The sequence below is a fragment of the Mustelus asterias genome, chromosome 4 (genome assembly GCF_964213995.1).
Source record: "Mustelus asterias chromosome 4, sMusAst1.hap1.1, whole genome shotgun sequence".
Lineage (NCBI taxonomy): Eukaryota > Metazoa > Chordata > Chondrichthyes > Carcharhiniformes > Triakidae > Mustelus > Mustelus asterias.
The window spans coordinates 54,549,306-54,621,394 of NC_135804.1; positions in this window are offsets into that span (position 1 = coordinate 54,549,306).

Genomic DNA, 72,089 nt, shown 5'->3' on the forward strand with positions numbered 1-72,089 from the left:
TCTATTAAATCACTAACTTGCGTCTCACTGACTGTTATCGCACAAATGGACTAAGTATTTCAAACACTCAGGCTGCCCATAAAGGGAAGGAAATCTGTTAGGCTGCTGCACGCATACATACTGTCTGAATAGATGGTAGTTGGTGGCAGAAAGTTCTCTGGATAACTAACCACATAAACTATGGCTGCTGAGCTGTGTGTGCGCTCATTGTCGAGGGCCACTTTTAAAGCTAATTTTCTCACAGGTCTGCTTGTGTGGTCTTTAACTTAAATAGCACAACCCGCTTTTCCAGTACCATCTTCCACCACGGAAGATCCATGGCTTTGTGTGAATTCATTTAACTGACATCTCGACTCTGAAGCAACAGAGTCTATGGGGCATTGCGATTTTGGATGACTATGCCATCTTTTATACATCCTTCCAGTAAAAGTTGGATAGGAGTGTGCTCTGTCAGAATAGTGAGGGGATTTAACCGTATATTAATAACATACTGGACAGCCCAAAATACTGCAAAAAGGTGGCACTCGCACAAAGAAAACCGGTCCCCTGGAGTTGATTGCCATGAAGCGTAGGCAACCGGCATGAATCAGCCATATCTTTTCTGCAACAGAACAACATTGTTGAGAGAGTTGCTGCTAATTCCAGCACAAAGAGATTCTGGGTTGAGAGGCTGTTTAAGCTCATGAATTGCCTGTGTGTGCTCAGGCATCCATTACCACTTGGCATGTTTCTCAGACAACAGTGCTGCCTTTGTGGCGAATCCGTCAATGTGATTTCTTCAGTAACCTACCAATCCTAAAAAGGATCTTCAAGACCTCACATCCACAGGGAATAGTAGTTTTAATATAGCATCATTTATTGTGCTTGTCAATTTCTTTCTTTCCATGTCTTATCTCCATGCCCAAATATGTGACCTGAGTTTGCATCATTTGTGCCTTTTTCAAATTTGCTTTTGATTCAAGGGAAGTCAAAACTTTCAATAATTCATCCAACAATATAAGATGTTCCTCAAATTTTCAGTTTGTAACAGGTCACCCACATATTATATTAAACATTCAGGCTTTTAGAATGTTTTAAGGCCATCAGCCAACTGCTGATTAAAAGTTGAGGGCGAATTATGGAATCCTTGTGGGGGGCAGTACTATGTGTAGTGTTGGCCCTGAATGGACCAGAAACCATTGCTAATGCCCAGGACAGTAAAGAATTTTGTTTCTGGGATCTGTTGCATCATGGCTTCGGGACTGGTAGCTACTCCTAGTGTAACAAAAGAAGACAGAGGGTGGTAGTGGAAAGGTCTTTTTCCGGCTGGAGGCCTGTGACTAGTGGTGTTCCGCAGGGCTCTGTATTGGGACCTCTGCTGTTTGTGATTTATATAAATGATCTGGAAGAAGGTGTAACTGGGGTGATCAGTAAGTTTGCGGACGACACAAAATTGGCAGGACTTGCAGATAGTGAAGAGCATTGTCAGAAGCTACAGAAGGATATAGATAGGCTGGAAATTTGGGCAAAGAAATGCCAGATGGAGTTCAATCCTGATAAATGCGAAGTGATGCATTTTGGTAGAAATAATGTAGGGAGGAGCTATACGATAAATGGCAGAACCATAAAGGGTGTAGATACGTAGAGGGACTTGGGTGTGCAAGTCCACAGATCCTTGAAGGTGACGTCACAGGTGGAGAAGGTGGTGAAGAAGGCATATGGCATGCTTACCTTTATAGGACGGGGCATAGAGTATAAAAGTTGGGGTCTGATGTTGCAGATGTATAGAACGTTGGTTTGGCCGCATTTGGAATACTGCGTCCAGTTCTGGTCGCCACACTACCAGAAGGACGTGGAGGCTTTGGAGAGAGTTCAGAGGAGGTTTACCAGGATGTTGCCTGGTATGGAGGGGCTTAGTTATGAGGAGAGATTGGGTAAACTGGGGTTGTTCTCCCTGGAAAGACGGAGGATGAGGGGAGACTTAATAGAGGTGTATAAAATTATGAAAGGCATAGATAGGGTGAACGGTGGGAAGCTTTTCCCCAGGTCGGTGGTGATGTTCACGAGGGGTCATATGTTCAAGGTGAAGGGGGGGAGGTTTAACACAGATATCAGAAGGACATATTTTACACAGAGGGTGGTGGGGGCCTGGAATGCGCTGCCAGGCAAGGTGGTGGAGGCGGGGACACTGGGAACGTTTAAGACTTATCTAGACAGCCATATGAACGGAGTGGGAATGGAGGGATACAAAAGAATGGTCTAGTTTGGACCAGGGAGCGGCACGGGCATGGAGGGCCGAAGGGCCTGTTCCTGTGCTGTATTGTTCTTTGTTCAAAAGGAATAAATTTATTTAATTCCCTGTTATCAATTGTAAGACGCCATGACCTATCTGGCTTTTTAACTGGCCAAATTGGAGAGTTATTCGTTGATGCGACCAGTTAAAGAACTCCCTGGTTAAGCAAACTATCAACCAATCGAACCACATCTTGTTCTGCTCCTTTCGGGAAAATGGGGTTTTGGGTCAGGTCCCTCAATGCTAATCTCACCCATCATATGACTGTAGTCAAGTTTATGACTGGAGAAGGCCAAGTGGTCCAGGTAAATTACACACTGAACATCTTTGTTATCAGACAACTTGGATGATCAAATCCACAATTCCCCAACTGAATAAATTCTTTCTTGATTAATTCTTGTAGGAATGAGGTTCCTGCTTTTTCCACTCATTCTCCATATGCAGCAGCTTGCCAGATCAAAAGACAGTTTCAACTCTATTCGATCAGATCCAAAAATACGTTTGGCTCCTGCTTGCAAATTAACAAGAACAACTGAATGTGAACACTGCAAATTCCCTATTTATGAATTCTAACGGCTTTGTACTAGTTCTTTCCATTGAATTGTCCAAAGATGTGTGGGTTAGGTGGATTGGCCATGCTCAATTGTCTTTTAGTGGCAGGTGGACTAGCTAGGGTAAATGCATGGGGTTATGGGGATAGGGCTTGGGTGGGATTGTGGTCGGTGCAGACCCTATGGGCCGAATGGCCTCCTTCTGCACTGTAGGCATTCTATGAAGGACCTGTGAAACCACTAAGGATGATTTTCCCAGGTGTTTCCCATGTGCATTTTAAATATTCTGATGTGTTGCGAGTAGTGCAGGCACCTCCAATGTCCCATAAAAATTCCATGGGGTGGCCTTGAACCCGAGCTAAAAGAACTGCACATCCCACATTTTCCCATTTTTGTAGCACAAACCTATTCTGGAGTCGCTTGACGCCGTCAATCCCTCCAGAGCTAGGGATTTCCCTCCTACCACTGGATTCATGGGGTGTATTCTATTTCTGCAGAACAAACCTTCAATTTTTGGGGATAATCAGTCGGTACCAAAAGGGGGTACAGTCTTCTATGGGTATCACAATTTCTCGCAAATGATGACTACTTCTAAAACAAGCATCTTATACATAATTCTCTGCAGAATCCCGACTGACAGCAGACCAGATTGAGTACAAGAGTGGGACAGTGTATCTGAGGGGGTTGGGGAAGTTACACTGGAGTACTCCAAAGATGCGCTGGTGAACCCCCCTTTGAAGCTCCCAGGTAACGATAGCACGGGAAGATCAAACTTCCTTTTGACAATTGCCCTGCAGCAGAGACCATCTGAAAACATCCAAACTTCATGGGCCCGATTTTCCTGGTCCACTGCTGCTGCAGTAGCAATGCATGGGCAGGGATGCCATTCGCAACTCTCCCAGGTCATTTTTTTAATGGTGTAACCTGCCTCACACCGGCAAACAGCGCGAGGCTGATTACAATATTAAAATTAACATTTCCATCTCATTAGCCAGACTAGCGAATGTTTCCGACCCCACCGGGGGAGGTTCCTACCAGTGGGGATTAAAGCTGGTCCCCATCAATGGGAATCAGGCTTGATGGCCTTGCTGGTGGGAGCATTGTGTTGGGGCCAGTGATTTGGGAGGCCAGTCCGCATGCACCAATTGCTCTTCAACTTCAGTTCACCAGAAAGCAGGCAGGAAAATCTCCTGTTTTCTGTTGGGATCTTAATTATTTTTGGAAAGTAGGCCCCAAATGTTTCTGACTCTCTTAGAGCTGCAATTACCCAGAAAAGATTCAAATTTAAACCACTTCTTCCTTCTGGATACCTATAGCACTGGCGACCTAATTACTCTGCTACCCACTGACCCGGCTCCTACCCCTCTGACTCACCCACCCAATTCCAAATGCCTCCACTCCCCACTGCTAACAAATCGTACTCGGCTGCCTTGCACCCTACCCACTTACCCTAAATACTCACCTGCTCCCTGGTTTGTCAAACTTGGCTGGACTTTTAAACTTAGCTGCTTTACGGCAGCTAGTGCTGTTTAAAAAAAAAAGTGGGTGTGACTTACTTACCTGGGACTGAGCTGCCCTCGACTGTCCCAGGAACCTGTTGTGCTACACGGACCTCACCCAGCCTGAGACGTAAGATTGGGGGTAGTAGGAAGAGCTGGATTTCCATCTCGACACAGGGTGCCCTTCATTAACAGGAAGGGATACCACTCCATGAATATCCAGCTGGTGTGTGACCACCTGAATATTATGCACGTCTCTGTATAACTTTTATCCTGGCACAGTTAGAGGGTCACCCTCTGCCAAGGGGATGGCTATTGAGGGACAAGGGCTACCTGCTAAGGTCATGGCTGATGATGCCTGTGCGGAGGTCCCAGACCGAGGGGGAAGCCGGTTACAATGAAGCCCACTCATCGAGTGGTGCATCGGCCTCCTGAAGATGTGGTTCCACTGTTTGGACTGCTTTGGCATGGCGCTACATTTTAGCCCCCAGAAGGTAGCTCAGATAGTGGTCGCTTGCTGTGTGCTGCAAAACCTCACACAGCAGCGGGTCATTGTGGAGGAAGGGGAGCATGCAAGCCTCGTCAGAGGAGGAGGAGAAGAACAAGAAGGATGCTGAGAGAGCTGACCATCTGGCAGCCAGGGTCCAACGGGTACATCGAGGTATCAGAACTTCATTGTCCGACAGATCAAACCCCCACCCCCCCTTCCCATCCTCATATCCTGCTTTAGCCGGCCCCCTGTTTCCTCCTTTCCCTCATTCTGGGCTTCTTCCCACTCCCTCAATCATTCTGCCCCATCTCCCACTCCCATATAACATTCCTCCCACTCCCCCAAGGGTCAGCATGGCATCAGACCAGGGTGATGGGCCTGTGTTAGCAGTGTTAGCGGCCTAATTGCAAGACTGGAGGGTGATGACAACTCGCTGTGAGGAAAGCTGTAGGACTCCTCAGCTTTGAGGAGTCTGGCTCCAGCCTTTCTGGTGACAGCCCACTTACCTCCCAGCTCTTGATTGTTGCAGCATTGGGTTCACTTGATTCCGCATAACAGTTAGGGGTTGGGAATGGGGAGGTCCAAGGGTAAGTTCTTTAGGCTCATGGACTGGTAATGCTGTCAAAGGCAGTGTCTAACACTGTTGCTCTCAAAGACCTCCAATTAGGAATATGTGCGGAGGCCCTGTGGGAAGATCAGAGGTCCAAGTAATTGACATGCCCACCCCCTCTCTCTCCCCAATCCCCTTCCCCTTAAGGGACAGACATAATATTGATAAGCCAGTGGGTGTGGAAGTGATGTATTTATTATTTACAGTGTACATGTGGTGTCCCCATCTCCCTAACTGCAACTGTCAAACTTCTCCTGTGCCTACTTAGTGGTCCTCTGTCTTCCTCTTCTTTCATTCTCTCCCACTCCTCCTATGTGTGTCTCTAGGTTACACATCAGAGGTGGAGGCGGATTGCTGATGACCACACCCTCTGGCCTTTGATGCACTTAGCAGGCATCCTCTGGAGGGGACCTGGGGACTTTCAGATGTCACAGGTGACAACGGCCACCCTGGTCTGCCTGCTGTCCAGGAAAAACATCAGTGTCAGGAAGAGAGGATTCAGAAGGACTAACGGCCTGAGTCTCCATGGTTGAAGACCCTGGGCTAGGCTGCAGCACTTGCTCCAACCTCCGTGTGCTTGTTGGCCCCTGGGTCACTCCTTGGGATGGAGGGGCAGCTGGAGTGAGTTTCAGAAACCTCTCCGTCATCCGGCACTGCCTGGAGGCCCGCCATTGTCTGCACCATGAGCCCGATGCCTTCAGCCATGGCCCTTAGCGATTGGGCAATGCTGTGGTGCCCTCAGCCGTGGTCCTGCGTGACTGGCCAAGCTTTGATGCACATCACCAATCTCCTTCAATGCAGCGACATGTTCTTGTGTGACTGGGTCCTGGTGCTTGGGACTGCAGCCATGGACATGACTGAGTGGTCCGTGTCTTGGAAATCATACATCATGGTATGGACATCTTGAACCAGGTTTTCCACTGCGGAAACTACCCTTGCACTGTTAGCCTGGGTACCATTCAATGGCAACACCATCTCCTGTGAAATGAGGCTCCCAGACTCCTCCATTTGTCTCTGCATTTGCTTGAAGATCGCTGACACCCCCTCCTGGAAAGCCTGGCTCTGCTTTTGCATATTGACCGTTGCTGGGATGAACATTTCCAGAGGCCTGACATCTACCTTGGGGCCAGCAGTTTTTGGACAGCCTTTTGGTCGCCTCCTTGGATGTTCCAGCCTCCACCCGATATGCAATAGAGCAGCAGTGTGGTGCCTCACCAGAGTGCCCCATTGCCAGGTAGATTCCAGTTTGTAGGTGTATTGGAACAGCTTGGCTAGTGATGTGTTCCAGAACTTCCCACAAGTCTTCAGTACTATTGCTGGAATGTTGTCAGGGCCCATCGCCTTTGCAGTATCCAATGCCTTCAGCCATCTGAGCTCTGACAAAGGGTCATCCAGACTCAAAACATTAGCTCTATTTTTCCACAGATGCTGTCAGACCTGTTGAGATTTTCCAGCATTTTCTGTTTTTGCTTTGAGCCATTTTTGGCATCATTGAAGTGAATCAAATTGGCTGAAGACTGATGACATCTTTGATGCTGAAACCTTCCAGAGGAGCCCGAGATGGATTATCCATTCGGCATTTCTGGCTGAAGGTAATTGCGAATGTTTCAGCCTTATCTTTTGCACTGATGCGCTGGGCTCCTCCATCATTGAGATGGGGATATTTGTGGCGCCTTCTCCTCCAGTGAGTTAGAACATAGAACAGTACAGCACAGAACAGGCCCTTTGGCCCATGATGTTGTGCTGAGCTTTATCTGAAACCAAGATCAAGCTATCCCACTCCCTATCATCCTGGTGTGCTCCATGTGCCTATCCAATAACCGCTTAAATGTTCCTCAAGTGTCTGACTCCACTATCAGTGCAGGCAGTCTATTCCACACCCCAACCACTCTCTCGGAGTAAAGAACCTACCTCAGACATCCTTCCTATATCTCCCACCATGAACCCTATAGTTATGCCCCCTTGTAATAGCTCCATCCACCCGAGGAAATAGTCTTTGAATGTTCACTCTATCCCCTTCATCATTTTAGAAACCTCTATTAAGTCTCCCTTCAACCTCCTCCGCTCCAGAGAGAACAGCCCTAGCTCCCTCAACCTTTCCTCATAAGACCTACCCTCCAAGCCAGGCAGCATCCTGGTAAATCTCCTTTGCACTCTTTCCAGCGCTTCCACATCCTTCTTATAGTGAGGTGACCAGAACTGCACACAATATTCCAAATGTGGTCTCATCAAGGTCCTGTACAGTTGCAGCATAACCCCACGGCTCTTAAACTCCAACCCCCTGTTAATAAAAGCTAACACACTATAGGCCTTCTTCACAGCTCTATCCACTTGAGTGGCAACCTTCCGAGATCTGTGGATATGGACCCCAAGATCTCTCTGTTCCTCCAGTCTTCAGAACCCTACCTTTGACCCTTTAATCCACATTTAAATTAGTCCTACCAAAATGAATCACCTCACATTTATCAGGGTTAAACTCCATCTGCCATTTTTCAGCCCAGCTTTGCATCCTATCTATGTCTCTTTGCAGTCTACAACAGCCCTCCACCTCACTATGTCTCTTTGCAGTCTCCAACATGAGAAGGGCTAAATGGGAAGCTGTCCTCCTACCTCCCAGCAAGTCCCTAACAATAACAAGGGATACGGGAAATAACCCAGCAGAAGGAATCTTAGATGAAGGAGAACCCCACAATTGTGGGAATGTGGATGTGGGAGAAGGGGAAGGTAGGATAAAGGATATGCCCCTGGTAACAGCGGAAGAGACCCTCTTTGTGGATGGGTCATGCAAATATGTGGAAGGATCACTCCGGACAGGATGGGCAGTAGTAAATGATAAATTAGAAACAGTAAGTTCAGGTAGAATTGACGGAAGCTTGTCCGCACAAGTGGCAGAACTGGTGGCACTCGCCCAGGCACTTGAGTTATCCAAGGGTAAAGCGGTAAACATTTATTCAGACAGCCGCTATGCCTTCGGAGTCATACATGATTATATGACAGCTTGGGGAAGGAGAGGGTTCATAACGACAGGGGGAACCCCTATCAAGCACCAGCAGAGAATTGAGGCATTATTGCGAGCTAGCGAGAGACCTAGAGAAGCCGCAGTAATAAAAATTAAAGCGCACCAGAAGGAGCCCGGAAGAGAGAGCCCAGACTGGTTAAATTTCAAAGGAAACCAAGCCGCAGATAGGGCAGCACAGGTAGCCCTAGAGCAGGAAATAATTGATGAATTGCCAATAGCAGCAATAGAACCAACAGAAGCCGAAGTAGACATTCAGGGCTTGCATGAGGACACCCCAAAGGAAGAAAAAGAGAAATGGGAAGCTCAGGGAGCAGTCAAGGGGACAGATAACATTTGGAGACGAGAAGATAAGGTAATAGCACCAGAGTGCGTACAAAACACCCTATTGGGGTTACATCATGGACTCTCACATGTGGGTAGAGAGGCCATGATAACTAATATTGGGAAGGAGTGGTGGTGGAAGGGAATGGGAAAAGATATTGCCCGACACTGTCACCGATGCGTGACGTGCGCGCAACACAACCCTGGTAGACCCATAAAAATTAAAATGGGACACCAGCCGAGACCCTGGGAACATCTACAACTAGATTTTACAGGACCACTGCCATAGTCCCATGGCAAGGCTTACTGTCTGGTCATCATAGACCAGTTCACCAGGTGGGTGGAAGGGTTCCCAACTTCAAACTGCACTGCTACCACAGTGGCTAGGATATTGGCAGAGGAGGTAATCCCAAGATGGGGAGTACCCCTACAAATTGATTCGGACCAGGGAACGCACTTCAGCGGAAAGGTGATAAAAACAGTATGCCAATTAATGGGGATAAAACAAAAATTTCACATCCCCTACCACCAACAGAGCTCTGGAATGGTGGAGCGTATGAACTGAACACTAAAAAATGCACTTGCTAAGGCCATGCAGACATCAGGGAGAAGGTGGACAGAGGTATTGCCCACCATACTAATGAAATTAAGAGCTGCCACAAACCGGACAACCGGATTAACCCCTTATGAGCTAATGACAGGACGGGCGATGCAATTACCAGAAAGCATCATAACAGGTGGGACCGATGTCGGTCCACTAAAAGATAAAATCAAGAGATACGTTCTGGACCTGAGCACCCAGCTAAAAGGGATGCGCAAATTGGTAAGAGATAATCAGGAAATAAAAGACGCAGAGAGAGAGCTGGAAATGCTCCCTGACGTCCCAACAGTGGGAAGTCGCGTCCTAGTGAAAACACTACCCGGCAAACCAGGGTTTGCACCAAAGTGGAATGGGCCATATGAAATTATAATTAGTGGGGACACCTGTGCCTGTATAGACATAAGAGGGAAAGGTGTCTGGAAGCACTGGACGCAACTGAAATTATACAAGGGAGATAAGTAGCTAAATTGATGAACTAACAGAACTGCTTTCCTCAACACAGGCAAAGACTGCAAGCAAGAGCCGGCGTGCGCGGGTTAATAAATGAAATAACTGTAAAAAATTGAATTGTAGTGTTAAGTTTTATAACTCTTGCGAATATGTATGTAATCGCGTATGTAATTGTATTATTTTGCGTTGTGGCAACTGTAAATTTGACTGGGCTGGAAGATAACTTGTTTTACAAAGCTCACATACAGTTACACAGGAATCGGACTGTATGTTACCCATTAACTCAATCTGTAGAAGCCCTATTTGTAGCCACCCCTGGGTGGACCCTCATGACTTATATACTGACGATACATCAGAGACACCCTGTAAGGGACAAATTGGCAAATATAAAAGAGGTTTACAGGGGAGATGTGTGGGACTTGTAAACCCCACAAATCCTACATGCGAGGGGTCCCAAAAGGAGGGAGGAAAAGCTTGTCCAGATACTGCAAGCTATCCGCTTTGTTTCACGGGGCAGGGATGGGGATATGCCTATGCCTTAGTCCCTAAGAATGATTCTTGTGTACAGACACAGTGTGTCCGTCAACATTGTCGGATTAACAAGGGACAGATTACTTGTATTTGTGACGAACGGAAATGTTTAAATATAACCGCGGGAAGGCAGCTTATTTGCGGGCAATGTAATGGAACTCACGTAAGCTCAGCCAAATGGACATACCCCTTTGATACTTACCAGGTGGTGGGATCAAACGGGAAGCCAAATAAACTGAACAATTGGCAGTATGAGCAAACTCACAATTGGGACACTAAATGTTACCGGGCTAAGAAGGGGTATGTATTCCTCTTCAATGGTACCTACATGACAGAAACACCAAACCTCCCAAACCGTTTTGCGGTAGGAACAATCGGGCCACTGACTGTTCCATGCCCTCAGAAGGGGTACATTCGGAGGAGAATAGTAACCCGGGCTATTAGCAGGGAATTCTGCGCTGACTGGGAAGCCCCGGGTACACTGGGATCCTCACTGGGGTATGGGTTCCTCGGAGCTTTATCTCTAGGGGGGGTCAGCCGGGGTAATTGGAGCAAAGAATAGAAACCATATTGTTTGTGGACTAACAATCCTGGGAAACAGCACTTCAAAAGCATTGGAGGCTGTTAACCAAGAAATGGCTGAACTAAGATTGTATGGGGTGGCCTTGAACCCGAGCTAAAAGAACTGCACATCCCACATTTTCCCATTTTTGTAGCACAAACCTATTCTGGAGTCGCTTGACGCCGTCAATCCCTCCAGAGCTAGGGATTTCCCTCCTACCACTGGATTCATGGGGTGTATTCTATTTCTGCAGAACAAACCTTCAATTTTTGGGGATAATCAGTCGGTACCAAAAGGGGGTACAGTCTTCTATGGGTATCACAATTTCTCGCAAATGATGACTACTTCTAAAACAAGCATCTTATACATAATTCTCTGCAGAATCCCGACTGACAGCAGACCAGATTGAGTACAAGAGTGGGACAGTGTATCTGAGGGGGTTGGGGAAGTTACACTGGAGTACTCCAAAGATGCGCTGGTGAACCCCCCTTTGAAGCTCCCAGGTAACGATAGCACGGGAAGATCAAACTTCCTTTTGACAATTGCCCTGCAGCAGAGACCATCTGAAAACATCCAAACTTCATGGGCCCGATTTTCCTGGTCCACTGCTGCTGCAGTAGCAATGCATGGGCAGGGATGCCATTCGCAACTCTCCCAGGTCATTTTTTTAATGGTGTAACCTGCCTCACACCGGCAAACAGCGCGAGGCTGATTACAATATTAAAATTAACATTTCCATCTCATTAGCCAGACTAGCGAATGTTTCCGACCCCACCGGGGGAGGTTCCTACCAGTGGGGATTAAAGCTGGTCCCCATCAATGGGAATCAGGCTTGATGGCCTTGCTGGTGGGAGCATTGTGTTGGGGCCAGTGATTTGGGAGGCCAGTCCGCATGCGCCAATTGCTCTTCAACTTCAGTTCACCAGAAAGCAGGCAGGAAAATCTCCTGTTTTCTGTTGGGATCTTAATTATTTTTGGAAAGTAGGCCCCAAATGTTTCTGACTCTCTTAGAGCTGCAATTACCCAGAAAAGATTCAAATTTAAACCACTTCTTCCTTCTGGATACCTATAGCACTGGCGACCTAATTACTCTGCTACCCACTGACCCGGCTCCTACCCCTCTGACTCACCACCCAATTCCAAATGCCTCCACTCCCCACTGCTAACAAATCGTACTCGGCTGCCTTGCACCCTACCCACTTACCCTAAATACTCACCTGCTCCCTGGTTTGTCAAACTTGGCTGGACTTTTAAACTTAGCTGCTTTACGGCAGCTAGTGCTGTTTAAAAAAAAAAGTGGGTGTGACTTACTTACCTGGGACTGAGCTGCCCTCGACTGTCCCAGGAACCTGTTGTGCTACACGGACCTCACCCAGCCTGAGACGTAAGATTGGGGGTAGTAGGAAGAGCTGGATTTCCATCTCGACACAGGGTGCCCTTCATTAACAGGAAGGGATACCACTCCATGAATATCCAGCTGGTGTGTGACCACCTGAATATTATGCACGTCTCTGTATAACTTTTATCCTGGCACAGTTAGAGGGTCACCCTCTGCCAAGGGGATGGCTATTGAGGGACAAGGGCTACCTGCTAAGGTCATGGCTGATGATGCCTGTGCGGAGGTCCCAGACCGAGGGGGAAGCCGGTTACAATGAAGCCCACTCATCGAGTGGTGCATCGGCCTCCTGAAGATGTGGTTCCACTGTTTGGACTGCTTTGGCATGGCGCTACATATTGTTTGTGGACTAACAATCCTGGGAAACAGCACTTCAAAAGCATTGGAGGCTGTTAACCAAGAAATGGCTGAACTAAGATTGTATGCTCAGCAGACACGATACGCAGTGGACTACCAGTTAGCACAACAAGGGTGAGTCTGTGCAATCATAGGCAACAAATGCATAACCCATGTCACAGGTGAGTCTTACAATATTACACAGGTCATCAATGACATCAGGACGCAACTTGATAACTTTAGACAGGGACCCAGGAGAGGAAGTAGTTGGCTGGCATGGCTGGTGGGAGAATCCTGGGAATCGTACCTGTTACATGGATTGGGCATACTCATTGTCATTATAATTGTCTGTTGTCTGACTGTGGGATGTCTTAAAGTCTGTTTTAAAATAATGTTGACGAGAATTGTGCCAGGAGCCAGTGTGTACATCGAAGAAGAGCCCCTAATGAAGATCCCTGAAGACGTCAGAAGAAATAAAGATACTGGAAGAAACGAAGACATCGAAAGAAGCAAAGAAGGAGAGAAGAACGAAGACCTGTATATGTGAATGTATGAGTGTTGGTCTGGGGATTGTTCAAGCTATAATCCGACCAAAAAGGAGGGACTGTAAGGGGAAAAATACAAGGGAGCACACTTTAAAATGGCGGCCTGGCACATAAAGGGTGAACTGGGAAAGAAGCCAAAAAAGCAGACACAGGCTCCCGCTGTTCAGAAATCACTTTAAGTCAAAACCTAACAGACAAGCCATTTCCAAATCACAGACAGTGACTCATAGCAAACAAACACCTCAGGAAGCCAAGCCAAGGGTCAAAACATCTTTTAAGATAAGGAAAACGCAAAACAAAGAGCTTAGATTAACGTTCGAGGAGCGCGGGAAAATATGAATGCGAGGAAACCAATTAGCACCTGAATGAGATGAAACTGACCATTGACAGATACAGACATGAGGACTCATTCATATTATGTTAAATGTCTATACCTGCTTGTACTCACTTAAACGATGTGATAATGTTCGAATCACCGGTTTACCCATTGTGTAAAGGGTATAAAAATGAACCGCTCCTGACATACTAGTGAGTAAAGGTGTTCTACGAACTTGTGCCTTATCTCCCGGAGCTCCGTTTAATAAATCGTATTTTCTGAATCTCGAAGTCTGACTACTAGTGGATTTTTCCCACAACAAAACTTTCTATCTTCACTTCAACTATTCTGTGTGGTAACAAGTTCCATATTCTAACCGTCCTTTGGATAAAGAAGTTTCTCGAAAATTTCTCATTGACTTTCTCCAGAATTCATTATGGAATGATTCTGTCCCAAGTGACAAATGGAGAGAAATTTTCAATGAATTTGAATAAATCTGCTGGTTTGGGTCCAGTTTTGTCATCATTGCTTTCTATGACTGTCAAAAAAGATTCAGATATAACAATGTAAAAGGAGGTATTTTATTTTATTATTGGTAAGAAAAGGATTAAATACAAGTGTCCTTTACATTGTCCATGAAAATATATTCTCAACGAGCAGAGTAATTCTGCACATGTGCAAAAGCAGCTGCAAAGGCCTAACAGACAGGCAGTCTGAACAAATTCCCCCACCCCACCCCCACCCCCCAACTGAAATGCAGCCCCCGCTGCCCAGACTGATTGCGTTTCTGCCCCCCCACCCCACAACAATCACGAAGTAGAGTGGGCCACCCTCCCTCCCCATTCCGATCAGAGCAGCAGCAGCCCCTCCACCCCCAATCCCCGGTGGGCAGTGCCAAGGTGCCAGACTGCCACTGCCCAAGGGACACCCCCCTTGCCTTCAGCCTTCCCAGGGGGCCTCAATGGCCTTGTTCTACCAGCAAGGCCAACACTACTGTCCACCATTCATGGGGAGCAGGTGTTTTCCTCGCCAGACAGAACAGGTCCCGGCGAGGCCAGAAAGGCAAGCGTGCCCGGATGACTGAGTGCCCTGCTCGCTAAAGACATGCTAATGAATATTACAATATATTTAAATAATTTAGTCAGCCTCTTGCCCATTTCCAGCAAGAGGCTGACCTCACTCGAAATCCAGCTCTCGCTCCCATTGATGGGTGGGACAAGTCGGTAAAATCCAGCCTTTGGGTCATATGGTCTACTCCTGTTCCTAATTCTTGTGTTCATTCTGTTTTGAGGGCTGCTAAAAAAAGAGTTATTCAAAATAATGATATTGCCCTGAAATGCTCTGGAAGGTAACCAAAGATTCAGAAGGTGACCTGTTAACTCAGCTCTCATTGGCTCTCCGAGGGCTTGCTTTTCAATCACCTCTGGGGCAAGGTCAAGAATGGACATAATTTGAAAATTTAGATTGTGTGTTAGTTTCCTACTGTCTCCGGGATACATAACTATAGGGTGGCCATACAGTCCTGGTTTGGTTGGGACGGATTGGATTTTCTTCCCCCCCAAGTGTCCCAACGGTTTTCTCCAGATTATTCAAATGTCCATGAGAATAGAGTTTAAATTCCCTATTTGCTGTTGGACAATATAGAAAACAAAGACATTAATTTTAAAAATATCCAGTCATAAATGATTATTTTCTGCAACTGAGAGACAAAAGATTCAAATATTACATAGAATTTATAGTACAGAAACAGCCCATTCGGCCCAACTAGTCTATTCCAGTATTTCTGCTCCATGTGTCTCTCCTCCTACCTTACTTCATTTAACCCTTTACAGATATCCTTCTATTCCTTTCACCCTCATGAAACTTTCTATCTTCACTTCAACTATTCTGTGTGGTAACAAGTTCCATGTTCTAACCGTTCTTTGGATAAAGAAGTTTCTCGAAAATTTCTCATTGACTTTCTCCAGAATTCATTATGGAATGATTCCGTCCCAAGTGACAAATGGAGAGAAATTTTCAATGAAATTGAATAAATCTGCTGGTTTGGGTCCAGTTTTGTCATCATTGCTTTCTATGACAGTCAAAAAAGATTCAGATATAACAATGTAAAAGGAGGTATTTTATTATTGGTAAGAAAAGGATTAAATACAAGTGTCCTTTACATTGTCCATGAAAATATATTCTCAACGAGCAGAGTAATGATCAGTGATAATTGTTTCAACATTTGTGGTACATTAGGTTAAAAGATAACTTTGGAATGTCTAAATATAAAGCAAAATCTTACCCTCAACCCAAATAACATTTTGTCTAAAAATTAAAATATGAAACTAAAACAAAAGTTTACCAATAAACCCTAAATAATGTTTCCAATCATTTTCTAAATCATAACATTTCTTTTTAGATAAATTCTCCAAACAAAATTAATTATTAGAAAAGCACATCAGCAATATTTAATATGATTATGATGTATAATGCTAAAAACTATTAAAATGAAACTTTGAAACTAGTTAATAAATTGCTGGTAAAATATACCACATTGGTCAATGGAAAAGCTAAGCAAAGACTTAAATCTTGAAACAAGTGTAATAATTTACAATAAACAGGAAGGCTGAATTAATCTTATCCTGGCAGTTGTACACCTGGGGATCTGGGGATTTCTACAGGTTAATTCACCGAGATCCAAACCAAATAATCACAATGTTGGAAACACTCAGGTCAATAAGCATATGTGATAGAGAAACATAATCTAACCTCCATCAATTGTCTATTCTAACCTGTACAGCACACCCCAATCTGCCCACGATTCACGTTCAACCACACATTTCTCACAATCCATCTTGATGTTGTACAAGCCCGACTGCTGATTAAAACCCTGTCAACTCGCTTGTTTCCATGTTCACACATAATATTAAAGCCGAACATTGCAAATGTTACAACCAGGAATAATCTCACCTCAGGAGATTAATTATTATCTCAAGTGGGCCAGTATGACCCAAAATAATTACTCTTGAGACAAGGAAGACAATTTGTGGAGCATGTAAGGCCCACCTTCTCTGGGAATGGTTGTGCATCCAGTGATGAGTGAGTATGCCCTGTGTGTACAAAAATCGAACAGGATGGGAGTGACAGGATATGGGCTGAGCATGAATTCAATTCACTAAATTTATCATGAGAATAAATCAAAGGATCAGGCTGCTGCCACTCCACTTTAAAATTTTAGCATCTTGAGGATGATGACAATGTTGAAGCTTGTGATTAATGTCGATTTGAAGCTTTGGTAACATTTACAATATAATAGACATGAATTTCCAACTTTGCTTTGCGTGGAATTTTCTCCTAAAGCTTTTGTGTAAAACCTCTGGAAATTCCAGATTAATGGCCTCAATTCAGGAGAACAAATTCACCATGAACCCAAAATCATGGGTTGGGTTTTGAAAGAGATGTGGGGATGGGACTTGACCTGGGTGGGATTTGAAAATTCCAGTCCCAGAGGTTGTCAAGAATCCCAATGTCTCTGGGACAGGTTTCAATGTTCAAAGGAACAGTGGAATGAGGGGGAAGGGAACAGAAAACCCACTCAGCACGAATTAATAACCCCTTTGGCTCCATAAGCAATTTAAGTGGTCTTTTCTGTGCAGAATTGAATTTTTAAGTGTTATTTTGGTGAACTCGAACAGACGAGTGCACATTAATGCATAGCTGCTGGGTTCCCCCAACGCTTAATTAAAGTTCATCTGTGTTTATTTTGAATTTGATTTTACTGGGGGTCCCACTTATGCAAGTTTGTGCTCTGAACCTTTATTTTCCCTTCCCAGCTGCATCCTGCCATGTCGACATTGCCAGTCCTCCAGGGAACGGCTTCATCTTTTCAGCAAGGCAGCAATAACAATTCATTTTTAAAAAGACTGGCTTCACTGGAAAACATGTAATTGGTGCATATTCTGTTATTTTGTTCCATTTATCATGTATTACTGCACAGAGATTATCAAAATCTGGTTATCAGGTCGCATTCCTATCTCTTTATCAGCAGAAGTTTTGAATTTGTTTTAGCTATTTGAAAAGTATTCTGGCTGCTGAATGTAACGACACTGCGTGACATAATCCAGAACGATTGTGTTTAAGTTGCTGAGGACCAGGAGCCGGCTGCTTGTTTTCCTGAGCATTGTGTCATTTTGCTGTTGAGAGAAATAAAAACATCTTTTCAGAGGTAACAAATCACCAACAACTTGCCATAAAAAACCATTGGGTTCACTAATGTCCTTTTAGAGAAGGAAATCTGGCCGACAGGTGACTCCAGATCCACAGCAATGTGGTTGACTCTCAACTATCCTCTGAAAAAAGGCCGAACAAGCTACTGGCAATTGGGGATGGGCAACAAATGCTGACCCAGCCAGCAATGCCCACATCAAATGAATGAATAAAAGAACACTTACTTTAGAGTGAACTGGTTTCGTTAGCATCACCTCGCCATTCGTTTCAAACACTGTTTTACCATTAATTGTTGGGCTTTAAGCTCCAATTTTCTGCCAATAGAAACAACATTTTGGGGCCTGAAATTCCTGCGTTAGGGAGTTGGGTTGAACTTGGGTTCATTTTGTGCGAGGGGCAGGAAATTGGGATGGTTTATTGATTCAGTTAAATTTAATCTGAAATCCTTATTGCGAGGAAACCTCAACCTCTATGTTGCAACAGAAGTCTGAGACTGTGTCAGGGAGTGTTTGAGGTTAGCCTGGGATTCCAGTAAGTACATCATTCTTAGGGCCAATTGACTCCACCTCTGCTGAAGACAGGAGTGGACTCTGCAATTGGCCAACCAAATACCAAAGTCCAAAAATTATCAATTCACTAAGTGTAGGTCTTTCTCTTCTGGAAATTTCCTTTTCCAATTTGCTCTTCAGCTCATTTAGGCCCTTTGGTTTCCCACATTGAAGGGACAAGGTTTCACATCAGTTTATCATTGGACACGAGGGAGAGGTGAAGGGGAATACAGGAGCCGCAGTTAAAACTCTTTGGGTGCAGGACACTTGTTCCGTTTATTAAAATGTCCCATCCTCCGGAATTGGGGTGATGTCAACAACCTGAAGAGTCAAAAGCCAGAATTCCCTCCCGATTGGAGTTCCAGCAATGGAGCAGAAACCCAGCAATCTCGATCCACTAGCACCAGGTAAACATTAACTTCTGTTTATTAGTCACAAGTAAGGTTTACATTAACACTGCAATGAAGTTACTGTGAAATTCCCCGAGTCGCCACACTCTGGTGTCTGTTCAGGTCAATGCACCTAACCAGCACATCTTTCAGACCAAATATTGACCAGGAAATAGGGGTAACTCCCCAGCTCTTCCTCAGTAGAGACCCACGGGATCTTTTACACCCATCTTAGAGGACAGACCGGCTCCTGGTTTAGTGCCTCATCTGAAAGATAACACCTCTTATAGGACAGCACTCTCAGCACTTCACTGAGGTGTCAACCTAAATCATGGGCTCCAGTCTCTCAAGTGGAACGTGAGCCCACAACCATTTCTGCCACAATTTCAAAATAAATATATTTAACAATGGCAACATTTCATTTGTCACAAGCATGAGGGTCCACATCACACAGTATTATTGGACAAAGATAAACTGATTAAAAATATATCCCAGGAGAGGAGCAGAACTCGAGCCCCAGCTTCAGAGAGATTCTAAAGACAAATCAACTGGCTTCCAATAATACATGGACAATTTTGGGAGTAAGCTGAAAGATTAATGTTTTCAATTAGTTCTTTGTTTACATGTGAAAGCCCTGATGAATTCGTTCCTCATACATCTCAAGAATCTAAATCAGTAAAGTGATGGAGGCTGTCATCAACAGTGCTATCAAGCAGCACTTACTCAGCAATAACCTGCTCTACTGATGCTTGATCTGGGTTCTGCTAGTGCCATTCAACTCCTGACCTGATTACAGCTTTGATCCAAACATGGACAAAAGGATGAGGTGAGAATGACTGCCCTTGACATCAAAGAGCAAAGAAAAGTACAGCACAGGAACAGGCCCTTTGGCCCTCCAAGCTTGTGCCAATCATGATGCCCTAACTAAAATTAAAAAAAGCCTTCTACCCATACTTGGTCATTTTCCCTCTATTCCCTCCCTATTCATGCACCCATCCAAGTACCTCTTAAATGTTGCTAATGTGCCTGCTTCCAGCATGTTCCAGATACCCAGCACTCTGTGTAAAAAAAAAACTTCATCTGCACATCTCCCTTAAACTTTCCTCCTCTCATCTTGAACATGTGTCCCCTTGTAATTGACACTTGCACCCTGGGAAAAAGCCTCTGACTATCCACCCTGTCTGTGCCTCTCATAATTTTGTAGACTTCTATCAGGTCTCCCCTCAGCCTTTGTCTATGGAACCTTGCCTGTGGTCAAAGAGGATTGAATGATATCTGTTAAGTCTCCAGCTATTTCTCCCCTTGTCACCCACAGTAACCTGGGATAAATCCCATCTGGCCCCGGGGACTTGTCTACCTTAATACAATTTAGGATACCCAACACTTTCTCCTTCGCTATATTAACATTCTCTAGAGCATTTACACACTTATCCCTGACCTCAACATCCGTCATGTCCTTCTTCTTGGTGAATACCCATACAAAGTATCCATTAAGGATCTCAACCACTTGTGGCTCCACGTATAATTTCCCTTCATTGTCCTTGCGTGGGCCTACTCTTTCTCTTGCTCCTAATATATGCATTAAAAGCCTTGGGATTCTCCTTGGCCCTGTTTGTTCAAGACATTTCATGATCCCTTTTAGCCCTCCTAATTACACATTTAAGTTCCTTCCTACTTTCACTGTACGTAAAGGCTTTGTCAGTTTTTAGATGCCTAGACCTATTGTATGTTTCCTTTTGACTAAGCTTACAATTTCCCTTGTCATCTATGGTCCCTGAATCCTGCCATTTCTATCCTTAATTTTTGCAGGAACATGCCTGTCCTGCACTTCAATCAACTGAACTTTGAAGGCCTCCCACATGTCAGATGTGAATTTGCTCTTCAATAGCCTCTCCCAATCCACATTCCCCAGTTCCTGTCTAATTTTGATGTAATTGGTCCTCACCCAATTAAGCACCCCCACCCGAGAACCATTCATCTCCTTATCCATGACTATTCGAAATCTTATGGAATTATCAAGGCAGCTTTGATCAAGTATGGCATCAAGGAGCCCAAGCAAAATACATCAGGGAAATTCTCAGCTGGTTGGAGTTATATGTGGCACAAAGGAAGATGGTTGTGGTAGTTGGATTTCAATCATCTCAGTCCCTGGATATCACTGCAGAAGTTCTTCAGGGTAGTGTCCGAGGCACAACCTTCTTCAGCTGCTTCATCGATGACATTCCCTCCATCACATGGCCAAAATTAGTGATGTTCACTGATGATTTCACAATGTAGGTACCATTTGAATCTCCTAAGATATTGAAGCAGTCTGTGATCATGTCCAGCAAGATCTAGACAACATATAGCCTTGGGCTGAAAAGTGGCAGGTAACATTCGTACCATACAAGTGCCAGGCAATGGCCATCTCCAACAAGAGAAAATCCAACCGTATATTTTTGACTTTCAATAGCAGACAGAAACTGAACTGGGCCAGTCATGTAAATATTGTGGCTATAAGAGCGATCAGAGGCTGAGAATTCTGCATTGAGTAACTCACCCTCGACTCCACAAAGCCTCTCCACTAACTACAAGGCACAAGTCCGGAGTATGATGGAATACTCTCCATTTGGCTGGATGAGTGCAGTTCCAACTTCACTGAAGAAGCTTGACACCATCCAGGACAGAGCAGCCCACTTGATTGGCAACCCATTTACCATTTTCAAAATTCACTCCCTCCACCACTGACGTACAATGGCAGCAGTGTGTATCTACAAGATGCACTGCCGCACCAAGGCTCCATCGACAGCACATTCTAAACCCGTAACTTGTATTACCGAGAAAGACGAGCAGCAGATGCATAGGATCACCAGCACCTGCAAGTTACCCCCCCCCCCCCCCCCCCCCCCCGCCCTTGCAAAAGCCACACATGAAGCTGACTTTGAACTTTATCGCCATTCCTTCATTGTCACTGGGTCAAAATCCTGGAACTCCCTAACAGCACTGTGTGTGGACCTACACAACAGTTCAAGAAGGCGGATCACATCTTCTCAAAGACATTTAGGAATGGGTAACAGCCTTCTTAGTGATGCCCAAATGCCACGACAGGATGTTTTTTTCAAAAAAATCAATGGATGTAAAAATTGCAGGCTGGTATTGCACAGTTTTACAATATGGACAAACACATTGGAATGATTGCTGATATTTCTGAATCATTAGAAAGCAAGATAGTAACCAAAAGCATTTCAGGTAATTCCACTTCTTCTCACCAATTGTTGTTGTGCCTTGAGTGCTATTTTTCAAACCAACCATTAGATTGAAACAAATCAAAGTAATCAAAGGATGCATGGAAATATATGAAAGTTAAAAGATGGAAATGACATTTGACCTAACCAGTTTGTGTGTTTTCAATCATCGGGCCTGATTCTCCCATTGTGACACGCTAATTTTTTGGTGCGTCGGGTTGGGAGATGCACGTGTTGGCCATTTCACGGGATTCGTGCATGCGTTCCTGACGCATGCGCGTCACCCACCGCCAGAGAGCACGCGCGGTCGGGACCACGCTGAAAACCGGCGGGAAGACCAGGTAAGTGATTTTAATCTAGTTTTCATGTAATTTAAATGTCATTATCGGGCCCGGGGCTGAATTCTCTCTGATGGCATCTCCCACCCTGCCTGGAATATTTCACTCCAGCGGGATTTCGACTAGCTCCTCACATTCAGGGAACTAGCGGGAGACCCCGCTGGAGTGAAGGGGGACAATCGAGGCCCCCCAGGGGGTAGGGAAGTGGGGGGTGGTGCCCCCTGGGCATGGGCACCCTGGCAGTGCCAGCCTCTTCCTCTGGCACTGCTCAAGGGGCAAAGTGCCCATGTCCAGGAGGCACCTTTGCACTACCCACCGGTCATCAGACAACGCCAAGGGGGTGGGACCTATTGTGGGCGGGACTTCATGGCGATTGGGGGTTCCCACTGCCACTCTGCATAGGGATCGGTTGGGCTGGAGGGAGGCCAGCGATCGGGGCAGACTGGGGGGTCTGCCTGCCAGTGGGAGATCTGCTTGCCGGGGGAGATGGGGATCGTCACTGCTGGGGGTGGGGGGGTGGGTGGGGGGAGTGTGGCTGGAGATCGCAGTGCTCCGGGACGGGAGTGGGGGTCGGGGTTGGCTCAGGAATGAACGGGAGTGCCGCGATCGGGCCGTGGGGGTTGCTGGAGGGGCAGCAGTGCAGGGGTCCTGATCTGGCCAGCGATCGAGCTGTCCAGTGAACAGGAAGCTGACAGATCAGAGCCACTGCGCATGTGCAGAGGCCCAGAACTGCCAGACTCCGGCGTGAATAGGCCCCACCCCAGAGCTTTTAATAATATTCACGATTGTGACCTCTGCAGTGCACAGAGTGTGGGAGATTCGAGTCTGAACTCCCACTGAAAAAACAATCGTGATTTACACCAGTTTTCCTGCCAATTCAGCACTTAGAATTTTGTTGGGAGAATTGGGTCCATCATGTCTGTGTAACAATTGAAGTATTGCTCTTGTTGAAGCTTTTTTACTTTGAAATTTTAGCCAAAATGATTGTAGAATCAAGTTGTACTCCAAGTTTTAAATGTTCAGTCTACAAACGACAGTTCATTCAGCAGAAAAGTTAAATCTATGATAAAGTGGAAATGTGAAGGAGAATGGATTTTCAGCTGTTATGCAGTTAGAGAGGAGAGATGCAGTCTAAGGGGAAAACAGATTTTCCTACCTGATTTTCTTGTAGCAGTGAATCGTAACTGTAATAAAAATGATAAAAGCAACAGCGGCAATCAATGCAATATATTTCATCGATAAAGCAAAAGGTGAGGTGTTGCCCCTTTAGGAAAGAAAATATTAAAAGTTAGCACATTAAGACACCATTAATGGTCGAACCACATGCAAACCATATTTAAAGACTGGTAACAAAAATCCCCATACCCATTGGAAAGATTCAAAAGGCATTTTGACCCATTCATACTTTATTCAACGCTGAAAGAAAAGAGGATTATGACAAGAAATGAAAGGAAATATTCGATCTTAGTCTGAGAGGAAGTCAGCAAAAAATCCATGCTTTGTGGCTCCTCAAATACATAGCACAGAAGATCTTGTGGTGCAGTGGGTCATGTACTGGCCTCTGAGTCAGAAGGTTCAAGTCCCACCCCAGGACTTGATGGGCATAACCCAACCGAACAGGTTGAGTATCAACCTGAAAATCCTTCCAACACATGCTAATGGCAGGCAGTAAGAGTGGAAGAGGTTCCTGATGGAAAGTTGGACCTCCACCACTATCCATTACTCCTGTATACAATATCATGTGAAAGAAAGTACATGTGGCCACAGCAGCCTGGACTCTGGGCCGGATTTTACATTTTCATTCTAAGTGCTAAATCTGGGTGCAATTCAGATCCGACTTGGAAATCTGCTTTCAGGTGCCCCCATACGCACCCGGCCAGGAAAAAAAATCGCGAGTCTGAATTGCGCTATGGGCGAGGCTTAGCGAGCCCAAAACTATCGGAGCTCTGAACTGCGCATGCGCAGTCAGGAAAAAAATTTGAAAAACGTGCCGTTGCCATATCGCTCCTGGGCCGCAAAAAGCAGATAAAGCGGTCCAGGAGTGAAGAGTGGGAACAATGGCCCCCACAGACACCAGCCCACTCCCACAATCTGTCTCCCTTATCCACCCACCTCCCCTGCCGCTAGCCAGACCAATCGCGACCCCCCCCCCCCCCCCCCCACCCCGGCCAGGGATCCATCTAGCCTCCCTCCAAGTATATTTCACATACTCACAGCCGCGTACGTTGACAGTTTCACTAATTAAGTGCACGTGCACTATTATAGCTGTGGAATCCCTTCTCTCTGCTGCCTGTACTTGCAAAATCCACTGAGGTACATATCCAGGCCTTTATTGAAGTTGTGCAATGAAACCTATTTTGTGCGTGTACAAATAACCGTTGCTTGATTCAACAACCTTTGCAATTGTGTTTAGCAAGAGCCAACTTGCAGTAAATTCGAAGAGCTGCATTTCCAAGTTTAGAAAATAATTTGGGAAATGGTAATAAGATAATTTTCTACTTCTGAACTTGCTGGTGTAGGGGAAAAAAAACAACATTCGTGGCAAGTGAAATATAATCTAACTAGTATATAGAGAATGATCTGGCCTGCCTGCCTCCCCCCATCACCACCGATCTGAGTCAGAGAGCCATTGGAAGCTCTGAACTTACCATCTCAGAAGCTGGAGCGTCCAAAACAGACCTTTGCCGAGCAGGTCTGTTTTGCGCCGAATCTCGATGCGCGAACGCAATGATAAAGGGGGAAATGCTGGTAAAGTTGAGCGGACAGCCCATTAATTCAATTTAAATGCATGCAAAATCAGGCCCTCTAAGTGAACTATTTGCCACCAGCACCAAGTGCACAGTTCATTGCTGATAGGGGAGAGGCAAGTTACTTATTGCTAGTTGTACTACAATACACCTGTCAAGATGCCTCCAATTCAGGTTCACTGGCTGTCGATCACCTTGACAAGTTACCTTTTCTTTCCTCATTGGATTTGAGGCAGTTCAGCCTAAACCAGTTACTTTGAATGTTCTTCAAAATGGTCGCACCTGATGGACAGGAAACCAAGGCAAAGAAGCTTAGAGAGAAATATCCAGCGATCAAACAGGAGATATTGGGCACTGCATAGACTAAATGGCAGAGCTGCTGCATTTTTAACTCTTCCAGTTAATATTATGTATTCTATTCTCTGTTGTTATCCCGTGACAATGAGAGTAACATATCTCCTAAATTAGTTACATTTCCAACTGTGGTCAAAGAAACAGTCAAATCAAAATTTACATGTAACTCAAAACAAACACACCTCACAGAAACAAAGGTGCCAAACAACTCTAACAATCCAGATGTTTGTTCTCAAATGGAATGGAAAGTTCTATAATGGGATGGAAATCCTTGTTTGCATCTATGATCACGACATGTTGGGTGATACGAGAAAGTTTTAACTTTCATTTGCCTGTTCTGTGTTCGAAAGATGGACACTGGGCCTCAAGTTTGTTTTGGGATCTTTCTCGTTTGATGTGCACCAGCAGCCATTTTGAGTCGATGTTACTTTAGGAAAAATCTAACAAATATGTATAAATGAGGGCCCGACTTCTGTTTCAGAGCCTGAATTCCATTTTCAATTTCCCCAGAGTGGAATTTGTTCATTCTAAATCCCACCCATAAATCCACAGAACCAGGACATGAGTGGGAAATGATCCCAGTGTTACTTAAAGAAACCTCAACTAAGTTAGCTAACTGCCTAGTTCGTTACTTCAATTTGCTATTTCTGGCTGTGATGACCGCTATAGCAGTTCTCAAAATTTGCAGTAAGTTCTTTTTTGGAGCTGGGAGAGAATTTCTGCCTGGGGACAACATGGTTATGTTTCTCAGTCTGCCATTGTGACTGGAAGACCAGCAGGAGAAAGAGCAGCAAGAAAGACTGGAGAATAGAATGAAGGAGAGGAGATGCAGGAGATTGCCCCGTGTGTGTTCACAGAACAAGAAGATTGTACACCCTGTGCATCTGGTGAAGCAGTTATACAATTATGTCTCCTGCAGCAGCAACAGAAACTCAGCCCCAGTTACACATTCTGTTGCCTGGCACTCTGAATGTGACTGTGACCATGCATTCCTACATCATTCCGGGCTGCAGCAGGTGACAAGAGCAACATTAACAGATCCATTCTTGGCCAAAGCAAATAAATTCATCTTCCACACGGAGTCTGAAAAGTGGGAAGTCAAGACTTTACCAATCTCACAGGTTTCTACAGATGCTCACTGACCTACTGTGAGCAGGAGGGAGGAGCAGAGCAGAAATATTACAGTTAACAGAAGATTCAATAGTTCGAGGATAGATAGTATCCTCAGCAGTCACAGAAATTTAATCAGAGTAGAATCCCAGGATTGGGAGTATTGTCCCTGAATCTTACAGGGGAAATGGAGGAGAGCCTTTCCTATAGAAAGGTATGGTCCTTGCATGATAACATCAGCCATGTCAGAGAATGACTCACAGTGGGGACCTGAGGGACTGTAATCAGGTACTTTACCGACAAGCATAAGAAAACTGAGGGTTAGATGGAAAAGGATGGTTGGGACCCCAAATGGGTTCCAATAAACACTGAGTGGTGATCCCAACAAAAGAAAGATAAAGAGGAGAAAGCTGTAGTAATAATATGCCAAAAGTTTTTTTAATTCACGCTCGTTCAGCACTCAGAATTTTTTTGATAAGATTGCCCCCTAAGTGTTCACCTACCAAAACACAGCCACCTCAGGAAACTCAGTGATTGAAACCTGAAGCTTGAATCTATCACTCACTGTTGTCCATTAGGAAGGAGATGTATTTCTTTTTGCTCTAACGCACAACATACAGTCATCTGTTTTATGGAGTGAAGTATTGCAAAGTGACTGAAATGACTGGCCTTCTGGAAAAATCCTGAGGTAAAAACATTTGATGATCAGTTTTTGTAGAATCCCTTTCTTTATGGACATGTTATCCTCATCAGTTAAGAAGATGTACTAACCTAGCACACAGATAACTCAGTGGTCAATCCATCAGTTTAACACAACAAGAGTTCAACAGCTGTTGAAATAATACACACAAAGAACTAAAGATATATCATTGGTCAAAGTGCTCAATGAGTAACATGCAGCAAGTGAAATCATTACTGACATCTTTTTCAGTATTGTCACATACTTTTACTGTTTAATAAAATCCAACATCTCATTACACACTCTGAGAAGAGCAGTTGTGATTATGTTACCTGGAACAGTGTCGTATCCTTGAACATAAGAAAAGTGATTCGAAGTGCAGTGGTATTAAAGTAGTTGCCGATGATGTTGACATTGTCCAGGAGAGTTGACGGCAATTTGACCTCAATCTGTAGGTCAGAGGTAGAGATATTCTCCTGAGTTTTATATTTAAAAATCAAAAAATGTAAAAGATTTGGTTATTTGAGAACAATCTACAATAACGTTTCCCTTACGTTCGGGAGTAACATGTTCAATGAGTCTGAGTGGGAAAGAAGCCACAAAGTTCTAGGTTCAAGTCCCACTCCAGGGCTTGAGCACAAAAACCAAGGCTGAGACTCTGGTGCAGTACAGAGGGAGTGTTGCACTGTCAGGGATACCATCTTTTAGATGAGACATTAGACCGACGCCCCACCTGTTTACTTGGGTTGATGTAAAACATCCCATGACACTATTTTGAAGTAGACTAAGGGAATTATCCTTGGCATCCTGGCCAATATTTATCCTACGGTCAACATCACAAAAGAGATTATCTGATCATTATCACATTGCTGTTTATGGGAACTTGATGTGAACAAATTGCCTTCTCTCTTTCCTACATTACAAAACTGCTGACATTTGAAAAAGTATTTCACAGGATGTAAGGGTGAAATTTTGAAAAGTGTCATTTTTGGTGATAAAATTGGAGTGATTCCCAGTGGCCCCGGCACCACAAATCAGACCGCAAGTGTCAGGCACTTGAAAATTTTCCCCCCCTCGTGTGAAAACGCCACACTTGAGGCATGAAGCATCTGATTTGCCCGCCTGGGGTCATCTAAGCACTTCAATGAACGAGTGCTGCTTTTAAACAGCTCCACAGCACTTGCTCTCATTCAAGCCAGGGTGGCAGTGAGGAAACCAGAACCCAGATTTATGGAGGGGTCCCTCAGCTGTTTGCTAGATACCGTGGAGGAGAAGCAGGCTACAATATACCCTTGGGCTGGCAGGAGCCCCTCCAACAAGGTGACTAATCCTGCCTGAGAGACGGTGGCACCACTGGTCAATGCCAGCAGGCTGACCAGGGTGAGCAATGCAGGAAAAAGATAAATGACCTCCTCTAATCAGCCAGGGTAAGTGGACTCCACCCTATTTAAAAAAGGAAGGAGACAAAAGGCGGGTAACTATAGGCCGGTCAGCTTAACGTCTAGTAGGGAAAATGCTGGAATCCATTATTAAAGAGGAGATAGCAGGGCATCTGGATAGAAATGGTTCGATCAATCAGACGCAGCATGGATTCATGAGGGGAAAGTCGTGCTTGACGAACATGTTGGATTTTTATGAAGATGTGACTAGGGCGGTTGATGGAGGAGAACCGGTGGATGCGGTGTTTTTGGATTTCCAAAAGGCGTTTGATAAGGTGCCCCATAAAAGGCTGCTGAAGAAGATTAGGGCACACGGAGTTGGGGGTAGTGTGTTAAAGTGGATTGGGGACTGGCTATCCGACAGGAAGCAAAGAGTCGGAATAAATGGGTGTTTTTCCGGTTGGAGGAAGGTAACTAGTGGCGTGCCGCAGGGATCGGTACTCGGGCCGCAACTATTTACCATTTATATAGATGATCTGGAGGAGGGGACGGAGTGTAGGGTAACGAAGTTTGCAGACGACACAAAGATAAGTGGAAAAGTGAATCGTGTGGAGGACGGAGAAGATCTGCAGAGAGATTTGGACAGGCTGAGTGAGTGGGCGAGGATATGGCAAATGGAGTATAACGTTGAGAAATGCGAGGTTATACACTTTGGAGGAAATAATAACAAATGGGATTACTATCTCAATGGAAACAAATTAAAACATGCTACCGTGCAAAGGGCCCTGGGGGTCCTTGTGCATGAGACACAAAAGCCCAGTCTGCAGGTACAACAGGTGATCAAGAAGGCAAATAGGATGTTGGCCTATATCGCGAGGGGGATAGAATATAAAAGCAGGGATGTCTTGATGCACCTGTACAGGGCATTGGTGAGGCCGCAGCTGGAATACTGTGTGCAGTATTGGTCCCCTTATATGAGGAAGGATATATTGGCATTGGAGGGAGTGCAGAGAAGGTTCACCAGGTTGATACCGGAGATGAGGGGTTTGGATTATGAGGAGAGGCTGAGGAGATTGGGTTTGTACTCGTTGGAGTTTAGAAGGATGAGGGGGGATCTTATGGAGACTTATAAGATAATGCGGGGGCTGGATAGGGTGGAGGCAGAGAGATTCTTTCCACTTAGTAAGGAAGTTAAAACTAGAGGACACAGCCTCAAAATAAAGGGGGGTCGGTTTAAGACAGAGTTGAGGAGGAACTTCTTCTCCCAGAGGGTGGTGAATCTCTGGAATTCTCTGCCCACTGAGGTGGTGGAGGCTACCTCGCTGAATATGTTTAAAGCGCGGATGGATGGATTCCTGATCGGTAAGGGAATTAAGGGTTATGGGGATCAGGCGGGTAAGTGGTACTGATCCACGTCAGATCAGCCATGATCTTATTGAATGGCGGGGCAGGCTCGAGGGGCTAGATGGCCTACTCCTGCTCCTATTTCTTATGTTCTTATGTTCCATTCCCCCTGGAATCTCACCTCGATCCCACATACTGCTCACATAGTATGTGAGCTCACATACATGTGAGCTCTCATAGTATGTGACGTCCAGCTCACATAATCCCCATTTGTGTTCCTACAGGAGAAGCTTACACACAACCGCCGAGAGTGAGAGCTAACAGGTGGTAAGATGCCCAAGATGAGGATCCTGACTCCGTACGAGAAAAGAGCCATGGAGCTTACAAGGGAAGGAGCAGGAGCAGGCCCGTGCTGAGAGCAAGGTGGGCCTGTGAGAGAAAAGTGAGGAGCCACTACATCATCCAGATGACCAGGCTCAAGTGAGTTCTATGTAGTCCAAACCCTTGACCAGGCCATATATTAAAACCATGTACCTTGCCTTGCAGGAACATCACCTGAAGAGTCTGGCCAGTCCACCTGCAGTGTGCAGCTGCCCACCTTCAACACCACCTCAGGAGATCCTGGAGGAGGAAACGGATGAAGTGTCACAGCTATCACCCACATCATCCACCATCACAGAGACACACACCTCGGTGGGCGCGCCCAACAGACAGGCGTCTAGATCACTATCTGATGAGCACCACACAGCTTCTGAAGCACATCATGTGGGAGGCAGGAACATCCCAGGGATCGGACAATCAGAGGTCTGCTGGATCTCAGGATTCAGCTGTGACCCAGCCAGGTGCCGTTTCTCTGGATATGTTCATTTCTTAACTGAGGAGATGCAAAGACAGAATTGGGAATATCAGAGGGGGGTGTCAGTGACACTCCTGCAACTGCAAGATCGAATGGAGAAATCCCAAAGCCTTCATCACAGGAAGTGTTGCTGTCAATGCGTGGCACCAAAGGCAATACTGCAAGGGTGATGACCGCAATGGAAAGCCTGGGGCAAGAAGTCAGAGGTGGACTTACAATGAAACACATTGGTCGGGGCCTGGTGCATAGGCACAATATGGGGTTGGGGGGGCTGCATGCTGGCTGGTGTGTGGGAATTAAATCCAGCTTACTTAGTGGTAACGTTCAGGATGGAGGTAATGCAGAGAGAACTGGCCAGTGTGACTGGGCCTTTTCCTGTCAGCGGGTGTCTGCGTCGAGTCTGTGAGTGGCATCAGCTTCTTAGAGTCTGATCTCCTGGTGCAGGTATACCCTTCAGACAACATGGCTGAATAAAATGAAGCCGGTTATTTTCGAAGGGCTGTTTGTGGGAACTTACAATGCAAATTGCCTGCAGCATTTCAAAGTTGGATTTCCTGGAATTAGCTCTCTCACCCTTCCTCTCTCTAAGTTTCCCCATCCCTTTCTCTTCTTCTTGCTCTCTCTTTCTCTGTGTTTCATTATCCAATTAACCCATGATCCAATCATCTTTTAACCCGATCCATTTTAACCAATTGGTTTACTATTGACTTCAGTCTTAATCAGAGTTAAACTCCTTCTTTGGATTAATTTGGGTGGGAGTTATTTGTTAATCTTCTCCAGCAGTCAGACAGGAGATGCCATTTGTTTTAATCCAGTCTGGAATTAGTTGGTGTTCAGTGTGATGTGAGTGAGAAATGATTTTGATTCATTTCCTGCACTCCACAAATTTAATGCTGAGAAGGGAACCACGTTTTGGTTGGCCCAATGCATGTAAAAGCTCCTCAAAGCTGCTATGTTGTAGGAAGTGTTGAGTTAGCCCAGACTGATCTGTTTAAATTTGGCTAAAGCCATTTTTAAAAATTGTGCCTTCGGTTGTTGACAATATAGAACATAGAACAGTACAGCACAGAACAGGCCCTTCGGCCCACGATGTTGTGCCGAGCTTTATCTGAAACCAAGATCAAGCTATCCCACTCCCTATCATCCTGCTGTGCTCCATGTGCCTATCCAATAACCGCTTAAATGTTCCTAAAGTGTCTGACTCCACTATCACTGCAGGCAGTCCATTCCACACCCCAACCACTCTCTGCGTAAAGAACCTACCTCTGATATCCTTCCTCCCACCACGAACCCTATAGTTATGCCCCCTTGTAATAGCTCCATCCACCCGAGGAAATAGTCTTTGAACGTTCACTCTATCTATCCCCTTCATCATTTTATAAACCTCTATTAAGTCTCCCCTCAGCCTCCTCTGCTCCAGAGAGAACAATATGTAGCACCACACTGCATACAACATTTAAATTATTTTAAATGCACTCCGAAAAGAATCTCAGAAACAAATGTTTCAGCTTCCAAATGAAAAATAAAGGATTCAGTTTTTTGACTCAGCTCCCACTGGGAGCTACCCAGGAATATGTCGTTACAGATCTCGCTTACTGAATATTCAATATTCTCTGTTGTGAATTATACGAGTCCAGCATGAACTAGGAGTACAATATTTTGCAGATCCACCTATAATACCAGTCGCAGTGCTGAGAGCACTGACATTGCATGCCCTCATCAATAGATCAGTATAATGCAACCCAATGAAATAGTGCAGACTGCAATATATGTTTAACACATTAGAGTGCATATCATGGTCAGGAAATGTGCCCCCTTCAGAGTATATTACTGTTAGGGATTATTGCAGTGAACGCCACCATTATTTCTATTGAATTTGAAGTATTCAGTCAAACCAAAGCATTTTTGCCAATCCTTGCTTTACAAATGGCACATTCAGCTATATATAAGAATGCCAATTGCAGCTGTAAGATGGTATTACTGCACCAAAATGTCAGTTAAAAGAATTACTGCAAATATATAACAGATTTAACAATTTATTGTTCCGTTAGCCTCGTATGCGACAACATCTAATATATATAGAATCTTACAACACAGGAGCTCATTTGAATCAATCATGCCTGCATTGCCTCTTTGAAGGAACTAACCAATTAGCCACACTCTCCTCACTTTCCCCACAAACCTGTGAACATTTCTGAGTCTATGGGCGGTATTTTATGAGAAAAATTCGAAGTGTCTAGCTCGCGTGAAAACGGGAGAGTTCCAGATCTGTTCTTTAGGTGAGTTAGACCATTTCTAGCCTGCAGTATAGATTGGAGCCACAAAATGCACATGCGCAGGAAAAGCACCAAAGCACCAAGTCTCCTGACAGAGCCCCCCACCCAGGGGCAGATACAGCCTCCGCTTCCCACGGACATCAGGAACACCCCACCCAAACTTACCAACCCACTTACTTGCCCCTCCCATCCTCCCCCCCCCCCCCCCCCCCCCTGCACATGGCCCCCTCAACACATTCCTGGTCCCGATCGCTGAGTGACATTGCCACCCCCCTTTCCACCCCTCCCCAAACCCACCATTAGCATACCTGCAAATGCTGACTTGGCTTCTCCACGGAAACAAGGCAAACTGTATTAAACTCACTGTAATGCTCTAACGGACTTGTGACTCACCCAAACTGCCTGCAACTGATCTGTCTTAACAAGGGAGAGCTCCAATACAGCCCCAAGGATGCACAGACAGGCAGGCAGTGCAGGAAGATGGCCTCAAGGGGAACAGCCCCCCGTTTCTCTGATGGAGATCTCAGTCGTTTGCTGGAGGCGGTGGAGGCTAGATGGAGGAACCCTCTTCCCCCCCAAGTGGAACGCCGCCCCAGGGGAAGGGATGGCAATGCAGCTTGGGAGGCGATGGCAGCATGTGTCAGTGCGAGGGTACTGGAAAGGAGGACAGGGAAACAGTGCCGAAAGAAACTGAACGACCTAATCAGGGCAGCAAGGGTGAATGTTTAATCTGACCTCGCATAGAACATAGAACATAGAACATAGAAAGCCACAGCACAAACAGGCCCTTCGGCCCACAAGTTGCGCCGATCACATCCCCACCTCTAGGCCTATCTATAGCCCTCAATCCCATTAAATCCCATGTACTCATCCAGAAGTCTCTTAAAAGACCCCAACGAGTTTGCCTCCACCACCACCGACGTCAGCCGATTCCACTCACCCACCACCCTCTGAGTGAAAAACTTACCCCTGACATCTCCTCTGTACCTACCCCCCAGCACCTTAAACCTGTGTCCTCTCGTAGCAACCATTTCAGCCCTTGGAAATAGCCTCTGAGAGTCTACCCTATCCAGACCTCTCAACATCTTGTAAACCTCTATCAGGTCACCTCTCATCCTTCGTCTCTCCAGGGAGAAGAGACCAAGCTCCCTCAACCTATCCTCATAAGGCATGCCCCCCAATCCAGGCAACATCCTTGTAAATCTCCTCTGCACCCTTTCAATGGCTTCAACATCTTTCCTGTAATGAGGTGACCAGAACTGCGCGCAGTACTCCAAGTGGGGTCTAACCAGGGTCCTATAAAGCTGCAGCATTATCTCCCGACTCCTAAACTCAATCCCTCGATTAATGAAGGCCAGTACGCCGTACGCCTTCTTGACCGCATCCTCCACCTGCGAGGCCGATTTAAGAGTCCTATGGACCCGGACCCCAAGGTCCTTCTGATCCTCTACACTGCTAAGAATGGTACCCTTCATATTATACTGCTGCTTCATCCCATTGGATCTGCCAAAATGGATCACCACACACTTATCCGGGTTGAAGTCCATCTGCCACTTCTCCGCCCAGTCTTGCATTCTATCTATGTCTCGCTGCAACTTCTGACATCCCTCCAAACTATCCACAACACCACCTACCTTGGTGTCGTCAGCAAACTTACCAACCCATCCCTCCACTTCCTCATCCAGGTCATTTATGAAAATGACAAACAGCAAGGGTCCCAGAACAGATCCCTGGGGCACTCCACTGGTCACTGACCTCCATGCAGAGAAAGACCCCTCCACAGCCACTCTCTGCCTTCTGCAGGCAAGCCAGTTCTGGATCCACAAGGCAACAGCCCCTTGGATCCCATGCCCTCTCACTTTCTCAAGAAGTCTTGCATGGGGGACCTTATCGAACGCCTTGCTGAAGTCCATATAGACCACATCCACCGCTCTTCCTTCGTCAATGTGTTTGGTCACATTTTCAAAGAACTCAACCAGGCTCGTAAGGCACGACCTGCCCTTGACAAAGCCGTGCTGACTACTTTTGATCATACTAAACTTCTCTAGATGATCATAAATCCTGTCTCTCAGGATCCTCTCCATCAACTTACCAACCACTGAGGTTAGACTCACCGGTCGGTAATTTCCCGGGCTGTCCCTGTTCGCATCTTTTCCCTAAATGACTCCCAGATTCCCCCACTCTCAGCACTTTCCAGCCCATGACCCCCTACCACCTTCCTCCAACCCCCACCCCCCCAAGAGTCCCACAGCCCCTGACCCCTGAGGGTCACCCCCAGACACCCTGCAGAACTCCTTTCATCAGAATTTACATGGCTCCCTTTGTCCCCACAAGTGAAGAATGCCTATAACAGACAGGAGAGGGCCAAGACATAGGGTAGTGTGTCGAGATCTGGGTCCTCACCCCTTTGAGGAGCGGGCACTGGAGCCCACGGGATGGAAAGGATCCGTACCATTAGCAACAGCTAAGTCGGGTTGGAGCACAGAAGTGATCACCTGACAATCCTCCACTCATTGGAGATAGCACAAGTAAGTTGCATGCAGCCCAGATTCCTCTCCCTCCCTTGCACTTAACCTTGTGTCCTTGTTGCAGGAAGGGGCCCCGACGTGCCAGGCCCATCTGGCATGCCCCAACCCACACCCCCACACCTGCTGCTCCCTCCCATCCTCCCCATGTCAGCTCGGAAGAATCCACGGAGGAAGCCAATGATGGGACCTGCAAGACCAGCATCGGTTTTGCATCAGCTTCTACCTCGCAGTTCACCCCAGAGACTCTCACATCAGTGGGTCAAGTTAGTGTCAAGGCATCTGGGTCACTGTCTGGTGTGCACGGCACATCTGCTGATGTACATCGGGTGGAGGAGGGAACACCTGAGGTCTCTGGCACGCGAGGAGAGGACTCAGCAGGCCCCAAACTATATGTTGGACCTCTGAGATCACTTCTCTCTGAGCTGCTGGAGATGCAGCAACAGAGCCAGGGAATGCAGGAGGGGCTGACAGCAACACTGGACCAACTGCGAGCCTGTTGGGAGCAGTCCCAAAGCTTTCAGGTGGGCCAGCTATTGCCAGTCTTGCGAAGTCCCAGGCCAACACTGCACAGGTGGCCTCCACAATGGAAAGCCTGGGGCAGGGAATCATCACCATGAGTGGCAGGGTACAAGCGCTGGCTGAGTCACAGCGGGCCATGGCGGAGTCACAGCGGGCCACAGCAGAGTCCCAGAGGGCCATGGCGGAGTCACAGCGGGCCACATCTGAGGGTCTCAACAGGCTTATCGAGATTCTGCGGCCATAGCTGAGAGGTTGCAGAGCTTCCAGGAGACACAGCAGGACAGTGCTGAGATGCAGCAAGCTATGGCAGCAGCCCTTGAGAACATGGCCCACTCGCAGAGGGTCATGGTTGGGGGGCTGCAGAGCATCACCCAGTCTCAGAGTGTACTTACTGCTGCCATTGACAGGTGGCACAGTAAGAAGTCTCACAACACCAGGTTAAAGTCCAACAGGTTTATTTGGTAGCAAAAGCCACAAGCTTTTGGAGCGCTCCCTGCTCCTTCGTCAGAACAGCGAGCGCTCCGAAAGCTTGTGGCTTTTGCTACCAAATAAACCTATTGGACTTTAACCTGGCATTGTGAGACTTCTTACTGTGTTTACCCCAGTCCAACGCCGGCATCTCCACATCATTTACAGGTGGCCCAAGACTTAGAGCGTCATCACCAATGGCTCACCCGGCATGACAAGAACGCAGGTGGACCTCCAGGACTGGCAGGGCCAGGTGAAGCTGGAGCTCACTGCAGAAGCACTGCCATCCCATGGAGTGACCCAGGGACCCACAGGAGCCCTGAGGGAGGAGGAAGGGCTGGAGCTCGTGCCAGATCCTTCCGTCCAGGAGACTGCGGCAGTGGCTACACCTTCTGCCTCTCCCTTCCTGACACCAGGGCGTCTAAGGGCAGCTGGATGAACAGGGTGGCATGGATATGACCGAGACACCTGGAAGCCAGCTGGAGCCCTCAAGCTCCAGGCCCTCCAGAGGACGATTGTCAAGGGCATCAAAGACCATGGGGCGCGGCAGGTAGCTGGCCTCTCCATCTCCAATGTACATCCTGGGGACACAGAGACGCAGTGGTAGACCACATAAAGCTAAGAGGTTGTAGCAGCACTAAGATGGCATGGGTGAAGGAGCGCACCAGTTGGATAGAATAATTAGGCACTGTTGAGTTTCACTTGCATTTGTTATATATGAGAACTTAGTTTGATAGCACTTTTATTGCCACCAATAACTGTTATTGCACTCCACAGCTGTGATTAATTTGTCTCTGATTAACCTCTAACAGGGATGTACTTACCCCGACCTTCACTGGAGGCACCCGGCACGTTGATGTCCTTGTGGGAGGTCCATTAGTGCACCGGTACTGTGAAAATCAAGGCGCTCAAATCATTCACTAGCTACGGCGGGTGGCATGCACTGGCAGCAACTTACAATATCTGCCATAGCACCCCCAGAAGCAGGGAGTCATTCCCAACCCCCCCCCCCACCCCACCCACGCTGAGGTGTTGAGTGCTCCCGTACCCCCACCCAGATGTGAGCTCAGGTGCCAGCGTGCATGCAGAGTTCATGTCGGAGTCAGACTAGTTTTGCACCAGGGCATCATCACAATGGTGCACAGCGAGTCCTCATCACCCTCCTGCTTGCCACAGAAACTCACTATTACAGCGTATCCAGGCCCACCACTCTGGTGTTACAACGGTGCAGGAGATTGTCGGGGTGCATAAGTGCCGGGAGGGGTGGGGGTTGAAAACCACATGCGGCAACACAGGCCCCTAGTTGTCAAACCGTGTGTTGGTCAGGGCCTCCTTAGCCACTCTCACATGCCCTACCCTTGCTGCCGTCAACCCTCCAGTGCCTGGGTGGTGTTGGTCATCGTCGTCCTTCTCCTCCTCTACGTCCTCCTGGGCAATCCCCTCCCCAGTGATGCCTGGCTGGTTAGCCTCCACCTCCTCCTCTTCCAGGAGGTTTGCCCGCTGCTGCGCCAGGTTGTGTATGGCACAGCACACCACCACAATGTGGGACGATATCAGGGGACTATATTGGAGGGCCCCATCAGAGCAGTCCAGGTGCCTGAACCGCATTTTGAGGAGCCCAAGGCACCGCTCCACAATTAACTGAGTGGCAACAGGGGACTCATTATATCGAGTATCCGCCTCAGTCTCAGGCCTCTGCACAGGCATCATCAGCCAAGTCCAAAGCGGGTATCCCATATCCCCCACAAATCATCCCTGCACCCTGAGCCCCTCTTCAAAGACCTCCGGGACATTGGAGCTCCTCAATATAAAGCTGTCATGCATGCTGCCAGGATGTCTTGCGCTGACATGCATGATGTTCAGCTGATTGTCACACACCAACTGCACATTGATGGAATGGAAGCCCTTTCTATTCATCAATCTTCCAGGATTTTTCACCAGGGCTTTGAGGACAATTTTGGATGCAGTCAATAGTCCACTGCACATTTGGAATCCCTGCAATGGCTGTGAATCCTGCAGCCTGGATTTCCTGCTGGGCCTGGCCCTGGTCAAATTTTATACACCAGCCAGTCCAGGCATACAGGGCATCTGTGGCCTCCCTAACTCACTTGTGCACAGACAACTGCGAGATGCCACAAAGGTCTCCACTGCTGGCCTGGAAGGACCCGGTGGTATAAAAGTTTAAGGCGGCTGACACTTTCATGGCCACCGGTGCCCCCTGTGCCCTGAGGTACCAGGTCCTGCAACAAATGGCACAGGTGTGGCACCTTTTGGAGCCAGAGCCGTCGGCAGCATGTGATGTCCGACAGTTGTTCGAAGGACAGTCGCGTCCAGAACTGCTGGGGACTTCGCTCGCTCCTTCTCATGCCTCCCCCCCAGCTTCAGGGCGATTGGTGGCTGTATCCTGCCTCCGGTGGCTGTCTCCCTCTCCTCCTGCGAGTGGTGTAGTCTGGGCCTCCTGTGCCCCGCAATTCATGCTCCTGCTCCTCCTCTTCAGCTCCAGCAGCAACCAATGGGTTGCACAAGTAAGCCATCGTCAATCTGGAGAGGACGGGGGTTTGAGGCAAGTTAGATAACTCTGCTACCCCTTAGCCCCCAGACAAGCAACACACACTCCCCAATCCCCCTATGCCCCCAGACAAGTAACACACACTGCCCAATTTCCACCCAGCCCTCCCAGACAAGCAACACAAACTCACAAATTCCCCCCCCCCCCCCCAGACAAGCAACACTCCCCAATTCCTCCCTCAGACAAGCCGCACACACTCCCAAATTCCACCCCTCCCCCCCCCACCCCCTCAGCCCCCTGGAAAGCCAACACTGCTCCCCCAATTCCCCCCCACACACACACACCCAGAACCCATGCAACCCAGCTGTTTTACAATTCCCGAGGCTGCAGCATTACCAGTTCTGAGATTTTCCAGTCCATCCCCCCACCACCAACATTGCTTGCTGCTGCTCGCACTAGGACCCACAGTCAGCGCTAAGACCCGAGATCAGCGCTCAGACCTAAGACCCAGGTCAGCACTGAGAGGCCAAAGTCAGACCCCGTGAGCAACAACATCCCCCCACCCCCAAAACACACACAGGCCCCCCTGATCCGAAATGCAACATGGCCACCAGAAATCAACCCACCCTTCCCCTCTGCAGCATGGAGCCGTTTGAAACCAGAGACCTACTTCCTGGTTCACCCTCACTGCTCCAGTGCCTGCAGCAGACTTTTATAGAGGAGGTGTTTTACTCGCTGCTTGCAGCTGCAGTGAACGAGGTTGTTAAGGCTGGTGAGTGGAAGGATTTCGAGTTAAGCTCGCTTATGACATTAAGATGTATGCAAAAACTGCAAATTGACGTTTCGCCCATTTTGGGCAAGCTCCTGATCATGCCCATTTTTTTGGTACGATTGGAATGGGCGCGAAAACGGCGCCATTCCTGCTGGTCGGCTTATCCCGATTTTACGACATTTTCTCACCAAAAAACAGGCACAATGAGGTCGTAAAATTCCACCCTCTATTTTTGTGCACTGATCTTGATCAAATAATGATGCATCTGTCTCTCCCACTTTAGTGCTTTCTCTCTTGCTTCTGTCTTCCATTTTCTCTCTCTCTCTCCACCGTTCTATCCCTCTGTCTTCCAGATTCCCTATTTGTTTCTACATTTAAAGATTTACTTTAAAATAAGGTGACAAACTGTAATGAAATAGGCTGTTAATTTAAGTGGCGGAACAATGGTGAAGGATTGGACTCCCTCTTGTTACTTCCAATTCTATGTGCCGATGTTGTGACCTGTGGGAGGAATTGACTGACTGAGGCCTGCTCTTGTCAGCGAGCACATGTGTAGAGCCTGTGCATGTTCTCTGCTTTGAGATATTAATACTGCAGTAATGCTCAGCTCTCTGGTATTCTGATCAATGAATACCCCACAGATAGTGAGTCCGATTCTCCCACCGCGACCCGCAACTTTTCTGGCGGGTTCAGTTGGGAGAATTGCGGCTTCGCCTTTTTCCGGGATTTGCGCATGCACAGGGTAAGCATGCACATCTCCCAGAGCCGGGGAACAGTCAGTGTCCAGACCACACTGGAAACCGGCGGGAAGGCGGGTAAGTGATTTGAATCTTTTTTTAATGCAGTTTAAATATGTTTTGTATGTAATTACCAGGAACTTGCCGGGCCTGATTGAATCTCCCACCCTGCCAGGAGTACTTCATTCTGACAGGGTTTAAAGTAGCTCCCCATGTTCGGGGAACTAGTGAAAGACGCCGCCGGAATGAAGGAGGGGCAATCGGGGCCCCCCAGGGGGTCGGGCAGTGGGGAAGTGGTGCCCCCTGGGCATGGGCACCGTGGCAGTGCCAGCCAGTGCCCCCTGGCATGGCCCAAGGGGCACCTTGGCACTGCCCATCGGGCATCAGGCAGTGCCAAAGGGGTGGAGTCGATTGTGGGCAGGGCCTAGGGGGGGATCAGTGCGGTTGGGGGGTCCACCTGCCACTCTGCAGACAGGAGGGAGGCCAGCAATCGGGGCGGGCTGGTGGGGGGGGGGGGGGGGGGGGAGGGGGGGTGTGGCCTGACGGGGGGAGGCCTGCCACCTGGGGGGGGGGGGTGTCTGCCTCCTGGGGTGGGGGGAGTGAGGGGGTTGGGGCGGGTGTCTGCTGGGGTGAAGGGGGAGTGCCTCTGCTGGGGAGCTGGGCAGGCCATTGGGGTGCTGCAGGACTGGGGGGGGAGGGGAGGGGAGGGGGGGGGATTGGTCCTAGCCCGGGAATTGTTGTGGAGGCCGCGATCGGGCCATGGGGGGTGCTGGAGGGGCAGGACTGCGGGGGTCCAGGGCTGGCCAGCAAACGAGATATCTGACAAATCGGAACCACTGCGCATGCACAAAGTTCCGGAGCTGTCGACCTCTGGCGTGAATAGGCCCCTTCCTCCTGAGTTTTTAATCAGATTCACAATTGTGATCTCTGCAGTGCACACAGTGGGGAGATTTGGGTGTGAGGCTGCACTGAAAAAACAGTCGTGACCTAGAACAGTTTTCCCACCAATTCAGCACTTTTGGAGAATCGCCCCCAATATTACTGAAACAGTTTGATCAGAAAATATAATCATAGATATCTGGAGAAGCCTGCTGCGTGCAATTTGCCTGCAAAATTTGCTGCATAACAAGGACGATAATATTTTAAATATAACTTGTGAGTTGTTAAGCTGCAGTTGGACAGTGGTATAAATCTGAGTGAAAGCAGGCATAAAAAAGCACGCCTGGTTAAAATGGGAAGATTTTATTACATTGCATAGCAAACTTCAGAAAATGTCCGTGAGACTGCAGCAAAAGCTAAAAGTAATTTATACTATTGTTCACATTTTGAAAAATCATATTGGTAAAATATGATTTTTGGCTGTTCAACCTAAATAGTTTACTTTATCTATTTTACGTATTTCTCTGGTGACTCAGTGGACAATAGCTGCGTGGTAAGGTCTTAAATTCCAGTTACGATCTGTTAGCGCAAGTTAGCACAAAACCAGCCACTACTCCAGCTTCTCATCAGGTTGGTGTTCCGGATGAATCTATTCAAACCATCTATTCCATCCATCTCTCTCTCCCCTTCCTCTCTCTCTCTTTCTGTGTTGGTGGCAGTCATGATGTGGAGATGCCAGCCTTGGACTGGGGTGGGCACAGTAAGAACTCTCACAACACCAGATTAAAGTCCAACAGGTTCATTTGGAATCGCAAACTTTCGGAGCGCTGCTCCTTCGTCAGGTGAGTGGAGAGGTGGGTTCACAAACAGCATATTCATCCCTCACCTGATGAAGAAGCAGCGCTCCGAAAGCTCGTGATTCCAAATAAACCTGTTGGACTTTAACCTGATGCTGTGAGACTTCTTACTGCACTCGCTCTGTTGTTCCTCTTCTCTGCCTTGTAGATTGCTTCTTTTTTATTATTTAAACGTTTAATTTAGAAATATGATACACAGAAATGTAGTGTGTTATTTTAAGTGATGCAGGATCGGTAGAGAATTGGATCTCATTTTCCTCTTGCTACTTCCAGATGTGTGTCCAGATGTGTGATCTGTGGAGGGAAATGTCCTATTTTACTGGGACCTGTTGTTGTCAGCGGGCACCTGTGTGCAGTCTGTGAGCATCATCAGGCTTGAGATGTTAATGCTGCAGTAATACTCATCTCTCTGATATTCTGATCAATGAATATCTCTCAGATAATATTACTGAAAAGATTTTACCTGGATATCTTCTCATGGCTGTTTGTGCAAACTACTGTGTGCATTTTTCCGGCTGAGGATGCGACTTAATAACAGCGAGTTTGGAGAGGTGTGTGGTGGGGTGGTGTGGGGGATCTGAGGGGTCAGGAGATCTCTTCAACCCTGGCTATACGCATCTCTCTCTCATCTCCAATCTTTTTAAATGAACATTTAAGTGTATAAATGTCAGAAATAAAATGAGATATGTTAATTTGAAGGAGGAAAATCAGGTAAAGAATGAACCCAATTTGCGTCTGGATCTTTGCAGCTCTGCCTGTGAGCTGTGGTGTGAGCTGCGGTGGGGTCTGGCCTGAATGACGGGGGCCTTTTCCTGTCATCAAGCACCTGTGTAGAGCCTGTGAGTGCATCAGCTTCTTAGAGGCCAATATTGCAGTAATATTCCTATCTCTCTCTCTCTCTCTCTCTCTATTTCTCTCTGATCCCCTGGGCAATGTATGGATCCTAGCCAACTTTCAACTCACATTTTGATCCCGATAGACTGGCCCTGCCTGTTTATCCGATTAACTTCTACCTTCTGCTCACATACCGACCTGCTGCTTTGGTTCCCAACCCCCTGCCTTATTAGTTTAAATTCACCCGAGTTGCACGAACAAACCTCCCCGCCTGGATGTTGGTGCCCCTTCAGTTAAGATGCAACCTGTCCTTGTTGTACAGGTTCCACCTGCCTTGGAAGAGATCCCAGTGATCTAAAATCTGAAACCTTTCTCCCTGCACCAACTCTTTAGCCACTTGTTAAGCTGCACTGTCTTCATATTCCTTATCTCACTACCACGTGGCGTGGGGAGTCATTCCAAGATTAAAATCCTGGTCCTGTTTTTCAACTTAAAGGTTAACTCTTGATGGCCAATTAGATTAACAAGCATGAGTCTCAGGAATGTTCGAGGGCACAATTGCTTTCTGCATCAGGGATAGGCATCCTTCTTATGCAGGCTGCATCATTCCAAGATCTCATTGCTATCATGCCTCTACACATAAGACCCCTGGACAGCCACTCCATATTTTTTGCCACTTCCGTCAGGCTTGACTCTGTGTTGCCGTCTCTTCTGAGGTCTCATCCACCCAGCCCATTAGGCCCACCTCTAATCACATCTCATCCACACCCCATGTGGCCCGCAACCGCAGCCACCCCATACCCCCATGCCACAGGCAGCACACTAACACAGCCCTCTAAGAACCTTTAAACAATACTTCTGAACCACCCACACCAGCTGTGACACCCCCTCTTCCCAGTAACCTCTGACCACCCCCTACACCACCCCCAGACACCCACGAGCCCCTCCCATCCGGTCTCCGGAGTTGGCCACCAGGCTCTTGCCCCTTGTTCCCTGGTGCTAATTGCAGACAGTGGTGTTCACCTCCTTCCTCCCTCTCACAGGTCATGGTGCCTGGTTTCCGTTTCAAAAAGCAATAGAAATTTGCGCCTGCGTGACTTCATGCCTGGTGGGTGGGAAGATTCAAACAGGTCTGAACATACAAAGATTGTGTTCTCAAATCTCGCTGAGGCAATTTCTGTTGCAAGATTTAGCGGTCATTACGGGGTTTGTGCCTGTGGCTAACTGGCCTGTTATATCCCGCTCTAAGTACTTTGTGACGTTTGGTGATGGTAAAAAAAAAATTTTTCTTTAGAAGTGATTACATTTAGTGGAAAATCTGAAAACTATGAGGGTTTTTTATCAGCCCTTATAGCAATCAATATTTCAAAACGTGGACCGAGATTTTCCAGTCCTGTCAGTGACCAAACCAGGAATTCCAACCCAAAGTAAATGGGTGTTTAGCCGCCTCTCTGAATTTTCCATCCTGTCTGTGATGACTCCGATCGGGCACAGCGAAGTGATCACAGCCACCAGTGAAATGCGAATGGAAGCAGTAAATGTAATCAGAGTCACAACACGAGAAGAATTATTGTTATCACCCCAAGGCCATTTGAACTCACTGCTGGAATTCCTCTCTGCTGGTCGTCAGATTCAAGTTTTCAGTGTTATAGGGGAGAACGTCTAAGGTAATTGTAACCTCACTAGTCCCGTGTGAAATGGGTGCAAAACAACAGACCATTTTACACTCAATTTTCAATCCTATCTAATTCAGCTCATCCCCTCCTCCCTATAAATAATGGACCATTGAATCAGCCCCAGAATGGGACAGTGATTCATTTTCTTAGTCAAGATATGGGAAAATAAGTGTTTGTGTGTGTGAATGTGTGTGCATGTTTGTGTGTAGCAGGAGAGAGTGGGTGGTTATATGTGTGGGCGCTGGTGCTGGTCAATGTCGGTGGTGGTGATGGAGCAAAGCAAGTGAACACTACTCATTCAAATTAGGAGTAACGATGAAAAGAAACTGCAATACTAAGAAGAGTGATAGAGGATAGCGTGTACACCTCCTGCCTCCAGAACTCAAACTGCGACACACAAGGCAGGATCTTACCGGCATAGCAAGCTGGTAAGATAGGACGAGAGGCGAAAAATCAGGTTCGCCCGATTTCTCGCCTCTCCTGACTTGCAGGCCGTGTTTTCCTGGTCAAATCAGCCTCGCATCCGGAAGGACACAAGGCCGATTTAAATACTTATGGTTAACATGCAATTAACATGCCCGAGACACAATCATTCAGGGTCACTTATCTTAGTCCCCTTGATGGTTGATGACCTCAACTGTGAGGATCACTGATGATCCCCACCAACGAGAAATAGACGTGATGGCCTCGCTGGTGGGACTGGAGTCAGTGAAGCCTCTGGGTGGTCAAGGGCAGGACTGGGCAGTTAGCATATGGCAGTGCCAGTCTGACACCCTGACACTGCATGCTGGCACCATGGCACTGCCTACTGGGCAGTGCCAAGGGGAGGGTCTGAATGGGTGGGGCCAGGAGGGCTGATTCAGGAGGGGGCTGATGGGGCAAGGCCTGTTGTGGGCAGGGCCAAGGCAGAGGGGAGTTCCAAACGGGGTGGGAAGGGAGGGTGGTCGATGGCCGGGGCAGCGATCGAGGGCGCGATCAGCAACGGCCACGATCGGGGAGAGGTTGGGGGGCGATCGGTCAGGGTTGTGGGGAGGGCCTGGGGTGGTGATGTCTGGGGAGTGTTATGGGTGATGTCCATTGGGGTGGGGGGGGGGGGGGGAGGTGTGACAGATGTTCTAATGTACTTTGTACGGACATGTACACATATATTGGGAGATCGGGGTGCCTGTGCAATGGTGCCCCTAGAGCTCAGCAGCTGCCTCACAGGCGAGCTGAGATTCCGTGCCCCCCTCTACTGGTGAGAATCACATCGCGGCCTCTGTATTGCACAGAGTGCCATAAATTTCCATGACTAACCTCGCTGGAAAAACCGGCAAGTCGCCCGTTTTAGACTTAGAGTTTTTTTTGAGAAAATTCCGCCCATACTCTCCACATTTCCAACTGGATCACAATTCCAAACACACTCACCGTATCCGAATTAGGAAACTGGATTCCTGTGAGACTTTCAGGGTTTACTTTTTTAATATAAAATGTTATATTTTCTGTTTCATCAACTTGTGTTTCCCCTTCACAATCTCCATACATTAATTTATTTTCCAGAATTGAGCTGATTGATGCTCTGTAAAAGATTGAGAGTGAAAGAATATTACTGTCATGGAAATAGTCAACAAGCTATTCCAATGGGCAGTAGTTTTAATGAGCATTGTTAAATAACCTTGTTAAATCAGGACCAATCATTTTACACGGTGTGCTGGCCTGAGGCCTGCAATGTACCCAAGGTGCCTGACCATGTGCTGGTTAAGGACAGGGCTAAAGTTGTGAATGAGGTTCATTAGGTTCATTGTCCTTAATGGAAATGTGCAGCTTCCCATGATACAGCTGCATTTGGTGCTTAGTTGGAACGGGTGCTAAATGTGAGGCTGCGTGTCTGATTAAAATACATTCTCATACTGGCAGCCAGCTGCTCCTAACATCCTGGGATCTGCCCAATGACTTGTACACAGACAGTGCTCAATATTGCTGTCCTGAATTTCCCTGCCTAACATGCACCACTCAATTGGAATCAGACAGAACAATGTAAATTAAAAGGCCTGGTGTAACCTGGTGAGGTCAGTACAGTTTGTACACAGACACTGAGTGACTTCATCAGACCCAATATGTTTACTGACTCATTTTCCTGAACAAAAGGTGAAAAGATGGAACTGAGCACCCATTGTGGGAGAAAGTACCTCCCAGGAAGCTCAGTTATTCACCTAGATTCCAGATTATTGCAGCTCGTTTGAGACTATGGCAAAGTTCTACAGGAGGAAATCCACTGGTGACAACAGCTTCAAGAAATGAAGGATGGCACTGCGTAAAGGATGAACATGTCTGCCACTCACTGCTCTTGGTAGGGTTGCAGATAGTGGTTTATTAGCAATGTGATTATTGGAAGTAATTTAATTAAATTATCTTATCTTCATATATATAGATCTATAAACATGACTGTTAAAAATCTACAGATTTTTGAATGATTTTGATAATTGATTTTGATCCAGTGACTTAGAATCACGGTTAAAGATGACGGCACATTTTCATCACTGCACTGTCTGTATTCCATAACCATTGAAATGGAGACAACCTAGCTGCAAAGCCACATCAAGAACAATGCACTTGAAAAATATGAATAGACACCATCTCATATCCCATCAGCAAAGTTGGAGACAAACCATTAGACATACTCACTTAGACAATGGGACCTTAGCTGAACGTGGAATTCCCAGTCATGATCTAATCACATTACAACAGGAATATATTAGCAATGACTACATTTGAATCACTGGTTAGCTGCTGCATGCTTTAAGCACTGCTCTCTCTGCAGAATAGGACAAGTAACTGAAGGATCAGTGGATTCTCTCTTTCTTTCATCCAGTTTCCAACATCCCTGCTTGCTAATTTTGACTATACAGGTGCTCCAGACAGAGGGGGTGATTCTCCGAGCCCCTCGTGCTGCTTTTGTAGCACAGCGAGCTGGGAGACTCAAGCAGAGGCCACTTGCGGGTTCTCCGCTGGGCGCCACAGCATCTGCAAGTCTCCGAGTGCCGGATTTCCCGTGCCAGAAATCAGCATGGAGCTGCATAGTTTATTTAAATGACCCTTTAAATCTATTTAATATATCATTAGTGGGCCTGGCACTGAAGTCTCCAGGCCCACTAGTAAAGTAAAAAGTAAAGTTTATTTATTAGTCACAAGTAAGGCTTACATTAACACTGTAATGAAGTTACTGTGATATTCCTCTAGTCACCACACTCTGGCGCCTGTTCGGGTCAATACACCTAACCAGCACATCCTTCGGACTGTGGGAAGAAACCGGAGCACCTGGAGGAAACCCATGCACACACAGGGAGAACGTGCAAACTCCACACAGACAGTGACCCAAGCCAAGAATCGAACCCGGGTCCCTGGCACTGTGAGGCAGCAGTGCTAACCGCTGTGCCACCATGCCGTCCCTTCAGAGAGTTGGTGCAGACTGGATAAGCCAAATGACCTCTTCTGCACTAGGGATTCTATGAAAACTATTAATTTTAAACTGGACCTTTTGGCTGAATAAAGACCATTAAGGTGGTTGACCCTCTATTTGTGAGTTAATGTCTATTTGTGTTGTTTGAATGTGTGCAACAAACTAACCTTTTGAATTCATCCTACCTGGGGTCTGCAGTGGGGTTATTAGTAGGAATTGGATCGCATCAAAACTGAGGAGTAGGGAAATACACCATTGTGTATTAAAAAGGAAACAAATCAAAATACCTTTCTGTTTATAGACGGAGTGGAGATAGGAGCAATGAATGCAGTTTCAAGTGAACCTCACTTCTGAACACTCATTCTCTCTTCATCCATTGATGTATCTTTATTTACATTCAGTAAATATGGATTCAGTTTTTTGAGCTGTGTTTCTTAGGGTATTGTTATTGTGTGAATGAAACTAATTAAGGTGTAACTCCAAAGATTTTACTAAACAATTGACTATAATTGATTAAAACGATTGGCAGTGATCTAGAGTAACACATGGCAGTGGAATCCAGCCGTGTACTTTGTAAGTTTATATGTGAGGCCATGACTAACCTCTACATCTGTTAAAGTTAGCCACGTTCTTCCAATAAAGCAGCATCATCAGTAACAGCAAAGAGAATTATAGCTGTTATTTGTTATAGAACAGAATAATTTCAATACCCGACTGGTAACATTGGCCATATTTGACAGTTCACTAATCACCGCCTCATTGTAGCAGTCATGATGTACAATGAAGCTGACTTTAACAGATGTAGAGGTTAGTCATGGTCTCACATATAAATTTACAAAGTACACGGCTGGATTCACTGCCATGTGTTACTCTCGATCACTGCCAATCGTTTTAATCAATTATAGTCAATGGTTTAGTAAAATCTTTGGAGTTGCACCTTAATTAGTTTCATTCACACAATAACAATGCCCTAAGAAACACAGCTCAAAAAACTGAATCCATATTTACTGAATGTAAATAAAGATACATCAATGGATGAAGAGAGAATGAGTGTTCCAGACAGAAGTGAGGTTTGCTTGAAACTGCATTCATTGCTCCTATCTCCACCCTGTCTATAAACAGAAAGGTATTTTGATTTGTTTCCTTTTTAATACACAATGGTGTATTTCCCTACTCAGTTTTGATGTGATCCAATTCCTACTAATAACCCCACAGCAGACCCCAGGTAGGATGAATTCAAAAGGTTAGTTTGTTGCACACATTCAAACGGAACTCTCATTGTAGCAGTGACAGATTAATTAATTAGGGGCATGGTGACATCCACCATCTTCACATTGAATCAGAGAGAATGTTTTATTCTGTCTCTCAGGTTTTAAGGATTATTGATTACGCATTGATTATCATTGATTACTCCCACATTGGCATTGAGGGCTCCAACTGTATCCATTTGATTTAATAATGGGATTCTGTTCCAAAAACAAAGTGGGGTTTGTGGTCACTGGCAGTAGAATATTCATCTTCCTGGTAGCACCCACAATGAATTTATTCTCTCAATTATTTTCAATAATTTTCATGACAAAGGCAAAATGAAAATATTACTTATTGGTGGGCAGAGGAGAATCCAACCCAATCCAAGTCCAACTAGTTAACAGTGATTGGAGTCAATCAAATACTCTGCAGTTGAGCTGCCAGAATTGACTTTATAAAGGCTGTACTTTAAGTTTGAAGCATCCCAGAACATGGCTCCTCTTCAAGTGGGACTTTTGCCAATACTTCCTTCAATGGATAAACAAATGAGCTGAGTCAAATGGCAGAATTCTCCCATCCTGCCTGTGGCAGGTTGGCGATGGACCGGAGTGGAGAATCTAACAGGAGCCAAAAGGTTGGAAACCCCCTGACATAAAATCATGTTACAATTCTCCCAATGGCAGGTGAATGAAAGGTTGATCTTCCCACTGGTTGGTGCATTCATTTGTATCCCATGAATGCTCATTAAAACTACTGCCCATCGGAATAGCTTCAGGCCCAGCCCTGTGTCACACCAGCAGAAAATGACATCAGTTGATAAAGAGTGACATGCAAAAAGCATTTCACCAGAGAGTCTAAGGTAAGTGCACAAAGCCTACCTTTTTTTATTCATTCATTGGATGTAGGCATCGCTGGCTGGGCCAGCATTTATTGTCCATCCCTAAATTGCCCTTGAGCTGAGTAGCTTGTTAGGCAATTTCATTTCAAGAGTCAATCACATTGCTGCCACATGTAGGCCAGCCCAGGTAGGATGGCAGATTTCCTCCTCTAAAGGATTTTTTTCATTCTACCTGCACTTCCCAAAAAGGAAAGGGAACAACAGACTGCACCCATGTGGGAATATGGGCTCCCTGGCAGTAGCCCTTGATGTTCATCAACTGCAAGTGTTTCATTTCCATCAACATGCAGTTTGTGTGTGACCATTGCAAGCACATCCTGCACGTGTGTACAGGGTTTCCTGGGAGTTGCCGTGACGCCTACATCTTCAGTCACTCACAGGTGCCTGGGACCTTTGAGGGGCCCATGAGTTTAGACTCTGCCCCCTCCTCCTGCTGGCGAGAATTGCATTGTGGCTATTATTCAGACTGTGTGTCGTAAGATTTCATTTTTCAACTCGCCGAAAAGACAAGTCTGAAACTCCCGTTTTCATGCTCATTCAGCACTTCAAATTTTTTTCGTAAGATTGCTCCCTTAGATCTAAAGATCGAGGTTAGGGTCAAATGATTTATCAAAAATGTTGCAACTGATGTGAGTTTATGCTGAATATTGGTACCTGAAGTGCTGAATAAAGAGAAATAAATGTTTCATTTAAGTAAAATTAAATCAACTCCCTGTCCTTTCATTTGTTACACATGGGGAAAATGCCTGAGGAGATGGTTTAAGTTTACAGTCGGATAACATTTTGGCGTCCCTGGGTGGGCATTGATAAGAAGTAGCTGAGATTGCTCCAAAATCAACCATAATACCTCACACATTTTTAGACATCCAACCTCAGCCTGTAATTAAGACAACAGTAAAGAACAAAGAACAAAGAACAATACAGCACAGGAACAGGCCCTTCGGCCCTCCAAGCCCGCGCCGCTCCCCGGTCCAGGATTGAATCCTGAATCCAGGATCCCCGCCCAATTTTCCAGCCTATCTACATACCAATATCCTATCCACCGAGCTGTCCCTCACAGCTACGATGCTTTGTTCATTACAACCTATTAACTCACCCCCACCCCCCTATTCCAGACCATGTGATCCCCAGGGAGAGGCGAAAACCCAGAGTGAAAAACCCCAAGGCCAATATGGGGAAAAAAAAAATCTGGGAAATTCCTCTCCGACCCCCTGAGGCGATCGAAACGAGTCCAGGAGATCACAATGGCCCTGATCGGAAAATGCTTCCCAACCCTAGTCATTTCCACTTCCATGAACACCATATGAATTCCCTGCCCCCGAGACAGGTTCCCAACTATCCGCAGTCTCGCTCTGTACTGGCACCAGCAAGATGATCATAGAATGAAGCCTTGAAACGAGAAACAAGGAACAATTAGCCCGCGCCGCTCCCTGGTCCAAACTAGACCACTCTTTTGTATCCCTCCATTCCCACTCCGGTCATATAGCTGTCTAGATAAGTCTTAAACGTTCCCAGTGTGTCCGCCTCCACCACCTTGCCCGGCAACACATTCCAGGCCCCCACGACCCTCTGTGTGAAATATGTCCTTCTGATATCTGTGTTAAACCTCCCCCCCTTCAAAGAACAAAGAACAAAGAACAGTACAGCACAGGAAACAGGCCTTCGGCCCTCCAAGCCTGTGCCGCTCCTTGGTCCAACTAGACCAATCGTTTGTATCCCTCCATTCCCAGGCTGCTCATGTGACTATCCAGGTAAGTCTTAAACGATGTCAGCGTGCCTGCCTCCACCACCCTACTTGGCAGCGCATTCCAGGCCCCCACCACCCTCTGTGTAAAAAACGTCCCTCTGATGTCTGAGTTATACTTCGCCCCTCTCAGCTTGAGCCCGTGACCCCTCGTGATCGTCACCTCCGACCTGGGAAAAAGCTTCCCACTGTTCACCCTATCTATACCCTTCATAATCTTGTATACCTCTATTAGATCTCCCCTCATTCTCCGTCTTTCCAAGGAGAACAACCCCAGTCTACCCAATCTCTCCTCATAGCTAAGACCCTCCATACCAGGCAACATCCTGGTAAACCTTCTCTGCACTCTCTCCAATGCCTCCACGTCCTTCTGGTAGTGCGGCGACCAGAACTGGACGCAGTACTCCAAATGCGGCCTAACCAGCGTTCTATACAGCTGCATCATCAGACTCCAGCTTTTATACTCTATACCCCGTCCTATAAAGGCAAGCATACCATATGCCTTCTTCACCACCTTCTCCACCTGTGTTGCCACCTTCAAGGATTTGTGGACTATGTGTACTCCATGTGATGGCCAGGATTCACGTGGGTGAATGGGGAACAAGGTGGATTGATCAGTAATTGAAAATAAACCAAGTATTTACAGAACTTGACAAAAGGCAGAATTTATGAAGTGAATCTAACTAAGTTAATCAGGGGGTAAAGGTAAACTTTAGAGTCAACCACGAGAAGAGCTAAGGCTATTTCCTGGAGTACTGGAGGGGTGCACAGCGGGTTTCCGATATGTCTTGACTTATAGGGACTGAGTGGGAATTTAGCTAAAGCCGGACCCCTACACTGGTCAATTCCCATGCCTATTAGACTAATCCTAAGAGGGCGGTACGGTGGCATAGTGGTTAGCACTGCTGCCTCACAGCTCTTGGGCAATGGCCTCCCGAGCTGGAGAGGTGAGGTTGGTGTGCTTTCTTGAACCTTGGCTGGAGTAGAGCACATGCCAGTAAGCCCATACTCCCCGAGTAAGGAACAGAGCTGACAGCAGGTACTGCCTTCTCTTTGGGGGTGGTTGTCTTTTGCTTCTGGCTTCCTGGCATGTTGGAGGGTCTCCTGAAGACAGGTGGGCTGGAGAGAGTGCTATGAGTGTGTTGGACTCGTGTTTAAATACGGTGCTGGTACCTTCAAACCCACCAGCTGACAGCGGACGGACAAATAAGCTGCCGGCAAACCAGGTGACTCAGAGTGGAACTCGCCTGTGCATAATTAATGAGCTTCCAAGCACAGAATCTGGTGTAGGATCCTGCTAATCTAGCCAGTGGGAAAGATACTGCCAGAGCTGCCCACGATCACACTTAGTCTCATAAATGGAGGATTCCACCCAAGATCAATTTGGAAGATTTCCAGTTAAACTGCTTTTATTTCAGATATACATTTCTGCAGAACTGAATGACAGATTTTATTTAAAAAAATATTTACTTACCTGTTGAAGAGGACACGCTGTTTGTTGATTCCTAAAGTAGAAATTTACAACATCAGATCATGTTTCAATGAAATAACTTTTAAAAACTGGAGGTGAAATATGTTAATTCTCTCTTACCAGGAACGTTTCACATGGGCTGCCTATCACTGGTGTAGTGACATTGACATTATTGGAATGATTACTCTGTGTTGTAATTTTAAATGGACCAGAAAATCCAAAGACATTAAACTCCTGAAAAGAAACATGATAAAAATATTACAACAAATGTTCCAAATGAGAGTCTCATTCAGCATATATTTGGTGTTGGTAAATAATTCAGTTTGTTTAATTTCTTATCCTTTCACCAATTGGTCCAGAATACTGAGTGGGTAATTGTCCAGGATGAGTCTTTCTTAAACTCACATAAATTAACATTTCAGTTATAAAAATAGGTTGTGTGCATTTGGAAGATACTCTGCAAGGGATGTTGGGATGAATCATGAGAGCTGCATTCACCACATATCCAGTTACAGCTCCTCTGATATCACTGCCAGTGAAGAATAGGATTATCCTGATATTCAGCAATGTAAAGAGATTTGAACAAGTGCAGCATCAATAAAATGTGTTATTTTTTCACCGTGATTAAGGATTGCAGTTTTCACAGAATATCAAATCCCAAAACACCAGTTACAAATCCTGGGTTAACGACTGTGATTTGCTCATTGCCCTGCTCGCTGCCTCCCTCTCACTAGCCACACTGCCCCCTCACTGTTTACAGGCTGTGAGCAGGCACTGAGTGAAGCAGCCAGGGGTTGGGAGTTGGGCAGTGAGAAAGTAGTGATTGGGACAGTTAAGCAGAGGGGGACAGCATGTGGGACATCAATGGATGCACACTGATGATGTCAGCAGCACTACATATGCTCCTACTGTTTAAGTGGATGCTGGCTTCCTGTTCCAGGAGCACAATGGTGACATCAGAGACACTGACTTCCTGTTCCAGTGTGGTGGCGGGAGATACAGTGGTGCATTGATGGGCGGATGAGGCATTGGGTGGGCATTCTCGGGTTGGTCATCTCCGACTGTGAGCTTTAGGAGTGTTGTGTTGTTCAAGTGGCACTGATCACATGGACGTTGCTCATGTTTATAGCCTGTGTATTTGTAGAAGGGATCTTGTATTTTCTCAATTCCAAACAGGGACTTCAGTGTTCTAATCCCAATTTCAATTATGGAGCATGTTTTGCCTTACTGAAACATTTTGAGTTAATCTCCCATTCTTTTCTACCACTAGTGGAGGTTGTAGGTGTTTGCCTCAACTCTTTCCCAATTCTCCTGTACTCTCTCATTCGTCAGCACAGTACCTTTTATCATTTCTGTATAACTTTGAATCATGGTGGTGTACAGGGTTGAAATATATCAGTGGTGTTTACTGGATTTATGGGGGCAGAGAACCAGGCAAGTTAATGACACAGAGTTTACAGAGTATTTCCAGATGCTGAGATCATGAATAGGTTGCATTATTCATGAGAAATAGATCAGTAGTTGTTGGAAGGCCATAATCTATTTCTTATCAAGGATACGGCCTTGTGTGTCAATTCCATTCTCTTGTCAGCATCTGGAACAGAGGGTAAGTCAGAAGGTGAAAAGGGATGGAATTCTGAAAATGTGTATAGGACTCCTTCCTGTAGGATAAAAGCAAACTACTACGGAGACTGGAACACTGAAATATCAACAAAAAATGTTGGATAAACTCAGCAGGTCTGGCAGCATCTGTAGAGAGAGAAACAGGATTGACGTTTAGAGTCCGTATGACTCTTCTTCAGAGCTAAAGTATTTTGTGGCACCCCAGCATCATCAAGAGATTTCATCAACAGACTATGTTTGGAGCAAAAGGTATTTATTGATAAGAGAAACTTAGTACAGGAGTTGCAGTTCTCGGCTGTCCTGGTGTGATATGGTACAAACTAATAATGGCATGATGGGAAAAGTGGCTACTTGCTCGAGGTGATACTAACAAAAAACCACAGAACAAAGCAGCTGCTAAACCAATTTGACCCTCGCCCAAACTAGTACGGTTAAACTAAGGCTGACTCTGCTTATCTTAGGGAAGGGAAGTAATAAAACAATATAAAGCCAACTGGCCTGACCTCGGGGTGTTTTGACAAGTGCCCGAGAACTACGTACATAAAACAAGGCCAACTGGCCTGATCTCAGGCTGTTTTGAGAAGTGCCCTAGAACTACGTACATAAAACAAGGCCAACTGGCCTGATCTCAGGGTGTTTTGAGAAATACTTTAAAACTACGTACATAAACAAGATAAGGTCGGAGGTGAGGGAGTCATCGAACCATTTTTCAAAGGACAAGATAATGTTATTATTGATAAGACCGAGGGGCCTCGGAAGTCACGGTGAGATGCCACTTGTATTGACGTTGCTACTAATTGTTTTACTGCTCATTTTCCCGCGTAAGCCTTTGTCACAAAACCTGATACTGATTTTGTATAAATTGTGGACTATTTCTGGGGCTAGGCGCGGACTTGGCGGAGGAATTAGCAGCTGTACCAACTGCTCTCTGACATCAAATCTTAGCCATCTTCTGCACACAGAGCTTCGTTGTTAAATGCTTGTTATTTTGATGAGAACTAATTTGTAGAGTCTGTCTTTTACAAATAAAAAAGTTACACTTCAACACTGGAGCAGTGCTCCAGTTCTTATATGTCTATTTCATGGCTGCTGATCGTTCTGCCCAAAAGAAGAAGCACCTTCTGTTTGAGAAACTGGACTCCTTTGACACTGCTATGGAGGACTGGGCCCAATATGTGGAACGTATGCATTACTTTTTTTTAGGGCTAATGACATTGTGACAGATGAAAAGCAATGGGTCATTCTTCTGACTGCATTTGCCGTTTTTTGCAGCTTAACTTTCTCAAAGGCACTAGAGACCAAAACCGTCCAGGAATTGGCAGACGTAGTAAGGGAATATCATGATTCTAAGCTACCTTTTATCCTGAGAAGGTACCGGTTTTACTCGGCACTCAGGAGACATGGGAGTCTGCTGCAAATTTCCTAACAAGGTTGAGACGAGTGGCGGAAGCATGTGAATTCTGGTTGATACTTAATGAGATGCTAAGAGACTATTTGGTATGCGGAATAAATAATGTAGTTATCCAAAAACACCCGTTGGCTGAAGCCCAACTGGATTTCAAGCAGGCGCTACAGATTGCCTTAACATTGGAAAATGCTGCAAGTGGGGCATATGAGTTGTAAGGTATCCCGATGGAAGTAGACACCCACGCCAGTTCGACTGAGTTCAAGGACCACCACTTCAGTGCACGCGATTGCATAGCCTCCTTCAGGAAATATCTGGATACAAGTAAACCCAGGTCTGCCTGCTGTACAGCCCCAAAGCAAAGCCAAGCTTTGACCAGACAGTCAGTAGACCCTTTAGAATCCTGCCCAGCAAGGTATTGTAACTGTTGCAGGTATGCAGAGTCAGAGCAACAAAGTAAGACTTCAAGACCTAGATTTTGGAAAACGACACTTAGGCCGGTGTCCAGGAGAGTGCACACTCTGGAAGGTCCACCGATGTGGAACAATTAATCTGCATAGCAATGTCCAAATCAGACCCAATTAAGATAACTGTAAGATTAAATGGACGTCCAGTATTAATGGAGATTGATACAGTTGCAGCTGTAATCAGTGTTCAGTTAAATTAGCACTGGTCTCCAACCCTTAACTTTAATCAAGACTTCGACAAGACTGAGAACTTATATAGGGGAACCTCTAAGAGTTGTGGGTACAACCTTTGTTCCTGTCCCTTATGAAAGGCAACCAGTTTGGTTACCATTAATGGCAGTGGAGGGCTTGGCCTGAGCCTAATGGGGCAAAACTGGTTGAGAGAAATCCACCTGGATTGAATAAACATCTTCCAGAAAGAAAATGGTCGCTTGAGTGAAGTCCTGCTCAAATACCCAGAAGCTTTCCAAGAAGAGCTCGGAACCATAAAATAAGCCAAGATGACTTTAAATGGTGACCAGGACGCAGTGCCATGATTTTGCAAGGCCCGCACAGTACTGGTTGCTTTAAGGGAAAAAGTGGAAACAGAAATTAGGAGACTGGAACAAGAAGGTATAATAAAACCTGTACAGTCCACGGAATGGGCAACTCTGGTTGTGCCTATTTTGAAGCCAGATGGTTCAGTCTGTCTTTGCAGGAATATTAAACAAATAATAAACTGTCAATCACAGCTGGACAAATACCCAATTCCCTGAATTAAGGATTTATAATCAAAGTTGGCAAGGAGACTCTTATTCTCAAAATTACATATGAGTCATGCTTATTTGCAGTTGCAGCTGGATGAGGATTCGCAAAAATACTCCACCAACAAAAACTGTAAAGGGCTTCTATCTGTACATAAGGTTTTGGGGTATCGTCGGCCTGCTCGATCTTCCAAAGAACAATGAAAAACATGTTACAAGTTTTACCCCCATGATAACATTCTCATCACAGGTAAAACAAAGGTGGAACACCTACAGAACCTGGAGGAAGTTTTTAGTCATTTTTCAAGGGCTGGCGTGCACCCAAAAAGGGAAAAATGCAAATTCCTGGTACCTCAAGTGACCTACCAAGAATCATAGAATCCTTCAGTGCAAAAGAAGGCCGTTCAGCCCATCGAGTCTGTACTGACCACAATCTCACCCGGGCCCTATTCCCATAACCCCATGCATTTACCCTAGCCAGTCCCCCAGACATTAGGGGCAATTTAGCATGGCCAACCCACCTATCCCGCACATATTTGGACTGTGGGAGGTAACTGGAGCACCCAGAGGAAACCCATGCAGACATGGGGAGAATGTACAAACTCCACACAGACAGTGACGCAAGCCGGGAATCGAATCCTGGCGCTGTGAGGCAGCAGTGCTGACCACTGTGCAACCATGCCTCGGCTGGAGGGCCAGGTGAGGGTGATAAAAGACACCCCAGCTCCAGGACCTATGGTCGTTTATAGGGCTGATGACGTACGATGGAAAATTAAAATCAAACCGGGCCTCCACCTTGGTTCCGCTACAACAACTGTTAAAAAAAAAGGATCAAGTTTGGGAATGGTCCACCCATCAAGATCTGGCTTTTAAGAGAATAAAGCAACAGCTTTCATTGCTGAATGTCTTAGCACATTACGACCCTAGAAAAGAGTTAGTGCTAACCTGCGATGCATCTCCGTATGGCATCAGGGCAGTATTAGCATATAGATGCCCAAATGGAGAGAAACGCCCTGCAACATATGCCTCTAGGACATTGGCCATAGCAGAAAGAAAGTCTGCCCACATTGAAAAAGAAGGTTGGCGGTAATATTTGGAGTAAAGAAATTCCATTAATGCCTTGGAAAGTCCTCTTCACCAACATCTGCAGACTTGTGCCAAAGTTTGGAGAGCTCCCGCAAGCTAGTCAAGCAACGATGTAATCACATTCACAGGAACATAAATTTCAGCCAAAATCCCAGACAGCTTGATGCCTTATCACACTGACAGGACCAAGTCACCAGAAGTGGCAGTATTGTGGTATACTGTCTGGGAGTCCTTAACATTGACTCTGGATCCTGTGAAGTCTCGTGGCATTGTGTTTACATTTATTTAGTGGTGTCACAAGTAGGCTTACATTAACACTGCAATGAAGTTATTGTGAAAATCCTCGAGGTCAAACATGGGCAAGGAAACATTTTGGTAAATACCGCCAACTATAATCCAGCAGCTGCTGATTCTGTCTTCCTCCTGTGTTAAACACAACTTAAAGTTTTAAAGTTTATTTATTATTGTCACAAGTAGGCTGACATTAACACTGCAATGAAGTTACTGTGAAAATCCCCAAGTCACCACACTCCGGCGCCTGTTCGGGTACACTGAGCGAGAATTTAGCATAGCCAATTCACCTACCCAGCACGTCTTTCAGACTGTGGGAGGAAACTGGAGCACCCGGAGGAAATCCACTCAGACACAAGGAGAATGAGCAGCTCCCATACAGACAGTGACCCAAGCCAGGAATCGAACCCAGATCCCTGGTTATAAGGCAGCACAGTGCCACCATGCTGCCCCCAGTGAAAGAAGCACGGAAGTTGCAAGGACACAGAAAGTACTCTGGGGAGGGATTTCAATAACCTTTACCAAGCATTGTTCAGAAGTACCACTACTGACTGAGCTGGCTGAGATCTAACCCTATAGTACTGAAGACTTGTGCTTGAGAACATGTCCCTAGTTAAACTATTCCAGGGCAGTTACAACAGTGACATCTGTTCGACAGTCTAAAAACTTGCCAAGGTACGTCCTATCCCCATAAAAGCAAGACAAAGTCTATTACTTCCTCTTCCATCGACTCTCATATCATCAAATTGTTGGAAAATTATCAACGAGCACTTACTCATGTAGCGGGATCTTTCTCTTTACTCCACTTACAGGCTGGTATTTGGGGGTCTGCCGAAAGCTGTGAGTGTCTCTCTCTTACAGGCCTCGAAATTTCAAAGGCCGGTGAATGCTGCACTGGGGCAACTCCGCAGGAGAGAGCGCTGAACCAGGCTCACCGTTTATACCTGACCAGTAACCTGATACTTATATCACACAGCCATCCCAAAACCACCACCAAGGCCTGAGTGGTTTTCTCCCTTGTCGGTGGGACAACGGCCACCCTGCACCCACTCCACTCGAGTAGGTCTCCAAGAGAGAGAACAGAGAGACTCTGTCCTTTTTATCTCCTGACCAGCAGTCTCCCTTGAGTGAGCGGGTTCGAATCGCTCAGATCACCCTCGGTTCTAGACTCCGGATTTATGGTAAGGGATATTGAAACTGTGACCTCGCCAGAGTGCGCTGATGAGAGAACAAAGGCAAGACGGACTCCAAACGAGTTTCAAAACTTAGTGATTTATTTAACAATAGAATCAACCTCTCCGATACCCCGCCACACATGAATAAAACTTATACTTCATACTATCACTATGGGAGAAATGCTAAGGGGTACAACGTAAAATCTTACTTTACACAGTTCAAAACAAGAATACTGAACTTTAAAATCACAATACATCACCCCTCCCCTTGCCTCAACCTCTATCCTATCCTCAGGAGCTTCACAAGGTTGGCTGGGATACTCAATTCAAAAAAGGGGTTCCTTTGTGGTGGGCTCGAATGTCTTAGTGCAGGGTCGGAACTGGGCTGCTGTTGGTCTTCACCTCTGCACATCAGCTTGCGATTCCGGAAGAGAGCTCCATCCTGCTTGTCTGACTTTCAGCTTGCGATTCTGAAAGAGAGCTCAGTCCTGCTTGTCTGACTCTCTTGCTTGTTTGCCTCCCTTGATCTTAACTTCAGCCCAATTTAACAACCAACTTCCCTGCCCCCGGAGTGATTTTCAAGGACAATGGGCTTCCGATCACCGGCAGTCTCGGTTTAATTGAGTCAAGTCCAAACACAAAAGGCTGGAACTGCCTTGACCCCCGTGGGTCGTTATCTTAATGGCTTCTTAATGCTCCTCCGGAGCTTCCTGAACGGTATCCCATTAGTGGGATGGGTCTTCTTGTCTTCTGTGGATGGGCCGATTTCTGTGGCCATTGTCTCCCTGCTGGTCTGTTTACTGTTCGCCTGCTGGCCTCCATCTCCCTTTGTCCTTCTGATGATTAGATCACTGGTGTGTCTGCCTTTCTGGCCACTTGCATATTCAGGGGGCTCACACCTTTTTCTTAGCACAGTCCACAGGCAGGTTATGTTTGTCCTGGGAGGTTTTTATCAGCCAGCAGCCAGAGTTGGCCACTTTTAAACTGTCAGGTTTCTCCTGAGTCCTTTTAAAATATGGAGGATTGTTCTGAAACTTACACTCAGCAATAACCTGCTTACTGATGCTCAGTTGAGTTTCACCAGATCAACTCAGCTCCAGACCTCATTTCAGTCTTGATCCAAACATGGACAAGAGAGTTGAATTCTAGAGGTGAGAGTGACATTGTTGAATCACCCACCATCAACATCCTGAGGGTCACAATTGTCCAGAGTCAACTGAACCAATCATCTTAATATGGTGGCTAGAGGAGGTGGTCACCTCCTGGTTCCCCGAAGTTTGTCTACCATCTACAATCAAAAAGTCAGGAGTGTGATAGATTAATCTTCACTTGTTTGGAGAGTACAGCTCCAACAACACTCAAGAACCTCAATACTATACAGAACAAAGCAGCCCATTAGATTTCGAGGGCAGCAGCATCAACTGGAACCCATCAGCTACCTTAAACATTGACTCCATCCGCCACTGAGAAACCGCGCATGGATTTTGTAACCTCGATAAGATGCAATGCAGCAACTCACCAAGATTTCTTTGCCAGAATCTCCCAAATCCACAATCTCTACCATCTTGAAGGACAAAGGCAATGGGTTCATGGAAATCCATAACATACAAGTTATCCTCTAAGTCACACATATTCTAACTTGGAGATATATCACTGTTCCTTCACTATCACTGGGTAAAAATGCTGGAACTCCCTCCCTAACATCACTGTGGGTGTATGTACACCGCAGCATTTCACCACCATGCCCTCAAGGGCAAGAAATGCAGCAACGTTCACATCTCATGAGTAAATTTATAAACATTGTGAAGGAATGGATAGAAATAGTGGAAATAGTCATTTAAAGATTAGAAAAAAAGAAATGAGAACGAAGGTCAGAGTGCAAAAAGTAACAAAAACCAGCACTTCCAAGGAATGACAATCACAGTGGGATTATCACTTTGCTCCTGCTTCCTTGCACTGCAATGCAGCGTCCAACTTGGGCTGGATGAGAAGTACAGTAAGAGGTTTAACAACACCAGGTTAAAGTCCAACAGGTTTATTTGGTAGCAAAAGCCACACAAGCTTTCGGAGCTGCAAGCCCCTTCTTCAGGTGAGTGGGAATTCTGTTCACAGACAGAGCATATAAAGACACAAACTCAATTTACATGAATAATGGTTGGAATGCGAATACTTACAACTAATCAAGTCTTTAAGAAACAAAACAATGTGAGTGGAGAGAGCATCAAGACAGGCTAAAAAGATGTGTATTGTCTCCAGACAAGACAGCCAGTGAAACTCTGTGGGGGTTACAAATAGTGTGACATGAACCCAATATCCCGGTTGAGGCCGTCCTCGTGTGTGCGGAACTTGGCTATCAGTTTCCGCATACAAGTTCCGCACACACGAGGACGGCCTCAACCGGGATATTGGGTTCATGTCACACTATTTGTAACCCCCACAGAGTTTCACTGGCTGTCTTGTCTGGAGACAATACACATCTTTTTAGCCTGTCTTGATGCTCTCTCCACTCACATTGTTTTGTTTCTTAAAGACTTGATTAGTTGCAAGTATTCGCATTCCAACCATTATTCATGTAAATTGAGTTTGTGTCTTTATATGCTCTGTTTGTGAACAGAATTCCCACTCACCTGAAGAAGGGGCTTGCAGCTCCGAAAGCTTGTGTGGCTTTTGCTACCAAATAAACCTGTTGGACTTTAACCTGGTGTTGTTAAACTTCTTACTGTGTTTACCCCAGTCCAACGCCGGCATCTCCACATCATGGATGAGAAGTATGCAGTGCAGTGGGTGGCGAGTCCTTCAGTCGAGCGCAGCAACGCCAGGCGAAAGGAAGCCACGTCTTCTTTTTTACAGCACTAGCTGCTGTAAAGCAGGTAGATTTAAAGGTCCCAGCCACATTGAGAAGTCAGGAGAAGGTGTGTGGATAGGATGGTTTGAGTGAAGATATGTTTACATATTTTATGTATTTAAAGTAGTTGTATCTCTGCTGGTGGAACATCATGTTACGTAAGCAGAGGGGTTTGTGAGCTTTTACGGTACATCCACCTTGGATCCTGGAGAAGCCACATCCCCTCAATAAACCTGCAACGTGTTTGACTTTAATCCATGAGTTGGCACCTCATTACTTTTCCTTTTGTTTAAATTCCCAGTCAATACGTGACAAAGAGTAAAACTGGCGGCAAGAGTGGAACATTAAAAAAAAATTTCAACCGGATTCTGAAAATAAATTCCAGCACTTCAGTTCAAACAAACGATTGAAGGCAAGGAAGAGAAACCACTGATGCAAAAAAAAGATTTAGAAACAAAACCGAGAGTGAGCAAGAAACAAAAACAACTTCCTTACCGTTTAAATAAAGTGGGTAGAGTTCCAAGCTGCAGAGACCCTGCACATGGCAAACTGAAACAGGCTGCAGGAACGGAGACTCACAAGACAGAAAAAAAGGTCTGTGAGATCTTAAAGGAGCTACTTTTCGGGAAAAAGGAAGAATTCCAGGCAAAAGAAAAATTTTGTATAGTTAGATAAGAACTTCTTTTGCATTATACTAGGGTCGTTGGGAAAAAAAATCAAATTACAAATCCAAAAGAGGAAAAAAAAGGGAGAAAACTTAAGAAAATCAGGAACCGGTAACTGAAATGGCAGGCAAAGGTGGTGCCATGGATGTATTTGATGAAGATTGAGAGATCTGGAGCTCATAAGAAGAAAGATTCCAATACTCTCTCCAAGCAAATCAAATACCAGATGACCTAAAGGTTGCAACATTTCTCAGTTTGGTAGGATATGAAACTTTTACATCACTACAAAGTCTAGTCCATCCAGCAAAGTCAGGAGTTAAAACCTATGACAAACTGACAAAGATATGTAGAGGGACAGGTAGTATTGAGGAAGCGGGGGGCTGCAGAAGGACCTGGACAGGTTAGGAGAGTGGGCAAAGAAGTGGCAGATGGAATACAATGTGGAAAAGTGTGAGGTTATGCACTTTGGAAGGAGGAATGGAGGCATAGACTATTTTCTAAATGGGAAAATGCTCAGGAAATCAGAAACACAAAGGGCCTTCAGAGTCCTTGATCAAAATTCTCCTGAGGTTAAGTAAATAGGTTAACTCCTATGGAGTCAGTAGAGATAAGCGAGGTGATGAATGAATACTTTTCTTCAGTGTTCACCAAGGAGAGGGGCCATATTTTTGAGGAAGAGAAGGTGTTACAGGCTAATAGGCTGGAGGAAATAGATGTTCGGAGGGAGGATGTCCTGGCAGTTTTGAATAAACTGAAGGTCGATAAGTCCCCTGGGCCTGATTAAATATATCCTAGGATTCTTTGGGAGGCAAGGGATGAGATTGCAGAGCCTTTGGCTTTGATCTTTGGGTCCTCGCTGTCCACGGGGATGGTGCCAGAGGACTGGAGAATGGCGAATGTTGTTCCTCTGTTTAAGAAAGGGAATAGAAATGACCCTGGTAATTATAGACCGGTTAGTCTTACTTCGGTGGTTGGTAAATTGATGGAAAAGGTCCTTAGGGATGGGATTTACGACCATTTAGAAAGATGCGGATTAATCCGGGATAGTCAGCACGGATTCGTGAAGGGCAAGTCGTGCCTCACAAATTTGATTGAATTTTTTGAGGAGGTAACTAAGTGTGTTGATGAAGGTAGGGCAGTTGATGTCATATACATGGATTTTAGTAAGGCGTTTGATAAGGTCCCCCATGGTCAGCTTATGATGAAAGTGAGGAGGTGTGGGATAGAGGGAAAGTTGGCCGATTGGATAGGTAACTGGCTATCTGATCGAAGACAGAGGGTGGTGGTGGATGGAAAATTTTCGGATTGGAGGCAGGTTGCTAGCGGAGTGCCACAGGGATCAGTGCTTGGTCCTCTGCTCTTTGTGATTTTTATTAATGACTTAGAGGAGGGGGCTGAAGGGTGGATCAGTAAATTTGCTGATGACACCAAGATTGGTGGAGTAGTGGATGAGGTGGAGGGCTGTTGTAGGCTGCAAAGAGACATAGATAGGATGCAAAGCTGGGCTGAAAAATGGCAAATGGAGTTTAACCCTGATAAATGTGAGGTGATTCATTTTGGTAGGACTAATTTAAATGTGAATTACAGGGTCAAAGGTAGGGTTCTGAAGACTGTGGAGGAACAGAGAGATCTTGGGGTCCATATCCACAGATCTCTAAAGGTTGCCACTCAAGTGGATAGAGCTGTGAAGAAGGCCTATAGTGTGTTAGCTTTTATTAACAGGGGGTTGGAGTTTAAGAGCCGTGGGGTTATGCTGCAACTGTACAGGACCTTGGTGAGACCACATTTGGAATATTGTGTGCAGTTCTGGTCACCTCACTATAAGAAGGATGTGGAAGCGCTGGAAAGAGTGCAGAGGAGATTTACCAGGATGCTGCCTGGTTTGGAGGGTAGGTCTTATGTGGAAAGGTTGAGGGAGCTAGGGCTGTTCTCTATGGAGCGGAGGAGGCTGAGGGGAGACTTAATAGAGGTTTATAAAATGATGAAGGGGATAGATAGAGTGAACGTTCAAAGACTATTTCCTCGGGTGGATGGAGCTATTACAAGGGGGCATAACTATAGGGTTCATGGTGGGAGATATAGGAAGGATATCAGAGGTATGGCTGGGGTGTGGCTGGGGTGTGGAATGGACTGCCTGCAGTGATAGTGGAGTCAGACACTTTAGGAACATTTAAGCGGTTATTGGATAGGCACATGGAGCACACCAGGATGATAGGGAGTGGGATAGCTTGATCTTGGTTTCAGATAAAGCTCGGCACAACATCGTGGGCCGAAGGGCCTGTTCTGTGCTGTACTGTTCTATGTTCTATGTTAACGTGCAAGTTCAGTCGGCAGTGAGGAAGGCAAATGCAATGTTAACATTCATGTCGAGAGGGCGAGAAGACAAGAGCAGGGATGTACTTCTGAGGCTGTATAAGGCTCTGGTCAGACCCCATTTGGAGTATTGTGAGTAGTTTTGGGGCCCATATCTAAGCAAGGATGTGCTGGTCCAGAGGAGGTTCACAAAAATGATTCCTGGAATGAAGAGCTTGTCGTATGAGGAACGGTTGAGGACTCTTGGTCTGTCACGTTGGAGTTTAGAAGGATGAGGGGAGAATTTATTGAAACTTACAGGATACTGCGAGGCCTGGATAGAATGGATGTGGAGAAGCTGTTTCCACTAGTAGGAATAACTAGAACCAGAGGGTGCAACCTCAGGCTAAAGCAGTGGTTCCCAAAGGGTGCGGCGCGCCATACTGGTGCGGCGAGAGAGGATGGAAAGTGTGGCGGGAAGATTCAAGGACAATCAAAGAAACATTTAAACATGGATAGATATTTTTCCAAAGTGAGAGCAAGAGCATCAAGTGATGCTGAGGACGATCCAAGTCCACGTTGTGATCCAGAATCGCCATTCAAACAGAGTGCTGAAGAAGAGTCGTTTAATTCTACACCAGTAGCAGGCCCAAACAAACCTCCAAAAAAAAAAGTTTGTTGACAATATATGGATAGCTATCTGAGTCTCAGTTTCACATGGACTGGAGATGAAAACGTACCTCAGCTTATGTGTTTGATCTGTGGTGAGAAGCTTTCCAATTCCAATATGGTCCCAAGCAAGATGAAAAGACATCTGTTGTCAAAACATGGAAATCTGGCAATCAAGGATGTTCAATATTTTGAAAGGCTTTTGGAACAGCAGAAATGCCAACGATCATATTTCGAAAAATGAATGACAGTCTCAGATGAGATGCAGATTGTATCTTACCAAGTGGCTGAATTGATTGCTCAATAGACAAAACCACATACAATAGCTGAAAAATTGATTCAGCCTGCCTGCAGCTTGATTGTGAAAACTTTGGTGATGATGCTGAGCGAGAAGTTATGGAAATTCATTTGTCTGATAATACAATTCACAGAAGAATAGTTGATATGTCAGCTAATATTGAGAAGCGTGTTTCCGAAAGTATGAAGAATTCTAAATTTGCCATTCAAGTTGATGAATCGACCGACATTAGTGGAAAAGCACAGTTGCTTGCCTATATCAGATTCATTCACAATGACGAAATAATCACACAGTTTCTATTTTGCAAGGAACTTGAAAAACTTACCAGAGGACAAGATATTTTCCAAACCTTGTCTGAGTATTTGGAAAAAGTTGAGATTTCATGGGATTCTTGTATTGGAATTTGTACGGATGTAGTGCCATGTATGATAGGGAATGTGAGAGGCTTGGCGGCACTCATCAAACAGAAAAATCCAGATGTAATATCAACTCACTGTTTTTTACACAGAGAGGCATTAATCACCAAGACTCTTGTAGCTGATTTGAAGTTGGTTCTAGATCAGACTGTGCGCATTGTGAACTTCACCAAAGCAAAACCACTAAAGGTGCTCAACTCTGCAAAGACATGGAATCAAAACATCAGTGCCTAATTCTGCACTCGGAGGTTCACTGGATGTCCCGCGGAAAAGTTTTAAATCGGGTGTTGGAACTGAAAAACGAATTAAGAGAATTTTTGGAACAAGAAGGGAACCCATTGTACCACCAACTGGATGACAATGACTGGTGTGCAAAGCTGGCATATTTGGCCGATATCTTTTCCCGGTTGAATGTGCTCAATGACAGTATGCAAGGCCGCGATGACAATATCCTCACAACTACAGACAAACTAACTGCATTCAAAGAAAAGCTTCAGCTCTGGCTCGGAAGAGCGATGTAACATAACCTCGAAATGTTCCCACTGGTAAAAAGTTTTAAAACGAGCAATGAATTGTACGGCCTCATACAGGAACATCTTGCAACACTGGTAGAAAAGATTGATCATTACTTCCCATCGTTGTCTACAGAAAAATTCAACTGGGTTAGAGACCCCTTTGCGAATTCCAGCTGTTCAGTTCTGACATTGGATGAGGAGGAGGAAATGGCCTGCATTTCGAGTGATCGCAACTTGAAAATGAAACACGGGAGTATGCCACTGGGCTCTTTTTGGATATCATAGAATCATAGAAACCCTACAGTGCAGAAGGAGGCCATTCGGCCCATCGAGTCTGCACCGACCACAATCCCACCCAGGCCCTACCCCCAAATATTTTATCCACTAATCCCTCTAACCTACGCATCTCAGGACTCTAAGGGGCAATTTTTAACCTTGGCCAATCAACCTAACCCGCACATCTTTGGACTGTGGGAGGAAACCGGAGCACCCGGAGGAAACCCACGCAGACACGAGGAGAATGTGCAAACTCCACACAGACAGTGACCCAAGCCGGGAATCGAACCCAGGTCCCTGGAGCTGTGAAGCAGCAGTGCTAACCACTGTGCTACCGTGCCGCCCTATACAACCAGAAAGAGTATCCACGCATTTCTTCAAGAGCATTAGCTATTCTTCTACAGTTCTCCACGACATATTGTTGTGAACAGGGATTTTTAGCTCTGACAAATATCAAAGACCAGAAAAGAGAAAGGCTTCTTTGTGTTGATGAAGAGATGAGAATTTGTTTGTCTCAAATTAGATCTAATATAAATGAGGTTACCCAACAAAAACAAGCTCACGCCTCTCATTGAGTTTGTATACTTACTTAAGGTTACGTATGTAAGACGCTCGTCTATAAGTATATTTTGGGAATGAATCATGTTTTTATGTAGCTGCATTGTTTTACACTTTCTGGATGTCTCATGATCATATTATAAAGTAGTTGTGTTCTATGTTATGAATCAAGCACAGCTAGGAGTTGGTTTTTTTTGTTTTTGAATGTATTTCTTATCAATAAAAAATTCGGTGTGGCGCGAGCAAATTTTTATTCCGAAAGTGCAGCCCAGTGAAAAAAGTTTGGGAACCACTGGGCTAAAGGGACAATCCTTTAAAACGGAGGTGAGGAGGAATTTCTTCAGCCAGAGAGTGGTGAATCTGTGGACCTCTTTGCCGCAGAAACCTGTGGAGGCCAGGTTATTGAGTGTCTTTAAGACAGCGATGGATAGGTTCTTGATTAATAAGGGGATCAGGGATTATGGGTGTAAAGGGAAAAATACAAGGGAGCACACTTTAAAATGGCTGCCTGGCACATAAAGGGTTAACTGGGAAAGAAGCCAAAAAAGCAGACACAGGCTCCCGCTGTTCAGAAATCACTTTAAGTCAAAACCTAACAGACAAGCCATTTCCAAATCACAGACAGTGACTCATAGCAAACAAACACCTCAGGAAGCCAAGCCAAGGGTCAAGACATCTTTTAAGATAAGGAAAACCCGAAACAAAGAGCTTAGGTTAACCTTAAAGGGGAGCGGGAAACTATGAATGCGAGGAAACCAATTAACACCTGGATGAGACGAAACTAACCATTGATAGATACAGACATGAGGAAATGTACCCATTCATAAAATGTTAAATGTCTATACCGGCTTCTACTTGCTTAAACGATGTGATAATGTTCGAATCACCGGTTTACCCATTGTGTAAAGGGTATAAAAATGAACCGCTCCCAACATTCTAGTGAGAGAAGGTTTGCTACAGATATGTGCCTTGTCTCCACGGAGCTCCGTTTAATAAATCGTATTTTCTGAATCTCAAAGTCTGACTACTAGTGGATTTTTCCCACAACAAATGGCGTAGTCGGCTAGGATCCTATTACTGGTGAGATCGATTGGCCATGGTCGCAACCGGGGTAGAGATCGCGGAATCTGTGAGAGTCGGGCTGGATCGGAAAATACGGTTTATAAGGGGGAAATATTTGTACTGTGTATTTGTGATAGTATTTTGTTATAGTGATAAGTACTAACTGCTGATAGTAATAAATAACTGATTTGTGCTGATCGACAAAAGGACAAGGTAGTGCCTGTCTCAAAATCTTTGCCTTAGACTGGCTATTAAGAGCAGAAATCTGCCATGTGAAGGTCAGGAATTGAAGTGAGTGAGAGACACCAAGGGCACTAAAGGATTGTGAAGCACAAAAGGGCAGAAGTCGGTTTAACATCAAACTCTGTAGTGGCGAACAGACGCAGAGTTGCCATCTGATTGCATGAAAGTATTGAAAAGTTGGGAACTGTACTGTCAATGTTGTGAAAAGCGGGGCGGAACAGGAGTTTGATCAACTCTGACCTTAACCGGACTCCGGTGGAGAAGCACATTGCCGAACTGGTAATCATGGAAGCCGTGAGTATAACTTGAAACCCTGTAACGGCAGTGAAACACGGTGTGAGAATAGCAACAGTGGCCGGGGGTAGTGAAGTCCCTACGGTAGAGAGCACACTTTGCTAAGAGTAGTAATAGTGGCCGGGGGTAGTGAAGTCCCTACGGTAGTTAGCACACTTTGCTAAAGAATAATCGTGGCCGGGGTTAGTGAAATCTGCGAAATGGCAGATAGTGAAGTTAAAAGGGGATCTGCAGGTTCCCTGATTGAGATCTACATGACAGACAGGAAGGAGTTAATAAAGAGAATGCAAAAGGATGGCTGGGATACTTCTCAAACCTTAGAGCAGCAGAGAAAGTGGATAGATAAAGTAAAAAGAAACAGAACGAAGAAAATAGGAATAATGTTAACACATCAGTTAGCAGGTCTAATTGAACAAGTAGTTGCCTCTATGAGGAAATGGAGGGAAGATAAAGAAAGAATTAGAGAATTAGAATCCCGAGTGAGGGAATTGGAAAAACAAAATCAGGTTTTAGAAAGGCAAGAGGGAGGAGAAACTGATCCTCTACCTTCTTATGAGTCTACCCAGCAAGGACCAACCGCTCCCTCAGAAGAATGGGAACAGCTGGAACACAACTTAGCGCCCATAACTAGAGGGGGGACAGCAGCGCGACCAAAGGCAAATTATAAACCCTTTACCCCAGGTGAGAGACAGCAGATAATGGCTTCCCTGGGCAAATTACAAACTAGACGCGCGAACACTACATTCTGGGAAGAATTAGACACAATCTGGGTAGGACATCAATTACACCTAAGAGACGTACACCAGCTGGTCAGGGCAGCCTGTCCAGCGGATAAGTGGAGGCAGGTAGTAGGTGGACCCGCTGCCCCTATAGCACAGGATTATAATGGGGGACGGTGGACACATGTATTCCCCCTAACAGCAGAGATAGATGCCCAACAGGCACCCTTCTTACAGTTTAAAGAAGAAATTCAGAGGGTCTTAGGGATTGCTCCCACTAACTGGAGCAGAATTACCACCACAAAGCAGCTAAAAGGAGAAGGAGCCTCTGAGTACGGGGAACGACTGTTCCGGATATACCAAGAGTGCTCAGGACAAGGGAATCCAGGGCGAGGAGATCGGGCGTTCATCCAGGCTTTTAAGGATGGACTCTCTAGTTCTCACCAGGTCATCCTAAAAATGGGAGTGATTACGTCCCAAGATTACGATGAATTGGTAGAATGGGCTAGTGGCATACCTGAAGATGGATAGGAGAGATCTTAGTTTTTGTATTTCAGTGTGTTTGAGAGATCTGGTAGCTTGTCGAATGTAGGTGGTTGTTGTTGTATTAGATTGAGAGCAGGGAGCTCTTTGTTCCTGTGGAATGTTTGTTGCAGGCAGTGGGTGCAGTGCATTGCACCTTGGTTTAGCCTCAGGGGGGCTGGGAGAGTGTTAAAACTGTTAAAGATTAAAGTGATAAGATTTCTTGAATTTACTTCTGTTTTGAGTTAATTACAGTTTGGAAGAAAGAAGAATAAAAGCGACCGTCTTAATCAATGTTCTGTATTCTCTTTGAATGTTTTAATCTCATCCCAGTTTGAAATGTTAAGTTTGAATGAAAAAGGATGTGCTGTGGAATGACTTTTGGAAGCTTCCA